This window comes from Candoia aspera, chromosome 8 (assembly GCF_035149785.1).
Source record: "Candoia aspera isolate rCanAsp1 chromosome 8, rCanAsp1.hap2, whole genome shotgun sequence".
NCBI lineage: Eukaryota > Metazoa > Chordata > Lepidosauria > Squamata > Boidae > Candoia > Candoia aspera.
In genome coordinates, this window is record NC_086160.1 from 11,328,111 (window position 1) to 11,400,199 (window position 72,089).

A 72,089-nucleotide genomic window follows, 5' to 3' on the forward strand; every position below is an offset into this window, starting at 1 on the left:
AGAGCAAGCTGGCTGGCCTTTTGCTCCGATCTTAGACCAATTACTTTTCTCTCTGTGTGCTGTTTTTTTTTCCCTTGCCTACAGTGATAAGGAATCTTATTCCCTTTGCCTCCTCCTTTATGTCAAGAGGCCTTCATTGTGGCCTTGGGCAAATTGTGAAGCTTCTCCAAAGGAAGATAGTCTTTATCCTTTGCTTACTGTGCCATCTTTCTTTCAAGGGTTGTCCTCCTATCTATCATACCTCCTTTAGCAAGTGGAGGTATGCAGAGAATCATCTTCCATGATGCAATTCCTACATATCCTAAGGATTGGATTTCCCTACCTTCTTCTTGTTTTTGGACAGGGCTGTGGTACCTGGGCTGCAATAACCTAGGAGATTATTAGACGGCAGCCGAGAGATTTGTGGTCATCTGGATTTTTGCAGCCCAGAAATGGTAAAAAGAAGATGAGGGGTTTAATTTGCACAAATAACTACTTACGTATTTGGAGGTTATCTTATAGGAACTGAGAATATGGCAATAGTGGAAAACATCAAGAGAGATGAATGGATGGGATACACAGAGTGAAAGTGAGAGAGGAGGTTTGCTGGTATATGACCATAATAAAGATTTGGTTTGGTTTGGTTTGGTTTGGTTTGGTTTGGTTTGGTTTGGTTTGGTTTAACATGTGTAAAACATGGATGAAGCTCAAACTGAACAGTTGTGGTCACCACTTCATTTTTTTGACTGCCCTCCACTACCACTACTCCACTATGGATTCCCCTGTACCTTCATGTAATAAAATTAGTCCCGGCCTATGCTAAAGCTAGGAAATGTATCAACCCTCTAGGTTAATAGAGAGGGATTCTCCCACTTGGAGGATGGAGAAAAATATTCTGTGGAACAGGGGCAAAGGTCCATTTTTGAACTTATTCAAGGTTAAATTAGAAAGGAAACAAGCACTGGCATTTAACTGCATTGCTGTCATTATTTTTATGTACCACTATCATCAGTTGTGTTCCTGAATAATCCCACCTTTGTGGTAAAAGGAGCACCCAGCTTGCTGAGAAGGTGATGACTGGGGAAGGCAATGGCAAACCACCCCGCTATAGTCTGCCAAGAAAACGTCGTGAAAGCGTTCCCCCAGAGGGTCAGTAAATGACTCAGGGACCTTTCTTCTTTCTTCTTCTAACATTCCATTACTGAAACTTCCAGCAGCCCAAAGGGATACAGTTTTAATATCTGTCATGCAAGATATCTGGGCCAAATAGTCCATCAAGCTAATGCCAAATATGGAGACATGATCTTGTAATTTAAAGTTCCCTTGGAATAATCATGGCATTTATAGGGCACTAAACATCTGTAGTTCATTTGGAGATTTTTGCAGTGGCCAATTCATTATGATTGAACATCTTGGGAAGACCAAGTTTTAAAAGTTACATCTTGAAAAAACCAGTCAGAAGCCCATCTCAATACAGCCAAGTGAATATTTTCTATACGTTTTGCCAGACATCAATGTTCCTAAAAAGGAATACACACACTCACACACACACACACACACTCAGTCCACAAGAGGATGAAGAAAAGCAAAAAGAACAAGAAGGAAAATAAAACTGGATGTAACCCCAAGCTTCTGTGCATTTACCTTGTTTGGAAATTACTCTCTGTCACTATTATGGTTTCCCTAAGCAATTCACCACAAAAGAACAGAAAGGAAACCAATAGGTATGATCCATCTGGTGCTGAAATGCTTTTAATGAAAGCTTTGTGGTTTCAAATGAGTGCTATCCATTATCTTCTTTTTTGAACTGCATGAAAACTCATGAGGCTTCTAGCCAATATATGCCAAAGAAAAGGCACAATAAAATGGCATTGAAATATAGGAGTTCAATGACAGTGATATTAGTCTCATCTTATACCTTGACCTTTCTACCAGCAGAAACTTTTAGTAAGCTGTTATAAGGGTCTGGCATTTCTTGGCAGTAATAAACCTCCTTAATGCCACTCAAGTGCTTAAGCTGGGAAGATGCTCCCTACACCAATCATTTTAACTAATGTAGAAAGGAGATTAAATAACTGTAATTGTTTTATGTGTTTTAGGTCAGTTTCAATAGACAGTCTCAAGTTTATTCCAATGGGAACAATATTTAGGGAAGGGAAAGGAGGAGCGGAAAATCAGTTTATATGCTGTAGATGTTTTCTACCCGCGTGGAAGAATATTTTTTAGATCTTGAAGGAAGAAATAAATGAAGGGTCAGCACCATTGTACCCATGGCTACCAAAATGCATGCAGAGACCTCCCTTGGGCTTGTCAGGCATCATCATCATCATCATCATCATCACAAAGCTGATGAAATGAATGCACTTCCACTCTCATCTCCTTCTAGAGATGTCTGGCAATAGTTGAATTAATGACCATATAATGCAATGAAATACTGATATTGGTGCTGTAATTATCTGCCATTGCCTCCTTCCTAGGGCTGAAAGAAAGTGACTGGCCCAAGAATTGGACACAATTGAATGGATAAAAACAAAAATTATCTGCACAAAGGAGGCCAAATGCAATTTCCAGCTGGAATGGCAATGTAAATAAATGTGATCACCAAGTGCCCCCGTCTGGTCTGGTGAAGTTTTGTAAAGCCTCAAGAGATGAAACTGCCCAATGAAAAATGGTGCTCTTAAAGCAAAATAGACAAATTTTGGAGATAGATATGTCCCGTGTGCAGAGTCCTTCAACTGTCTTTTAGCTGCCATAGAAGTCTCAGAAGTTATGGAATTGCCACACTAGACATTCTGGGCTAGCAGCTCAACATGGTTCCACCCTAATACATCTTGAGGTCAGATTCATTGCCCATACATCTTGAGTGTTTGAGCAGAGCAAGAAGCCATATAGAAGAGCTGTTGGGGGAACTAGTCAAGAAATATCACTAGACCTGAACTTTGGAAAATCGCCTTGTGTGTTGTATTTTTTTGCTGCTTGTAGAGTTGTTACTGGCTCCCTTACATTTTCATTCCCTTGCTGCTGCCTGGCTAACACTCAGGTCTTTCTTCCTCATCTCTGTCTGTAAAGCAAGAGAATCCCTTCATTTTTAATTGGATCTTGGTGCCAGTAGCTGCTCAGCTGTCATAAATAGGAACTGAATCACAGCAGAAGAAGGGCTTGTTCTGCTTATGTCTGGCACTCCAGTGTTCAACTTTGTGCTGCCACTGTCAGCATGCAAATCAATCTCTCTTTGGTGCTGATCTTGAGACACTAATCCAGGGCAGTAGCTGCCATAGACCTTAGCATAATCAGCTTTGTTAGCCATATCTTGGAACATGAAATATCATGCCTCTATTGCCTTACCTTTATTTAAGATTAATGCTGTGCCAAAACAACAACTGTTCTTATTCCATCTGTTGGAGAAACAGTGCTTTTGCTTCTGATTTTTGGAATGAAAAAAAAAAATTCAATGTGATTATTGAGGAGTAGAGACAGTCACTGTCCAGTCTTTCATGCCATAATCCTCTCTCCAGCTGCAGCCTCCCTGGCTTCCATACCCCATTTAAATTGCAAGAGAGGTCTATAGTGAAGGAGTCCTTCCAAAGTTTGTTTCTTTGTTTATTTCAGAACAAGAAGAATCAGTCAGCAAGCAAGAACAATGAAGGAAAGGCTAAGTCAGAAACAATGAACTAAGCAGCAGGCTTCCCACTTTGCATCGATAAAAGCTGCTCAAAAACATACCAAAAGAAACTCAAAATCTTACTGAGAATGATAATGGAAAACAGAAGTCTTTTTTACAGAGAGGAAAAAAAAACCTTTTGAGAAATTGAAGTTCCTGTAACTGTGACAGACTGAGAAAGGGCTGTAGACTTAAGGGAATCTGAGACAGCTCTGTGTAAAACAAGGAGAAACTGTGCTTCTCAGCTATGCCCCTGACTTCATTTACATTATCCTGCATTGCATAGTGGAAGCCTTGGAGAAATCAGTCTTCTCCATCGATGCCAGAATTAGGTAGAAGTTTTAGGTATCGTTTTCCATCAGCACAAACAGCAAAGTCTAGTGGTAGTGTCATGTTCGCCGTTTCAATGTCTTTGATACATCGTAACGTTTCGCATGTCATTAGCTGGATGCGTGTTTCATCTTTCACGGCATTAGCTGGATGCGTGTTTCATCTTTCACGGGAGGATGAGAGGGGTTTATCTCTTGGCTCTGCTTTTGGAATGTATTTGGGTTATCTCTTGTGTTCAAGGTTACTTTCCCAGGCTAGCAGTTCTGACGGTTGCCAGCACCTGGGACGGGCGGTGCTGCTGGTAGGGAGGTGGGGTACGTTTGCACCGAGGGTTTTAAGTTTGTATTTGGCATGCTTTTGCTCATTCTCAGCTTTCTCTGTATTTGTCCTAAGTACCTGAATAAATCAGATTTCATTTAGCAACCTCTTGTGAGTCTGAGTATTTGGGCTGGGCAACCATTACAGGTAGTTACAGTAGGTAATGCAGTTCAAAACACCTTGAGTAGATCCAACTAGACTATCAATCAGAGATGTCCACAAGGGGGACAAATGATGAAGGCAGCATTGTGCAATCATCTCACAAGCTTTGCCCCTCTGGTACAAGTGTCATGGCATTGTGTGCACATATGAAAGGGGCATATGCATCAGATCCCATGGACATCTCTGCTATCAATGGCCTGTCCTTTTGCTTGCAAATGTCTCCCTTTGAGTCTGCTTATTGATCAAAAATGCAGAAGCCAAAAGTTCACACACACATTCACACCCCTGTGTACCTCTGAAAAAAGAGTATCCTCTATGTTTGTGCAAAAATCAGTACTGGATGAGAGGGCAATCCCTCCCCCTTCCACAAAAATGAATATAATATGCATACAGCAATGCATATTTTTCAGGAATGCCTGAAAAAGAGTTCTCAAAACATTCTCATGTTAAAGACTCATCTAATTCGGCAGCAACAGCCCCCAGGATCATTCTTTATCCAGAGCTATCAGGATCTCTGCAACAGTAGAGAAGATCAGATTTATGCTCTTCAGTGTGGCAAATAGATTCCAAGAACTTTAATACATCTCTTTGATTGTTCATCTGTATTCTGAGGAGGAAAAAGCCTTTGTAAAGGAAATGAATGTTTCTGGTGCTATTTCCATTACTTCAATCAACCTTCATAACCTGGCAGTTTGGAAAAGTTCAGTGACCCCTGTCTGTTTTTCCAAAATTCATCATTCTAAACTTCAAGGATTTGATCCACTTAGAGCTTCAGGGCCCAAATCAAATGTTCAGTCCCTGAAGTTGGACAGTATCTCCAACGACCCCAATCACATCAAATTTCATTTGCCCTGTTCTTTGGTTGAAGGTGCTGTGACTTCAATATAACATCACATGAAAAGTTGAAAGATCTAAGAGTGATGGCAATTAAGCCATCCATCTCTGGAACATGTACATCTTTTCGTACCTCAGTGTGATTTTGTTATGTCCTGATAAAGGGAAATCATCTGCTCCAAATCATTTCTGCTGGAATATAGGAAACTTGTTCAGAGAAAAAAGGCATGAACAAGTTGAGAGTCCACACTATATTTGGAAAGTGCCAGATTACACACAGTGTACAGTATACAATTATAAACTTCATCTTTAGGACAGTTCTTCTGAATTCAAATAATTCTGAATGGGGATGACCCAAAGACTTTGTTTCCAGGTTGGGGTGGGGGGGAGAGTAAAATTTTCATTCTTTTCTCTTAGTCTCACTCTTAGTTGACATTGCATATCTCTGGTAGCTTCATATTATCCTCAAGCCTTATTAGATGTCAATATCATGTATGTATGTATGTATGTATGTATGTATTGAATAATTATTTTACTACAGTTAACCAATCATTAATTGGTTTACAATCTTGCCATGTGTAAACAGGATTAACACAACAAAAATAAACCAGATAAATAATAAACATTATATTGGAAAATATTCTAAATCCAAGGAACCATAAAAACCCATACCATCATATACACAGGAAGAATCTTTCTCCGTTCATGTAGGAGCAAGTCAAATCTCCAAAGAAACACTTTTCCAGATATTACTGCCTTTCATATTTTATCTCTTCTTGCACGTGATCATCTCTGTGAGTAAACTAGGTTGCATTGTTCTTACTACCAAGAGCTCTTACTAACATATTACTGATTGCCTATGTCATCTTTACTCCAGGATCTCTAATTGCCTAGGTTCACCTGCGTGACTAATCAAGGGAGACTAAGGAAGAAATGACATTGAAGAAAGACATTTTTGGAAAGGAGTTGACCAAACACATGCTTTAAAAATGAAAACTATCACCTTATTTATGAGTCTGTTTAATTTTCTAAGTGCTGAGGGGAGGAATATTTTCCTCCATGTTAGTACAGTAACTAAATTTAGTAACAGAAACTGGGGAATATTATAGAATTTAAAAACAAAAGAAATCAAATATGAAATACAAAATATTTATGAATAGAACATTCATAAATAGAAAATAGAAAAACCAATTAAAAATTACAGTAGAAAAGGTCCTTGTAATAGAGACAGAACATCCCCTTTTCATTTTCAATGCTTTCTTTCTGAAATTTGAAATCATATGGTGCACGCTACTCAGAAATGTGTGGAGAAATTTTTGATGGTGTGAGGTAGTAGTCAAATTTAAAAGACTTACTTGATCTGTTTAAAACAGCTGAGAAGCCCTCAAAGCCATGGCCAATTATCTCTTTCTGTATTGTACAGAAAACAGAACACGAGACGTAAGAAGAACTTATGGAAAAGGAAAATTTATTTAGTTATTTATTCAATTTATAAAGCCAATAGAAGAGAATATCTTTAGTTCAAGGTTAAACTGTGGAGTCCTTGGTGCTCCCTGAGCTTGGTAGTTTGCTTGCAGAAATTTCATTACCCAACTAGGTAACATCTTGCAGCAGGTAATGATTAGCACTGATGATGTTACCTACTTGGGTAATGAAACATCTTCAAGCAAACAACCAAGCTCAGAGAGCACCAAGGACTCCACAATTTATATAGCCACCTACCTCGCATACATGAAAATGGCACACAATCCGAAAAAGAACTAGAATTCCCACACTTGCATGATTCCAGGCCTGTTTTATTATCCGGTAAATGCTTACCAGGTGAGGGTGAATAGTCATAATATTTAACTTGCTCTTTTCATTTCAAACTCAATAACACTACTGAGAATCAGAACATCCCACACTATAATAGCACAGTCTAAAATATTGACAAATATTGTTCCAGAATACTAAATACTATGCATCCTCTTCCAGTAATCTTGTTTGCTAACCTATTGCTACAATGTTATAAGCCTCAAGGCAGCTAGAGAAAACTAAACCATTGCATTGTTTACTCCATGTATTTACTACTGTGATTTTTACCAAAGAGAAATCAGCATCAGTATCCCTGAAAGAGGCATCGATCACCTCTAATGGTCCTCCTACAGAAGGGAGTTAGGGAGTTGTAACTCAATTCAGTCATGACAATAATCAAGTCCATGGGTCTTGTTGATGATCTTAAATCATTATTACACCCCGAGACATTTTCCCATATGTGTTTTTTTAAAAAATGTAGTTATTAGTTTATGTTCAATCTTAAGAGGAAAAAAAAACAGAGTTCAGATATAAAATATCCTGCAAAAAGTCCTATTTGCAGCAGAATCATCAGATAGGTTATGTTTAGATCCAGTGGTGTCTAACTACTATTGCTACAGCATGAAATTTGTCCATTTTTCTAGAGATTCCACAGTCCTTATAAGAAGCTCATAACTGCCTGTTGGGAGCAGTCTGGATAATTAGAGGGAAAATTAGTTCCACTCCAAGAATGATAGAGAGGGCATTTCAGGAGTAACTGTACAGCTGTCTCAAATTTGGGGTCTCAACTTATGCATAAATGGTCTTGATAGGCGTATCATTCAATCTCCCTATCAGCACCATCAAGGGCATAAGGATATAATAACAATATCTGGGGATGGTGAAAGGTGGATATGAGATCACATTATAACAGAGTTTTAAGATGTTAAATCTCTCCCTTTACACATCAAGCTCTAAAATACTCTGCTTGACCTCACTCCCATACATGCTTTCCTCATTCATATTCCAGTTTTGGTCTTAATCCACATCATGCTCATGGCACTACATGAAGTATTCTGTGTCACTCTGTTCCTTAGCTGGGTCACTCCTACCTAATATTAATTAGGAGTCATAAAATTCCAACTTGGTTGGTGTCTATGGAAAGTTGTCAATGAAATCACGTGCCTTGCCATGGCCAATCCAAAGTGGGGGTAAACACCACGAAAGTTTATGAAAGCAAAGAAGAAAGTGGCTCCAGGAACTGAACCAGTTGAAGAACACAATGAAACTAAACAGCGTCAATGCAACGTGAACACACGGAGATGTTAGGTGGCTGTTGTTTTCTTCCATAGCAATTTGGCAACCTCAAATGTGCTGCATATGGAGTACAGAAAATAATGAGAGAACATTCTGTTCTCAGTGTCTGCATGTCGGATTATTACTTGAAGGCAGTAGCAATGCTTTATTTCAATTTGTACCAGCCCTTCAAGTTGCTGATTGCTCTTTTTTATTTTTATTTTTATGCTTTTCTGCCCCACCAAAAGTAGTCATTTATTCTGACATGACAGGTATTGTGTAGAAATCTCCCCCAAACTGAGCAATGTGTGTATAATTATAGTTTTTTATGATAGGAATTATAGTTGAAGAGAGCTGTAACGGCTTTCTTGCACTACCATGGAGACTAATCAGATCAAAGGATTTGAAACAAAAAAGTTAAAGGGGGGGGGGGTGGAGGAAAGAATTAAAATGAGATAAACTCTTGTGTGATGTTGACATGTTTATTTGACCAAACTTCAACTATTTCAGGCTTCTTCAAATTAATTATGAAACTTTTACCTTCTTTTCATAGCCTTGATAATGAGAGAAATAAAGGGAAAAGAGGATCCTGGATTATCTGCTGAATCATTTACTACTATAAAGCCATAGGAAAAATCTCTCTAGAACTGAGTTTGGCTCCTGATGAGTACCTGGACATAGCCAAGGAGTTTTCTTGGCAAAAAAATATGGAAATTGCCTTCTTCTCTTCCCCATTTAGCCTATAGTCCTGAAATATTTTTGTGATCTCCCATCCAAGTCCTAACCAGATCTGATCCTGCTTAGCTTTGTAAAAGCAACTGAGATTACCTACTATTAAGTGAGACATACCATCATTCATATAATATGGCTCTCAAGTATGTGCATATACTTAAAGCCCTTATGTACTATCCAGTTATGATTCCTAAGAGCACTATTCTGAGTACCATACTGTGTTTCAAACAGAGCCATCCACTCAGAAGCTGGGATGATGGTCAATTGTCTTTGTATGCTAGCTCTATTTCTGAATTAAGCTTCACTCTTCCAACAGTTCCCTGGTTGCCATGAACCTTCTAGACAGCTTCCCTTCTTTCTGGAAAACCAGAATGATCTATGGCAGTACAGCTTCTTCTGGCCCAGGGGCTATCAAATGCTGGGGCCACCATTGAGCAGCATAATCCTCTCCAGGTAGATCAGGGCAATTTAAACAACCATTACTGGCAGAATATAAACCAGAATCCTTTCACTTCCACAAATAATCTATTCAGTGTTATCTGTCCAATGCGCTGAGATTTACCCTCCACCATATTGAAGGGAATATATAGCAATACTCCTTTCATGGAGCACACTTGCCCCTAGGACCTGAGGGAACCTCAGACTCAAGCCCACATGTTCCTTCAACGTGGTTTCAACAAAATTTGCACCTATCCTTGTAACTCCACTTCCTAACATAAATTCCATTTCTTCTGAGGATGATCTCATTTGCTTTTTTACTTTTGGACCAGAATTTTAATTTTGCAACTATTTTTACCAGAAGACTCACAACATTTCTTTCAGCTGCAATTAATGACAATATTCAATATATGGCAACAATGTGTCAAATAAAAAGTATCCCTGCCCTACCTTCCTCATGGATTGTACACATTTTTGACATAGAGTTTTATCAGTGTTTAAGTAGCCACTGATCCTTTCTAGCCTTGGAAGCTTCCACAATGAAGCATTGCCATTTATTTCAGTGGAGAGGAAACCTCTGTCTGCAGAACATGGACATGGAGTTTCTTCTTCTGTAAAAAGGAATGAAGGGATCCATTTATCCAGGACTACTTTATGTGTATCAAAGCTTTTGCCTAAGGAAGATAAGGGAGGCTTTCAGTTTTAATTCTATTTGTGTGAATTGTTATCTGTTCACAGAGAGAGGACTGATCATATTTATATTTATGAGTTATAATGATACTTCTGCTTCTAAATTCACCTTGATCTTCACCTTAGGGTGAAATGAAATATCATTATTTATGTTATTTGATGAGCAAGTAATAATTTCCCATTTATAAGACAATTTTTTGTTGGTTAATTTTCTGTCTTTCAACTGATTGATTGATTCTGATTTTACATTCATGGAAATCCAAAGTAGAATTAAGTTTAGTTCTTGCCTGGGCCAAACTAGTTATAGTCCACCATGTCCAGGCCAGAGAAGTTAATCTGTGTTTTGACATGGACTACGTTCCCTCAGGAGAAATATATTGAGCTTACCCCGATGGAAGTGTGAGGCAAAAACTGGCTGGGGATAGAGCTAAAGGTGTGGAAGGTACTTTATATTGTTATCTTCATAATACCTTCTTCTTACTCTCTTGAAAGCTAGATTTAGGAAAGAGGAAAAATAAGTCTGAAATGATATTTACAGAGAGTTTATAATGATAGAAGTGACACAAAATTGTATCATTTGTATCTTTGGTGTAAAGACATCATGATGCATGTGACATCACTGTGGCTTAGTAAAATTTGCTGGTGGGTCTCAGGTTGCCCAACTCTATCCTATACTAGATGTAACAGCTTAACTACATGATTTACAATTGAAGCTGTGTGGAGCTCATCTTGAATGAGTCCATAATATAAAGGGGGTGTTACCTAAACCATACTGTCTTCCCCATCAAGATCAATGCTATTTCATAAAGAAAGAGTAAGTTTCAAAGGATTAGTCCCACATCTAGCTGTTGGAATGACAATACTAGGAGGTCAATCTAAGCAGGTATAAACAAAGGATTATTGTTGTTTGATCATTCAGTTGTTTCCAACTCTTCATGCCTTGACAGATATCATTTTGGCAGGATTATCTGCCATCACCACTTTGTTGAGTACTTGTAAGCTCCTACTTGGATCATCAGTGATGGTATCTAGCCACCTTGTCTTCTGACATCATCTTTTTGGTTGGATTCAGGTTTTCCAAACATCAGAGCCTATTTTTTAGCCTCATATTTTGTATCTAACTGCAATTGTGAGTAGATTAATAGGTACCGCTTCGGCGGGAAGGTAACGGCGTTCCGTGTCATCATGCTGGCCACATGACCCGGAAGTGTCTATGACAACGCCGGCTCCAAGGCTTAGAAACGGAGATGAGCACCGCCCCCTAGAGTCGGACACGACTGGACTTAATGTCAAGGGAAACCTTTACCTTTACCTTTGTATCTAAAATATTTTAAGCTTTAGCTTAATTACTAGTATTTCCTGTGGCTTGACTTCCTCTGATATAGAACAATTTGTTCTTCTTGCCAGCCAAGATATTCACAACATTTTTATCCAGCAGCAAAATTCAAAGGAATTATTTTTCTTCAGTTTTTCTAATAGTCCAGATTTCACAACAATTGGAAAACCACAGCCTTAACAATATTCACCTTAGTAAACAAAGAATTACTTTCTCCTTAAAGTCTTCACTATAGAGTAGCAGGTCACTCTAGGCAACGACCTAATCTGGCAACTCCATATGCATGTTGTTTGTTGCCTAGCAACAAGACTGGAACCAAAGTGGGATTCTGGTGCAAACAGCGTGTGTGTGTTTTGTTTTGCAACTTGTTCACATGCTGAGCTCCCAGCCATAGTTTCTTTACTTTGACTATTGAATATGTTTACTTCTGAACCAAGAAAAGTTTACTAATGCCCTGCACTCAGTTTGCATAATTGGCAGTTAGCACATTCTCCTACCATTAATGCCATGCCAGGTTGAAGCCTAACAAAAAGAAAAATGGAAGTAATGTTAGCATTCATAGTCACAATGTCTTTGTTGAATGCTTTCCACCATGTCATATATTTGTTTGCCAATTAATGGTAAAGAATGTGTGTCTTGCCAGAACATCAATACATTTTGACATATTGAAGGACTGATAAGATAAGCTACAGCTAAGTAAAAACTGCTACTTTTTCTCATCTTGTTGCAATAATATATTAGACATAGAAGAGCCTCAGTGCACAGAGCCATGGGTTTAAATTGGCTCCTAATGATTGTACATAGCCCATTACATTAAGTTTTAGTTAGTTGACCTGCCAATTAATCCAATTAGAACATGGACATGGACATGGACATGGACATATTAAGTATTGCTTAAGATACTTTAAAATCCAGCTGTGGATGTAAGGTTATAAACAGAAGTCCAGAAAAGTGTTAAGAACGAAGTTGCAGAGCAGAGCAATTTGTGATTTATATTTACTATTTAGAGTCTTTTCTTGAGGTCAGCTGAATTAGTGTGACCTCAGATCGCTGTGGAAAGAAAAATGAAGATAAGAAAAGGAATGATAAACTGTGATCCATTGCTCACATTTCTTGTTTTCATAAATCTCTGTCTGAAAACTTATGTACAGTGATGCAACTACAAATGGTTCACATGGTTATAAAGCCGATTTCATTAGAAGTGAAGCTTCTCTATGTTTTTTTTTTCCCCCTTAGAAGGCATTTCATTTGTTAATGTGTAAATAATAAAAGTAATTAACATTGCAGAGCCAGTTTGGTATAGTGGGTAAGGCATCAGACTAGAAACCAGGAGTGAGTTGTAGTCCCACCTGAGACACAAAGCTATCTGGGTGACCTTGGGCCAGTCACACTCTCTCAGCCCTAGGAAGCAGGTAAAAGCAAACTACTTCTGAAATCTTGCCAGGAAAACTGCAGGGACTTGTCCAGGTAGGAGTCAAGACTGACTCAAAGGCACAACTGTCAGTCTGTCTATCTGTCTATATATCTTAGGAAGCCTAGCATGGCTGTTAAAAGTTGTGTAGACCAACCTTTACCCTTTACCCAACCTGGTGTCCTCCACTAACCACAGAATTCGGAGACTTACAGTATCAGTAGTTCTGGAGAATGCCAGGTTAAGGAACACTAGTATAGATATACATACACATGTAAACTCCAGGTTCCTTGTTTCTCATCTTCAAATGAAATGTCTCTCCTTTATGCCTCACTTTATTTATTTGTTTGTTCGTTTGTTTGTTATATTTTTATTACTGCCCATCTCCCCCACTTCCTATTCAAAGAGAACATAGAACTTTTCATCATTTCACTTGACTACAGAAATGTTGTGATTTCACCTACATTTATTCTGTGCCTATATGGGAGACTTCTCCAATATGTTGCCCTACAGGTGAATTAGGATTACAACTAATATCATTGGCTATGCTGGCGGAGAATTCTGCAATTTGTAGCCCCAATGCTGTTCATTCAATTTCAATAAGCCTCTTCTAAGGTTCAAACTACATATAACACTCAAATCAGATTGCTATATTTCTTGCTTTCAGTTCAGACAACTTTGGTAGCAGAGAAGCATTAGTGGTGAGTTATAGTAAATGCGTTGGCTTCTTGAGATTTTCTTGATATAAGCCCCTTCAAGAGGTTTTTCCCTCTGCCAGATATATAAAAAAGGAGATGGTATTAAAAGCAGGGATTATTAATTCACCAGAACTTTTTCAAATGCACATCTCTTGAGGTGATCCTGATCACCTGATGGAACAACCTGATGGAACAACCGTTTCACAGCTCAGAAACACTATCTCAGAAATACCATTTCTATTCAGAGTTTACAGAATATATCCCAAAATTATTTTTTTTAAAAAAAACCCTCTCTAATATGCAAGGTTTAGGTTTAAAATGTTTAGAAGTTCACATTCAGTCCTGATTTTGCAATGATTTTCAAGGTCACAGCAAGAATGCTTTCCCTTACCTTCCCAAATTGACCATGGATTAGCTCAGATTTTTCCATTCTACATTAGTTCCCAAACTAGTCATTATTTCAGGGCTGAGTGATTCTTCTTTTGCTTTGGAATATCCCATATACCTGTTTTAATCATTCATTGCAAACTGTCTTTTGCACGAAGAAATGGTGTGCCTCATTCAGCAGTGAATAAGCACTTCTCTGCCATTCCAGGTTCATTCAACTCTTCATTCATTATTTATGGCACAGCCCTCCATACTTGGATGGATTCATTAGTTGTCCCCCCCTCCCCTGTAACAGGATTTCTATGCCTTTGACACAGGCAAGCCTGTGTAATTTGTTGTGTCATGAAAATTGCACCAATAAACTTGTTTTAAAACGTTCAACTGTTCACAAGAAGCCAAACACATGTTCCTATTGAAATGGACATTTCAAAAAGTGACTCAGATCATGACTCAAGAAAATATGATTGAAATTGTATATGTTAAGAGGGGAGGCCAGAAAAAAACCTGTGAGTACCTCAGAGAAAGATGCAAACAAAATTATAAAATAAGCATACCACTTGGGAAAACAATGCAGCCCAAATAGGAACATAGACCAGCTAAGGTGGATGGATGGATGGATGGATGGATGGATGGATTGAAATTATACCCTGCCACAATTAAATTGTGGACGTGGTGGCGCTGCGGGTTAAACCGCTGAGCTGCCGATCGGAAGGTTGGCGGTTCGAAACCGCGCGGCGGGGTGAGCTCCCGTTGCTAGTCCCAGCTCCTGCTCACCTAGCAGTTCGAAAACATGCAAATGTGAGTAGATCAATAGGTACCGCTTCGGCGGGAAGGTAACGGCGTTCCGAGTCGTCATGCTGGCCACATGACCCGGAAGTGTCTATGACAACGCCGGCTCCAAGGCTTAGAAACGGAGATGAGCACCGCCCCCTAGAGTCGGACACAACTGGACTTTACGTCAAGGGAAACCTTTACAATTAAATTACTCTTGCTGGCTTACAAGGTATACAACACGAAATAAAAACATCCTATTAAAACAGAACATCAAAGACAATACAAATGAAAGTTAATAAAATAATAAAAACAATGCAATGCCTTAAATCAAGAAAATACCCTCCAGGATAGCATATTTTTTTAGGAAATTTCTAAAGGCCAGCAGGGAGAGAGCAAGTCTGATCTTGAGTAAGAGGCCATTTCAGAGCAGTGGTGCCAACACAGAGAACATCATCTTGGTCTCTTTCACTTCCAACTGTGTGATCTACAGAATCTAACAGATCAGGCCATTTCTGGTTGGAGAAGGCAACCAGATACTGCAGATACTTAGGGGCCAATTCATGGAGGGCTTTACAGGCCCCTAAATTGTACCCAGAAACTAATTGGCAATCAGTGCAAGCCCTACAGGATTGGTGTTATAAGCTGCCAAAGTTGAGAACTAGTAAGTTCTGGACCAAGGGAAGTTTCTGAGTTGTCTTGAAGGGCAACTTCAAGTAAAGCACATTGCAATAGTTCAGCAGAGTGAGACTGAGGATATAAGTCAATATAGCCAGATCCTCCTGTACTGAGTAGAATTGCAATTGGAGCATCAGCTGCAGCTGGGCAAAGTCCCATCTAGCCATGGCCTCCACCCACAGTTCTAGCAGGAGCTGTGAATCTATAAGGACCCCCAAATCATGATAACAGCATTATCTGCTGTTTCAGAATAATGCCTGCCATTCCAGAGACAACAATGGCATGGACAGGCAGTAAGAACATCTTAATTTGGTTCAGCCTCAGTCTGTACTCTTCCATCCAGACTCTTCCAGCCTCCAAGCACCAGGTTAGAACATCAGTGTCATACTCCCTACAGCCCAGGCAGGCAATGTAAAGTTGAGTGTTATTGGCATATTAATAATACCATACCCCAATTTATTAGATGACCTCACCCAGTGCCTTCCTGTAGATGTTAAAAAGTGAGGAGAAAGGATCAACCCCATATAGCACCCCATATATCACTGGTGTCAAACCAACCTCTCCTCCACCACCACTGACTGAAACTGCCTACTAATGAAGGAACAGAACAATTGCAAAATGGTGCCTCCAATGCCCAATCTCCAAAAGAAGCCCAGTAAGATACTATGGTTGATGGTATTGAAGGCTACAGAGAGATCCAGAAAGATGAGGAGGGATCCAAATCTCAACATCAACTCTGCCCCATGTCTGGGCCTGAACCCCAACTAAACTGGTCCAAGTAATCTATTTCATCTAGGGTGCTGCCTTGGAAGAGTGAAATGCTGAAACAAAAAAGAGTGATGACATTATGTTATTCAGTTGTCTGTAAATCAACAATTTTGATTGGACTTCACAATGCTTTGCTACTGTAACTGGAATTTGTAGACATAAACTCTACTAATATTTCCTTCTGAGACTTGAACGTTGGCTTTCATTAGTTTTGACTCTGGATCTGGTCATATTCTTTTAGAAATAAAGTTTTGGAAAAGGAGTTGGCCTTCTCCCAATCTTCATCTGATGTCTCTGAAATGACACATGGCTTCCCATGTACTACCCCTTTCTATGTATTCCTTCAGAATACAGAATTTGGATTAGGGAAGACAAAGGTTACAAATAGTTATGTTTGCTGTTGATCCGGATGCATACTAAGAGTGAGTACCTTACCTATGACAAACACTAAAAATAATATTCAAATACTGTATATTAATAAGGAGTGACAATATTATATACATACTAGACATTCAAGCCCAAAGCACAAAATTATAAGCCAGTTGCCCTTGTGGCTATTTCAACTAGATACAAACCAAACATCTCAATTTCTTACTTATTTTGCTGTGAATGCTAGAAAGATACATCATCAACATCTGGTATCCTTGGACAATTATTTGGTCTCTAGCATTTTCATTTTTTTTTCCCCAGCTGGGTGCTCTAAGCAACACCAGATATCTGAGTGAGTGAATTTGACATTTTGATTTCTCCCAATGCCCCATATGTAGTATAATTGTGGAAGAGAGAGGAAATTAAAATGATGGCCTGCAGCCACACTCTGGTTTAATATCACAGTTAAGCATGATTCCTTGGGACTACCAGCCAGAAGTATCAGGGATGGGGGAGGGTTGCCAGCAGAAGTCAGGCCCACAAGATTAGGTAAGCTTACTGAAGATCACTAGAAGTCAGGCTTGCTAGAAGGTCCATGTCCTCCTCCAAGTTAGGATTATGAAGCCTGGGCTACAAAAATCCAGATAAAAAAAAAATGTTAGCTTTCTGAGTTTTTCTGCTGCCTTCTAGTGGCCATCTGGATGGTTTCAGCCCAAATATGGCAGCCCCACTGAAAGTTATCTAGGAATTGGCACCTGGCATGCTTTTTCTCACAAGAAAAGGGAAGAGAAGCAACAGATACTGGATTAGAACTGGGGAGATCCAGATTCAAGTCCAGCCTTAGCCAAGGTAGTCTCTGGGTGACTTTGGGTTGGTCATTCTCTTTCTTGACAACCTATCCCACAGGTTTACTGTGGGGGAACAAAATGAACACATATCCCCACATATCCCCTCCTTGAACTCTTAGAGAAAAGGCAGGATATAAATCTGTTAAACAAAGAAAGCTATTAATGCATAAATAGCCAGCTACTGAAACTGTTTTTACCTGGAGTCCACAGATAAATAAGGTCAAGATGGCAGCTCTGACCCCATGATCAAAGAGACCTGTGTAAAACACACACACACACAGCTTTGGCAATTGCTGCTGTTATCTTGACTTTTTTGATACCCCACCCCACCCTTGGGACATCCCTGCCTAGACAGGCTTGAGATAACATATCTTGGTGGCATTAATGAAAATCAGCCTAGGTCAATTCTTGTCTACCTCTCCCTTTTGAAGGACAATCTTAGATAAGCCAGTTGAGGTGATCACCACCCACATTTGTTGCTGTTAGTCCAAGCCTTTCTCAACCTTTTGACCCTGGAGGAACCCTTGAAATATTTTTCAGGCCTTGGGGAACCCCTGCACATTCAGGCTCAAATATGGGCCAGTAGTTACAAAATTATTCTATTCGTTTCATGTGCAGGCCTGTATATATGCATTAACAGTGTTCTTAAACTAAAAATAATGAAACTTAACTCTTTAATGCGAAGTTGCCTCAATATGAAATATTTTTTTAAAATAAATTGTGATCTCCAGGGGAACCCCTAGTGGCCTCTTGTGGAACCCTAGGGTTCCACAGAACCTTGGTTGAGAAACCCTCATCCAGAGTGTAATGTGTCTGAACTCATTGCATGATGGCCTTTCTCACATTGTTTCTGTCCCTCCTGCCAGATCTAGTAGAGAGGACATGCTCCAGGTTCCCTCTAACAAATAATATCAACTTGTTGGACCCAAGAGTCATACCTTGTGGAATAGCATTCCCCCAGAGATCCAGATGGCCTTCACAAGGCGCTGAAGACCTGTCTGTTTCCCCAGGTGTTTGGGCCAGGAGGTTAAGAAAACTCTGCTATTAATGCAGCTTCACATGTATTGTTTTCTTTGGGTGTCTTGGTTATCGTTTGTAACTCTTGGATTTAACCTTTATATACTACCCTGAGTCATTATTGTGAGGTGGGTGGCCATATTCATTATTTAAATAAATAAATAAACTCAAAAGTCTCAGGAGCTTTATTTAGCTGGCCTAATCAAAAGCATTGATCAATTTATCTTTCACAAATGTGGCCTGAATCATTAAAAACAAAACAAAACACAAATCTTGCAGCCATTGTCTCATTAGTCATGAATAATTGTCTGTTCAGGCCAGGTCCAATCTAGTGGTCTGGCTCAATCAAGTATATCGGATCAAATTGCCTATTAATGAGGTTAAACTAATTAAGTTCTTTGCCGTGCATCCCCTGCAACTTACTGGTTATTTTCTACTTTCACTTAGAAGGCAGCAAAAGGTTGCTTAAAAATTCCATCTGTGAGCTGTAATTAAAACAAACATCACCTCAGGTCCTATAAAAATGCTGAGGTGCTTTATGGCATCTCTGTTAAGCTGAAATGCTATTGGCTTTAAATCATCTATAGCTGCAAGTCTATTATTTCCTTTTTTAAAAAAATGTCAGAAATGGAAGAGCGAAGGCATGCATCCTTCTGGTTCTCAGAGTGGGGAAGTCCACCTGAACATTTAGGATGCTGTTTTATACAGATCTGAGTTACTAGTGCTTCTGCCTCTACAACCAGTCAGGACTGGTGATATTTATTTTTTGTTTATTTGAGGTATATCTATGCTGTTTGGGTATCCTTTGTTGAAAAGCAGCATAGAAATATCTTAAATAGCTAAATAATAAAGATTGCTTGCTCTCCAGGGGTTTCAGCCTGATGTGGTGGTGGCGAGAACTTGGTGACCTCTGGTGTGCAAAATATGAGGCCTACCTCATATGGCCTAACTATCATGTTGTTAGAGACCTTTCCCAAAATTTATGAGAGCCCTGTAAGAATCTCTCACAGAAGCTGATCATCATGAATACTGGAATCAGATTTTTTTCAGGATGCAGAAACTTTTGTACACTGGACAGATTTCAATTTCAAAAGTTACCATCCTTGAATCTGGGTGGTACAGAGCAGGAAAAGCTTCAGCATGAAATCTGAAACATAACTTTGGGCAGAGATAGATTGGCAACTTAATGATACTTTCAAAATCAGTAATTTAAGAACTGTTTAACTCTCAACTAGAAATAAAATGACTCTGGATAAGTGATGCCTTTTAGAGAGACAATCCATTCTCTGTAAGTAATGGTTTGTGGAATAAGAGGACCAGGGTAAGTGTGTGTGTCTGTGTGTGTGTTTTAATCTTGCATTTCCCAAGTAAAATTATTTCAAGATAGAGCTGAAGGTATGTACTTTAAAAAAAAAAGAATCTTATTCTTAAAGCTATTTTTAATATCCTCTGGAATAACTCTCCTTGAAGAATGCACATTTCCTCATCAAAACATAGACATTTCAAATTTATAATTCAGTTTGCTTTTGGGTTTTTGCTTTTAAGACTTCACAGAGCAAAGAGGAGGATTTGAGAAAGAGCATTTAATTTGCATTGGGGGAGGGGCCTCTGGATATCTGCAGAGTACTATTATTTTTAGAGAGAGAGCAATGTCATTCACGAAAGTTACAAAATATCCTTTTGGTTGACCCATCCCATTGACTTAACCATTTAAACTACATTATCGTATCTGTAGGGAGCCAGTTTGGTGTAGTGGTTAAGGCATCAAGTTAGAAACTCAGATACTGTGAGTTCTAGTCCCACCTTAGTCACAAAGCCAGGCAGGTGACCTTGGGCCAATCACTTTCTTGCAGCCCTAGGAAGAGGACAATGGCAAACCACTTCTGAAAAACCTTGCCAAGAAAACTGCAGGGACTTGTCCAGGCAGTCTCCGAGAATCGGACACAATCAAATGGATTTTTTAAAAAAATCATATATGTACCCAGGAGATGGTACTTCAAGTTAAAAGTTCTGCATTGTAGGAAGTGAGTTGGCGGGAGTGAATGGGCCAGGTTAGAAAATGTTCCAATTTGAATCCCTGCTAGGTCAACAAAAACAATGCTGGGAGAAGGGAATTTGAAGGACTTTCTTGATTTAGCTCTCTAAATCTCTGGTCCTCTGCCTACCATGAAAAAGCCTCTATGTTTCATGCATGACTGACCTGCTCATAAAGCTCGCTGTGACATGTCAGGACATGGAATGGAATTGATTGCACTTACAAGAACAATCAGTTTGATGTCTGGAAATTTTAGGCTCCAGTAATTACAGACAACTTGTATTGATTCATATAATGAAATACATTAAATAATCATGATAAAAACAAGCATAAGCTGTTTTCATGGGCTAGGCAACCAATATGCCAGACTGTGTTATAAATGCCTATAGGTGAACCATTTTTACTTAGTGCTGTACTCTGTAAGTCTAGATTGTCTGAGAAACCACAAAATGCAAGGAGATATAACTTGGAAAATAATGGGACAAAAATTATCCTGGAATTACAGAGCATTAATGATGGTTGTTCCAGTGGAGTTCATTCAAGTCAAATAATTCTTGATTGCTCTTCAGGTCCCTAGCAATTTTTTTACTTCACATTCATCACATGGGGAAAATGAGATCAGGGTATGCTGTAGCAACCTGTTCCTTTTATTTTCTAAGAACACCTATAGGAGCAAAAAAAATATTTTCTTCGAAAGAAAGATAATGCTGGAAGATAATGCTTCAGTTTATGGTGTGTTATCCCCCTATTTATAAGTGCATTTCTGTTTGTTTGTTTGTTTGTTTGTTTGTTTGTTTTAAGTGAGGTGGGGTAAGGAGAACCAAGGAAGTGATCTGCTCACATACCTGGTACCCACTGTTAATATAGTGGACCTCTTAGAACTATTGGCAAAATAGAAGTTGAAAGGAGACATGACTTCATTGCTACACATTTGCTGGCTGACTATAAGTGCGGAGTGAGCATTGTTCACTTTCTAATTCAGAAAACACAGTCATCCCAAACTGGAGCTAGCAATAAATAATATGCTCTGAAATATGTCCAGGACTATTGAGAAGCTTGGCCTCATCTTCTTGAACTACCTGCAGGATTCCTTTGGTGCATTTGGGGTAGGCTTCTAAAGCCAGGGCCACCAGGTCCTTATAAACCAGGATCAGCTACTTCTGGTGACTCCTGAAATGGGACCTTTGTTGTTGAGGTTTCATGTATACCGAGACTCACAGTCACCTTTTAAATTTTATTTGATTAGCAGTTATTTCGGCGTTCCAATGTCATACCAATGTATACCTTTGTACTGGGATCCTTTCTTCAAATTAATTAATTAATTAATTCAGTGTAACTTGCTTTAGGTTTTTCTTTGTCTTTCCCCAAGCACTGAAGCCAAGGACTGTGCTAATGACCCTTTCTAGAGCAATGTGTCAGTTTTAAAGTCCATTAACTTTCTATGACTTGTCTGCATACTAATGCTCATTATATTACTTCCACCAATCCTGGAAACCCTGAAACAATAGCAGTGGAACATTGTCTTGAATTGCTGTCTGTAACTTGGCCAATTTTGTTGCATATGATGCTTGGAAAAAAGATAGACATGAACATTTTGGGTTTGTTTGTTTTTTATTATTATACCCTTCCAGTGACCTCTTATGTTTGGCATCATCTAGTCTACTAGCAGACTTGTATAGAAAAGCAGGACATAAATGAAATAAATAATAGGGGTCTGGCATTTTTTCTAAGGTTGAATAAGCAACACACTATCCTCTGAGAGGTGTTTGATGCAAAATCTGCTCAAGATGTAGCTTGCCTTAGTAATACATCATTCCTTTATGACAACTGCCTAGCTTAGTTGATAGGCTGGCACATCAAATGGGTGAATTAAATTTAGCTTGATTTGTTAGAAGTGAAATATAGAAGCTTAAGAAGAGCAGTGAAAGCACCATGGTCTTCCAGCTGTCACTGACTATCTCAACAGATCAGCCAGCATTGATAATGGTGAGGGATATCCAAAAAGGTCCCATGTTTCCCATCTCTCCTGTTATGGTGTGATGGTTTTAGTCTATGAAACCAAGGCCACTTCAATAACACCAAAGAAACAGATCTTTGTTACACTTGAGAACAAAGCTATTGTGCATTTCATTTATTTTCTTTCCTGATCATTGTGCTCTTGGAATCTGCCCCCAAACAGAATGCCAGTTCCATCATAACATTTTCCATGTTTTAAAAATACATAAAGAAGAATCCCCCAAAAATTCATTACTAGAGTTGTGTTTTTTTGTTCTGCTTGTAAAGTTGGTTGTGAAGACAAAAATGAGCATATTTCAAACACCCAGTTCCTAGTTTCTGGACCTGCACATGAAGTAAAATACAGTTACATGCCAAACTGAAATACTGCTATATGCTAGTTTTTCAATATGAGTAATCCCAAAATTATAAATTAAACTCATATTGGAGAGATCCACATACAGAATTAAAATATTAAGGAAGAGGGCGTATAGAAACGCATACAGAGGGACAAATGCTTACAAAATAACCTACAAGGTAGGAGAAATTGCATACATATTTATATAGAGAAATATGAAATTAGAAAATGCATTGATTTAGGAGAAATGTCCATGAATTTTCCCAAGGACTTCTTTAAAAAAAATAGCAAATTCATCTCAATACAGGGTTAGAACTATACACAGACACACAGAGGATATATGAACTTTCTGAGATGCCTAAGACCTATGCCTCCTTGGCTGTTCTTGGAATTTTTTTCTAAGAACATTCTCAAACTATTCAATTCATTTAATGTAAGATGCTTGCAAAGGAATGGGAAATGGGATTTGCAATTATTCTCAGCCTTTTGTTTAAAAGAGCTGTTGATACTTTTGTTTAAAGCTACTATAGGGAATCTGCTTGCAGAGCTGGAAGACGGCAAGTCTTTTGCACTCACTTTGTAATATACTAAAATGTGAGTAGAGAAAAACATAACCAGGTTAGCAATCCTCCAGGCAGCTCTGAGGAGCAGGCAATTTAAGCTCCATGATTGATTAACAGCTGTCAACATTACAAAAAAGAGCCATCCATTTGGCAATAATAAGCTCCTTCTTGGCAATCTCTGAAGACTGGTTTGAGGTATGGAAATGGAAGTGTGCATTTCATCAGGGAACTTTCCTTTTTCCAAATCTTCTTCAAAGTACTTTAATTGAATACTGGAGGAAATAAACTATCAACTGTAATTGCACATTCAAAGCCTATCACTTTGCTATTAAGAGACCCTGGATAGAATTCCAACGTCTCTGAATATGTCATGAACCCTGGTGCCTTCTAAATATAACCAAGACACTTGCTAAGAATACAGACACATTTGATTCATATAAAACAAATTTGTATCTCCTCTGTATAAGCCAATGGCAGACACAGCAATGCAAGACATTCACGTTTTAAAAATGAAAGAAAATGCAACTATAAAAAAAGTAATTTTGTCTGCTGGGTGAATAAAGGAGAGACAAAGCAACAGACTCACAGAGAGGCAATTCCAGGACCATAAAAATAAAGACGATTAAACACTGCCAGAAAGTCATCCTAACTCAATGGTCTTGCAAATTCATGAGATTATAGTGAACATAGGGAGAGATAGTGGCTTGGGCTACCAGCATGAGGATTTACAATGGTTCCAGGGCCTAAGAAGACTTCCAAAGTCTGATGTAAGCTCCAGATTCATGGTGCTGGATGGGGATAAGTAAATACAGCCAGCCACCATGAATGGTTCTGAGAGTCCTTTGAAGATCTGGAAAGACAAGGGTCTAGGTCGTTGGAAGAGAATGGATAAGGAATACTGGCTTAATAGTCATGGGGAAACCATTTATGTATGATTATATACAGTATGTATTATATAATGGACATATAGGGTGGGCTTGATTATCATGGACACATCATTAAGGTATGATTGTACATAGTATGTACTCTACCATACAGGAATAAAAGGGACAAAGATATAGCTGTCTGAACCACATTTGTGTTTTTTGGGGGGTGGGGGGTGGAAAAACAAGACCCAAAGAAGCTGTCCTTGACCTTTCACTGCTCCCCACATTCTATTCTTCTTGCAGACAAAAAGGTTAATTTTTAGAGTTGAGTTTCAATCCTGGTAACTTTATGGAGATGTCCCTGCACCTCTCTTTAGCAGCTGTAGAAAAGTGGTTTGCTGTTGTCTTTGTTAGGGTTTTTTTCCCCCCAATTCCCAGACAGGTGTATCCATCTGAATTTGTAACTGGATCTCTTTATGGATCAGTGCTGGTACTGTTGTAGGATTTTTTTTCTTCGTTAAAACCCAATAAAATAAGCAGACAGAATGGTAGCTGCCACAAAATATTTAACTTAATGCATTAAGGGTCAGAACAGGCTCCTACAATCCCATGGAGGGTTAAGGCAGCATTGAAAAATGGTTTCTCTGTTTATAGTCTATAGAGTACATGCAGAAACCTAGTATAAGGCATTTAGAGGATGGCTTTCTTTGTGTTGAACTGGGAAATCACATTGTTTTAGAGCGGTGTTTTTCAAACTTAGCAACTTTAAGATGCATGGACTTCATCTCCTAGAATTTCCCAGCCAGCATGCTAGCTAGGGAATTCTAGGAGTTGAAGTTCACACATCTTAAAGTTGCCAAGTTTGAACACTGTTTTAGAGGAAACAGAACTTCCTCACATGTGCATAGATCACTCAAGGCCAATTTCACAGATGTTCTTTGGGTGCTTATGATCTTGACAAGGTAGCAAACATACTTGCCTATTACTGACTTCACTTGTGTCTGGGAATAAACTATTTTACTAATCTGTACAAGCAGTCTTTTCTTCTTACTGAAAAAAGGAGAGGCATCTGAAACAAGCACAGGAGTTTTTGTATGGCAAAAAAAGCTTACTAAAACGGTTCTTAACATAAAGTTGTAACAATTCTTCAGCAGTATAATGACCTTTGCCATACCATATCCTGTTCAGTTTGCACACCATTCTCAGTTTATTGAAAATTTATTTATTTGATGCAGGAGGGAGGACAGAAGCAGATATGCCAAGGTTATAGAAAGCTGGATGTTGTTACTGTTATTCTTATTGTTATTATATTTGCTGCTTACAACATGCCTGGATGGCATCATGCAACTGATTGAGGTATATGCTGCACAGATGTAAGGTATACTTTTTATGTGGTAGACTCAATGGCTCCCAACCTATCCTAATGGAAAGGAATGACAATGAAGTTGCAGATCTTCCTTCTTCTTTCATGGAAGTTTCACTCCATTACATTTGTGGAAATGACATTGCTAATTTTTCATTTGCCAAAATTAATTTCAAAATATATGTTGGAGTTGACTTCAGTTACTGACAACAGAGATGCTATATTAGAGCTTGCGCACACAGAAGACACACGTATTTCTACTTGCAAGGAGTGGTTGTTTTCCTATATTTGGGAAAGCAGACCATGTTGCAGTTGCCAAAACTGATGACCTAATTTTCACCCTCACTTGTAAAACTTTTACAGTGCCATTTCATCTTTCTCTTAATTAAATCCTTTGAACTATTGCCTCTCTGAAATTAAAACTGGAAAAATATTATCTAATTAATGTGTCAGATGTTATGAGACTTGCAGATCACCAGCTGTATTAGATTCTTTTTCAGGAGTCACAACACTGAGGACATGGTTCTACAGTAATATTTACAAGATCTGTGTTTCTAAGCCGAGTGACTGGTAAACACACTGGATGCATGCTATGAGTTTTCTCAAAACTCAAATTCAGAGGCAGGCCAGAGTAATTCAGAGCAGATTTCCTTTTTCCTGGAGCAAAATAAATACTTCTGAACCTGCTTCATTCTAATCCTGGGGCTCCAGGACACTCTGGCCCCAGTCTGTCTCTCCAGAGTTCTGGAATGTTCTAAAGGGCACTATCTTGGCAATCACATGGATTAAAATAACAACAAATATCATGATGCCGAGGGAGAGAGACTGAAGTACTGCTTTCTATAAGAAACAGTTCTAGTTTCAGATGAGAGGGATTCTTATAATAGGATCACTAAGGGTCACCCTAAACCCAGTACTTGGGGTTTGAGGGACCTTGGGAGTTGAAAGAGAATGTTAATTTCATCATTGGTGCTACTCCATTGTAAATCTTATGTCCTGTATAGGTGTGCCGTGATTTCTTGAGAGCAGCATTAGCTAGTCATCTTGGCCTAGTGACTGGTTTATTTTATGGAAACAACCAGCAAATTCATCTTTATATTTCTGCCTTAACCCTTGACAATAAGTACTGTTGCTTCAGGCTTGGATTTTAGCTTCCTGCGAATCCATAAACATGAATTCAATAATTGTTTCTAAGTGCAGCAGTGAAGCAGTTGGCAGGCATATGGTGAAGCAGTCTGGAAAAACATTGAAGGGGGTTGGGTGGATAATATGATAAGAATATGCCAAAGAATAACTTTATGAATTTTCCCTATAATTCAGGAGCAATTTGCTTAATGTATGCTCTGATCCCTCTATACCTTTTTAAAAAATTCTTCTTAAGGCATTTTATTATATTTTTTACTTCATTGTTAAAATCAGGTGGTTGGGGAAGAGAGAAGTAATCACATAGAAGACATGAAGGGAAAGTAGAAATGAGCTGATTTGTATAATTAAAGAAGAAATTCCAAAAAATGTTAATAAGCATATTCATTTTATTTCTGACATTTTCTGCTTAGCAGTCATTCCATTACTAATTATTTTTTCCCAGAAGGTCTGATTTGTTCAAAAAATAAGTATGGACCAAGGCCAGCCATAGATAATATATATTTAAGTATATTCTCTGCTTAGTAGGGAAGTTAAGGATGAAATTAATCTTCCCTATGGAAATCTATGGAATTTAGACATGTCTAATTTTGTCTTAATAGTATTCTAACTTTTGAAATCATGGCATGAAATCTGATCATCTTGTGTTGCTCATATCAAAACTTTTAGCAAATCAGGTTTGACTCACAGCATCTTTCAGTATGCAAATCATCATGACAAAACCCTCACATAATATTATAAGCTGTATTTTGAAATTGTAAACTTTCAAAGAACATGCTTTGGTTTTTATGGTTTTAAAAGGAAACTTTGTCATTTTATTTTAAACACAACTCTTCAAAGTCCATCATTACATCCATTGCATCCATGGATCATTACATCCATTAATGCGTAAGTGTGGCCACCAATACTGTTCATTTTTGCGCAGAACTTAATCATATAATATAAAAATAAATTTTAAAGATCGGAATATTTGGAAAAATTCTGATCAATGCATTGATGTCAAACAGCACAGCCAAAACATCAATAGCATAGTGAGAAAAAAAAATCTGTCTTGTAAAACAAGAAAGCAATAATTGATATAGGCTAAATCATGGCAAACTGAGCATAATCTGTGCAGGGAGAGAATTTTTAATGTGAGATCAACCTGATCATGTGGAAATGGAAAATAGGTATTTACTTGGTGTCTCTGCAGTGTTGCAGCAGAGTGCAAATCTTAGCATACAGGTTGTAAATGCACATGGGCTTACAAACCATCCTACCAACTCAAGAATGCATCCCTTTCTTCCTCCTTTTCTGCACTAGGTATAACATAGCTTACCCTGTATTTAGATAGGTATGTATGTATGTATGTATGTATGTATGTATGAATGAATGAATGAATGAATGAATGAATGAATGAATGAATGAATGAATATTTGGACAAAATCACAGCCCTGTTGTTCAACAGTTTGCCACTCAATTTTGGTGTTGTGATCTAGAGAGATCCAGGGTCTCAGAATCACACATGGCCTGCTTGCCCACACTTGTAATAAAGTAACTCAAAATTAAATGATAGTTGTAATTCACCAGTATGTTACACATCCAAAAAGAAAACTATCAAGGCTGTAATTAATGTGGAAGTCTTATTATATTTAAAGAAAGTCATCCATGAGCAAACAAGTATCATGAATCAACATGCATGTGGGTTGTGTCACTTGCATTATGGCTTATAATATTCCAAACACTTCCTATTCAGGATCTAACACATTTGTTTCTTTGTGTGTGTCTTCAAATCAGTGTTGATTCCTGGCAACTGCCTGGACAAGTCCCTGCAGTTTTCAGGGCAAGATTCCAGAAATGGTTTGCCATTGTCTTCTTCAAACATTTATATTATACATGTATATACATGGTTAAAGTCAATGAAATGTATTTCAGTAGAAGATAGAATTTCCATACACATCAATAATGAAGTTCCTCACAGCTGTTACAAACTCTTCCTTCAATAATGTGAGACTGAATTCTGGGAATTGTAGCTTGGTGAGAGTTCTTCCTTAAAAGACATATCTGAGGACTCTAGAGTTATGGAAGGAGAAGTCCTAGAAGTCCCTGAAGAAGAGATGTTATTGCTGAAACATATGAAAATATGAAGTCTCAAACAATTGACATTCGCTCCTGGAAGAAATGTATGTGATTTTGTATACAATGGCAAGCTTACATGATGTCATCAACAGAAGCCTCTCCCACTGAAATCACAATATTAGGAAAAAATTATATAAAAACATGTAAGATACAGAGCATGCCCCCCACCTCCACATGTACCCAAAATATATACATTGGACTTTAAAGCAATTATTTCTCAGGATTTGCTACTGTGGTTTATTTTTACAAGTGCTTTGTAGGAGTTTATGTGAAAGCAGGGCTTACTTTGAACAAGTTCACACTTTCTTCAGAGCAGTCTCATTAAAAAGGAAGAAATTAGAAGTGGTTTCAGTAATGGGGCTTAATTGTTAGATAATACTATCAATTACTGAAATTCATTAATTAAGCAAAATATTTGCTGGAAGTTATACCATAACTCCCTCATTCTGAAGCTTTTCCTATCAAAACAGAGTCTCATTAAAAATTTACATGCTAATCAGCATGTTTACAATTTCTTTTTCCCAACTACAGTTCTTTTACACTGTGGGTTGAATTTTATTTCATTACAGTTTTATACCAATTAACTCACAGGGGAAATGCAATCCGTAGGTTGGCATAGATATACACATGGACAAGACAATGGCACAAGAAGCAAGTTATTGCTTTCTGGAATCTTATCTCAACAGCATAAAAAATTTATATTTATTTGTTTAAAGGTCAACACAATCAAGAGACTTTTCCAGGCAAAGAACATCTGTGTAGGAAGAAGCCAATTCATTCAATTCAACCCTGGTCTGAATTGTGTTTCAACATCAATCATAGGATACCATCTAAGAAAGTGGAGACCCTAGAGATGTGTCTAAATCTACAGTTCCAGGCTTTTTTTTTTATGTGAAACAGCACATCTGGAACTTATGAACCATTTACAGTTCGAAGGATCCATTTCCTGAAACCCATCAGATCTTCCTTGAAAAACCAAATCTATAAAGTTTTCTGGAACATTCCATTTTCAGAACAATAGGCTTTGTACAAACCAAAAACATATAGACAGAAGTTGCTGCAATTTCTCCATCCCTGTCATCTGAGACAGCTACCTCAGTTTATCAAATGATAGAGTTGGTCCAGTGTGGCTAAATATACCAAAGTGGATGCATGGACTGAATTTAGTTATCCCATCTCAATAATGGGGCATATCATCATGGCTGGACACTAAAATAACACAGGACTAGAAAACTGTGCTGGAGCTGGATGCATAAGCAAAAGCCAGTGCTGATAACCAGATCTTCTTGCCCAATCTTGCAATTACAATACCCCATTGTAACTCTTCTGAAGACTATAGTCACTATTAGAAAAAGCCTGAATTGTAGCATAAAGAGAAGGTACAGTGGGAAGCAGGTATGGACAACTGTCAGGAAGAGGCAGCTAGTACCCAGCCAAAGAGGAAAGAGAAAGAAGCTATTCCATTGGGAACATATGACTGAGTGACAGGGAAAATTAGTGAGTGCATTACAGGAAATTCAAAGAAAAAGGAGAGGGTTTAGACCCTAAAATGTTAATTTCCCATTATCTATTAAATTTCAATGGGAAATTCAGTTTGGCTGTGTGGGATCTATGGAGATAATGTTGGGGCTATGCAATGATTTAATTCAGAAATTCAGTTTGAAAGCAATTGAACTGAATCTTTGAACAAACTGATTTATAAAATTATCAATTGTCAATTATCTGTTGACAATTTGGGGAATTTTGTGCATGTGGAACGGTTCCTTTCCAAGAACCCAATGGACTCAGTCTGATGATTTGAACTGACATTTCAACTGAACCTTTTCAATGTTTTGAATCAGAATACCATATCAAGTCAAATTGTTGGATGATTCAAATCAGATCAGGAATGATTCACATATTCCAGAGAATGTCGAAGTAAAAGAGGTAAGTAAGCTTCTTTTGAAAATGTAAAAGAAGCAAGGCTCTTTCCATTATTTTTTCAGCTAATTAATATGATGCTAAAAGTTTCATCCTCTAGCTGTATATTCTGCTCTCAAAGCTAAGTCTCAGATCTTCCCTCTCACACAGCTTCTTCTATGGGCTGTGATCCCAAATTATAAGGATTTTAGGATCATAGTCATCATGTATGTGATGTATGGCTGTATACATATGACCTGTCAATGTTTGTGGCATGGTGATATAATATCATTAAATATGGAGATGTGGTTATATGAGTGTGACTGTGCAGCATTTATGTGCAAGTGAACGATCCTTAGCTATTTCAGTCAGTTCCAATTATTTCAGATTGTACCATCCTCTTTACTTAATCTGATTTTTTTTATTTGTAGTGTGTCAGGTCTTGGTCATCAAATATTAAACACCAATCTATACTTCCTGAGTTTCTTTCAGATGAAGTGTTTGTTCAAAATAAAATATGCATCAGTCCCTACCCAGAAGTTCTCTGATTTTCTGTTTTTCTTTCGTAATCCAATTTGCTAATATTTTCCTCAACAACATATGAAAAGCGGTGGATACACTAAATATCTTAGGCTTCTGAAATAATTGGAGCTGCAGTGAATGAATATGTATTGTTGTTTTGTTCTATATTTTAGCCCTCCCCCCACTTTAAAAAAAATGCCATTATCTTCACTAGGTTTTTCCAGTTGTCATGTCTTCTCTATTCTCTTGATAGATAACAACTTTTTCTCTAGAGGGCTACTTCAGAATAGAATTATTCAGGTATATTTCTAATGTATGTTAAGGCAACAGATGGGAAAAGTTAACTTCCTTAGAGAAGAGGGAGCTATTCCAAAGTTTTTCCTCATTCTGTTCTTTGACGCTACTTAATTCAAGATCCAGGGACTGCTTTCGGAAACTTGTCTTCTCACATTGAGCTATAATCTCTCCAAAATACCCAACCCAGAGATTTGATGTTATTTATCAAACCCCAATTCATACTTTTGCATTGAAGCATCATGGAAAAAATAAAAACAATTAGCAACAGGAATCCAACTACTGGCTCTTTCCTCAAAAGATGGACCATCGCTGTATTACTATACTACTGGACTACTGGAACAGTTTATTTTAGACCATTTCACTTTGTTTTATTTTGTTCTGTTTTGCTTGAGAATAGAAGAAAATAAAATAAGGATATATATTTCCTTGTTCCAGCAAACAAAAATGCAACCACTGGACAAGGGGGCGGGGGGGGGGGCGGAGATAGTGGCAGCCATGCCTGACAAGACATGAAAGTATCAACACATATTTTCAATGCCAAGCAGGGGACCACTTCCTGCTATCTCATCGCTCCATTTCCTCCTTGTTTTTGCTGTGTGGTCCATGTGCTACAAGAACAAACAGGGCAGAAGAAACCAAGCAATAATTCTTACTCTTTTGCCTTCTTTGTATTAATGAAGACTGGATCTAAAATTACTGGATAGCAGTGATGATGATAAAGATGGGGAAGCTTTCTAGGAAACGGGCAACAGAAATATCTATCTAAAGATCCTACAGAACTGGTCACCAAAAGGAGTTCCTTCTCTGCTGAAAGACTTGGCCAAAGAGATGACTCCAAGACAGAAGGTGCTCTCCATGATTCCATGGAAAAAAACAATTGTATGAATTGGGGTTTAGTTATCATATAAATGTTTTCCCAAATGAATCCTGAGCAGAAAAGTACTATTTAAAAACAAAATAAGCAAAACATACAATTCTAGTTTGAAAATGAATTATCATTCCCTCTATAATGTGTAATTATAATTTATACTCTGGACAGTAAAACTCTGATTGCTATTACAAATGCTTTGAATTGCACTGCCTGTTATCACCTAGCAACCAGCCTAATTTAGCTTTTAGGGTTTATATCAGCAATTGGTGTCAGTATTGAAAATCTGGGATTTAAATGTGAGAATGATCAATAGCTGTGTTTCAGTTATGCCAGAGAGTTTCTTCTTGTCCTTATTAAGTCGATCTTTTCTAATTCTTTTGAAAAATGACATTATTAGCATGGCAAAAGGACCTTCTGTTTTTCTACTATTCTCCAAGTGAGAACTTACAGACTTTCTGCTAGTGGTCATTCTGAGCTTACTTTGTTGGTCCAAAGTGACAACAGAACCTGTTTCAGGCTATACCTTCACCATCAAACTTTATGCCTAAGACACATGTAAGAATTTGGCCTTCTTGCCATCAGAATACCACAAAGCTTTCTTCTCCTTTAGTGGGAAAAAATGAAAACAATTTCTTTTCTATTGATTTGAGTGGAAATGGATTATATATATATATATATATATATATATATATATATGGGGATTGGAGGCACAATATTCTCTTAGAAGGAAATATCAATTCACAAAAACTGGTATATTGAGAAAGCAGATTAGCTAACAGTTCAAGTACTTTAGGTGACAGAAAAAATAAAAATTGAGGGTATACTTTCACTGGAGCTTAGAGACCTGCCTTATGTTAAAGTCTAGCTTAAACTTTTAATCATGTCTCAAAAATCTGTGGGAATACAGTATATATGGAGGGGCTTTGTTTTGTTTTGTTTTGTTTTCAGTGTGTGAGGGAGAAAAACAGGTTCTGTGCCAAACTGACTTCTTCTTTGAAAGATTGCTTTAATTAATTAATTAATTAAATTCATTTCAGTGGATGATGGAATATTGCAAAACCAAATGCTAATATCCATTGCTCATCTTTCTACCCAAGAATTCCTTTGGGATTACAGTTAGGTATTCTTGGATTCTTAAAAAAAAACACAACACTGTTGTGATATTTTCTTTGGAATGTGTTTACCTGCCCCTCAAAAAGAGAAGAGTAATTTAGGTGGGAATGAGCATCCTATGAGATTGGATTCAGCCATTTCTGCAGTTTGCCTCTCAGTAAATGGAATTTTAGTATTGGTTACACCCCTCCAGGCAACCATTTCATTAATGTGCTCCAGAGAAACAAAATTGGCAGGCTGCCGCCATTTATTTATTTATTTATTTGTCATATTTCTCTACCGCCCATCTCGCATGAAATGACTCTGGGCGGCTTACAGATGGTAAAAATGACAAATTGCTGAAAACACTATAATATAAATATAAATATAAATATATATACAGTAAATACGGATACAAATATAAAAACACAAAATATAAAATATAACATTCAAGATGCCGAATAAGATCTTATCCTTGGCACCATCACAGTGCCAACAACCCCCATGAATGGCTATCCTCCCTTCCATTTCAAACAAGGTGGCATAACCATGTCTTCACCCCCTTCTGGAAGGCTGGGAGAGTGGGGCCTGTCTTATCTCCATGGGTAATTCATTAATGTGCTCCAGAGAAACAAAATTGGCAGGCTGCCGCCATTTATTTATTTATTTATTTGTCACCCTATTCCAAAGGGTGGGTGCCATGGCAGAGAAGGCCCTCCTCCTGGACCCTGTCAATCAGCAATCCCTCATGGACAGGGCCTGCAACATGGCCTCTCTCCACGCAATGTCCTTTCAAAATTCCAAATTTGCTCACTACATCCGAAAGTTAGTCTGGCATTCTGTAGTCACCTATATGTGCTCTGAAAATCCTTTTCAGATTTTCTGTAGCTAAGAAGAAAATTTCTCTGAGAGTGTGCAAGCACAATCATGCACACACACATGCATACACACACACACACAAAGAGACATCAGAAACTGGTATGGAGTCAGTGCCCAAGTACTAAATCATACATATACACAGCCAGAAATGGAATTTATTTTGGATTCCTGGAGTTTTTAATTAATATTTTTCAGCCTACTAGGAATTATCTTGTACCACATAAGTTGGCATTTTCTGTTCTGCATGATCAAAGGCATAGTAATACAGACATCCTCATGTTGCATTCCATTGAAGGAACAAAAATTGTGCACTTTGCTTTAAGAGTTCCCTGCATCTCTATTTCTTTTTCTGTGTTTCTCTTAAAGTTTCAGAAGATATCAAAGAGGAGTGAGCTGCTGGCTTCTGGAAATGGCAAGCCCAAATACATCAACTTGAACTGATCAAAAACTCCAGGGTATAAACAAATTGATTGAAACTCCGATGGCCTAGGCTGGGATGAATTGAAGATGGTGGAATTATACTATTATTCAAGTAAATCAGTTTTTGGCCTCTTTTAGTGAGAAAAGAGAATACCAGATTAAGAATCAAAGGGAATAACTAAAAAGCTCTGCACAGAAGGATAACCAGGGAGCTTTATTAGCTGAATTTGCACTCCCAGGTCATTTACACTTCATGAGCCTCCTGAAGCAAAAGAGAAATGCCTTCTGTATCAACATTAATCAAGATTCTCATGAACCTTTGAAGATATGAAGGAGTTTACACAGATCTATGTGGAAGTATCATGTATGAATAGGTGGAAGAGGTGAGCTGAGGGGCCAGGGAGTATTATCCTGATGTTGTTTCAGTTCCAGAGTTAGGCATCCTCCAGAGTTTTGAGCTTCACACAAACTTTGCCATTTGCTATGATGGTTGGGCTGGTAAGAATGGCAAGTTAAAAAATCTGCAGAATGCCAAGTTGCCAAGTCCTGTTCAGTTACCCATCTCTGTGCTTTAAAAGGGAGTAGAGAGAGATTGTAATATGAGAAGTCAGTGTTTCCAGCAATACTGTACCTGTACAGAAATCAAGTCACTTTCTCATCCTGGGGTTACACAAAGTATTGTAGGCAAGTTATAGATTCTTTCTCTGTCTCCAATCTCTTCCTTTAATTTATTTTTATTTTCTCATTCACTAAAATTACCCAATTTTAATGTCAACTTATTAGGTATAAAGAGTGGGCTTTACTCACTTGTCAGCTCCTTGGATTTCATCAGTGGTGGCTAATCTGGGTGGGATCTCAAGTCTCAAATTCAATGCTCACTTTTTAAATTGGCCATTCCAACTCTGATAAGAGATAGGAGATATCATTCCTTTGAGGCTGGGGCAAGCCCATAACTTTCCATCATTCTGCAGCCTCCCTGGCTACTCCTGATCTAGGAAGGCTCCAGTGGGAGGTGTTGTCTCCTGAAGTTTTCTTCAGGGAATGAAGCGAGGAGATTAAAAACTACTAGAGGGGGATTGTACAATGACAGATGATAGATCTTACTTATATCGAACTTACATACAAATATATTTCATATTTAGTATTAATATATTAGAAACATTTGCACTTTTATGATGGCTCTGAAACTATGTTTCATTTCCTTGAAGAGTTGTGCTGGCTTTCTTACTCTTCCTTTCTAACAGACCTTGATCAATAGCTATGCAAATAGAAAGATAAGGTGTACGTTCCGAAGATAGCTTCTCCAGAGGAAAGGTATTGTTTAGTAACAGTCAAGGGGCCTGTCTTCTATGCCCATAGATAGCTATGCCCATAGAAGAATAAAGTGTACATTCCAAGATAGCTTGGAATGATAACAACAAGGATGGAAGGAAGTCCCTTATATGGAGTGATGTTAAGATATAGTGAAGGAAGGAAATTCCTAATATGTAATGATGCTAAGGTGGAGTATGGGTAACCGAGTAGGGGGTGGTATTCTAAAGGAGGAGTTGAATGGAATGCATATAATGTGCTGTAAGGAGGGGGTCCTGCGCCATCGCCCACCTAACAGCTGGCTGTCCTTGCTTCTGCTCTTGGGTGAAGAATAAAGAACTTAATTTCATGCAACTGCCTGTTTCTTTGATCCTGGCTCAGAAGCGAACCTGGTAAGAAAATACAAAAAATTCTGACACAGACAGGACAGAATAAGGGCAGAAACCAACACAGCCTCTAGATTTTCATTAAATGTTCTTCTCCTTTCAGTGAAAAGTGCTCTTTTCCCATCAAATTCAAGGAGAATGGCTAAAAACAAGTTGTAGAAGACATGTTGCCCAGTGCTGTTATTTAAAATTCTTGTTAAATACTGTAAGATATTACAGTTAAGGGCTACATGCATCTTTGTCACTTGATGCATGTGTCTCTTTATGATTTTAAGTTCCTTCATGAATTCCTATAAATGCATGAAGGCTCACTGAAACCTTATGAACGTTTGGCTCCAACCATGTTGAGCTTTCCTTCAGTCCTTACTGTTTGAGAGTCTGATAGATCCAGTGGCATACAGGAATATATAGAATTATATGACAAAACTTGACTCAGTGCCTCCCCATCCTCCAATTTTGGCATTTGCTGTTATTGGATCATCTATGCAGATGAACCTCCAACACAACTTTATCTGTGCATCTCTGAAAGTCTTGTCTCTTCAATTTTTCAACTTCCTTTGATGCAACCTTCACTGTTCTTCTTCACTTTCTAGTGCATCACTGAAGAACTGGTCTCTTTTTCTCCCCTGAAAAAAACCAGGGGGTTGTTTTAAAATCTCTTTTTTCCCCTTTCAGAAGTCTGACAGCACATCATCTGACAATTCTCACAGTCATGAAGTGCCCTAACAGTTGAAGTACACCTCTCCGTTTTTCACAGACTCAGTCTGCTTCAATTCTGTATGAACTTTAGTGTTATTAGTTTGTCTTGTTTTATTCTGTCTCTTTGCATCCATCAAATATTAAATACATGTCACTTTTAGAGACTTCAGAATGGGGAAAAAAAGAAAAACACACACACAGAAGAATGTACTTGGTCTGGGGGAAGAAGGATAAAGATGAAAATAGCAAAAATCAGACCAGACTTTGCATACCCAGAAAATTAACTTGTCCTGTGCTGAGTGACTGGAAGTCGGTCTATCTTCTGTCAGAAAGGCACAATGATAATTTTATTAGCTGTATTTCGAAAATAATGAGGCCATGACCCCAGGGGAGACAATCTTTAGCAATTCTGAGCTATGTCAAAATGTGCCCATCAAAATATTAAGAGACAAATAAACACATTCTGTAAGTACAAATATGACTTCATACAAGGTTGAAGTTTGATGTTACAGGTTGCCATAGCTTCATTTTCTCCTAATAGTGTTTCAGTAGTAAGCAACTTATATTAAAAATAAAGCTACGTTTCAAAACCAGCAACACTGTCAGATAAATATAGCAAATGATTGCAGTTTAACTAGCAGGACTTGAAGTTCAGCTGTTGAAGTTAGTGCTAGAAAGTAATGGAATTGCACTCTATTTTGATCTGGAAAATGATGATGATGATGATGATGATGATGATGATGATGATGATGATGATGATGATGATGATGATTAGTGCTAGGGAACTGTTTTTCCATTCTTGTAGCCTTTCACATACATCGTTTAACATCAGGATCTATGTCCTTCTCAGAATATAGGTATCACCAGATTGATCTCACATCTCCATCATCTGATCCTGGGATGAAAACATTCTAAGCCAGAGTAATTTGATACCAGAAGAGGAAGAATAAACAAAGCATAATTCACACAAGACAGAAGTAGTGGGGATTGCAAAAGAGCAGCCAACAAGTATACACACACACACACACATGCATACACACTCTAATATGATCCATTTATTTTGGTATGATCCAGCAAAGTATATTCAGATGTACTTAATAAAGGTTAACTGCTATATCACTGGATTAAGTGTTTAGGCCTTGGTGTAAATCCCATTACCTTGTAGTAGAAAAGGTAAAATCTCCCTTGAATCAAGTGTGACTCTTGGTAATGTCATAGTCATGGCCAGGGAGTTTTTCTGGCATCAATTTGCAAGTGACTCACCGTTGCCACCTTACAAGATGTCCTCCAACTTTCCAGTCTACCAAGTTGTGAAATTCCTTGATTATCAACATCCAAGACAAGGTTAGCTAACAACTGCCATCTACGTAGGCATGGAAGCAAAGGTACCAGTTCAAAGTGGGTGGGGAACATAGATGGTAGTAAAGAGGAGCATATTTATACTGTATTATATTTCCCTTCAATTCACTGTTATACCTCTCCTGCCAATACTTTTCTAGCTCCTGAACTGGCCTAAACCATCTTCCATCTGCTTATTTTTTATAAAAATGGATTCCTTGTCATCATCTTTGTGAGCCTTCTGCTGCAGATGCAGATGGGACTGTTCCTCTCTTTTTCATTCAAGTCATAGGACTCCCGTATTAGGTTTCAGCTAAAGAAGGCAGGCGCAACAAAATAAATCAAGGCAGCATCTAAGCAGATGGAGCTGGGCTACAGGCAAATTCAGTTTTGGGAGCAGGATTCCCATCCTTCCTTGGAGAAAGAGCAGGGTGGCATGGGTGTCAGATGCCTTTCACACAAGGATGCTTGGATTCACATGAGTTAAATTCTGCAATAAAGGGAGAGCTTTTTAAGCAAGTTGTTTCTACTCATTTTGTCAAGGTCAGTGCCTTCGTAGAATAAATTACTCAGCTTTTTCAACAGGAGGCAATGGTCCAAAATGCTACCCCTGTGGGTCGTATGCAGAGAACAGTTTAATTTCAGATCATATAATTTTACATTTCCCAATTTACTTGACCCTTTTGGCATGCAAGGCACCCTTGCAAAACATGCTGTAAATACTGCCTTGAGATTCCATATTGCTGCCAGGTCAGGTGGGAAGAAAATTTGTCTGTCAATTGATTTTATTTTGACTGACCCTTTGGGAAGTCTCTTTCCAATTTCATTTGACAATTAATGTCCTTTACTATAAATCTTAAGAAGTCCTTACAGTGGGATAGGTGACTTTCACTGCAATATAAATTACTGACATCTATACTTTGTATATACTCTAAAACACACACACACACACCTCCAAGTGAGGTAGATGACTAGATGGACATATCCATAAAGTTCTCAGGCTCTTTGGCAGTTGCCTAAAACCCAAAGATTCTCACCAAGTTCTCTTTAGCAAGATTTATTGAGATGAATTGGTTAGGATAAGAATTGCAATGCTGGACTATTTTCAGTTTAGAGCCAATATATCCCCTTGTACATTTGGGTGAAAACTTTCTCATTTCCTTTCCAAAAGTCTTTCTCTGATCTGGCAAGGAGATGAGTCTCTTCAATGATAATGGGGAAGCTTGCCACTGGCTGTTGACATAATGGTCTCTAGAACCTTTATTAATCTGGGAAATGACTCTTACAGATGTCTCTCTTGGCAACAGCATCAATTTGCCATTGCTGGCTTCTAGGATGTGTTTTTGATCAGCTCAAATCATGAATGTATGTGAGGGCTGCCACAGTTTCATAGTGAATCAAAGTTGCTTTTTATTCTGATTTTTTTTTTAAATAAAAATTGTCATACCATCATTCACAAGTTAAGTCACATTATTATGTAGCAGAATAGACCTGATTACCATTATCTTGCATCAGATCTAAAATCCCATGAATTAAATTGATAACAATTGCCTTTCTAATCTTACATCTGATTATTTCTAATAAGGATGAAACCGGTCATAAATTCTGTATATCCTTACCAGCAACACTGCTGAGCACCAGCATACAGTAGCTCCTAAAGCTAATGTACTATATATAGTCATCCTAACTGTGATGGTCTGTGAGTTCAATTCTCTGTAAAGGCGTTTGAACCCCATAGAAATGATCTGGCTATGTACGGCTGATGATTCCTAATAAAGATGAAACCAGTCACATATGTTTCCTGGTAGTCAATAACCTCATTTTAATGCTTTACTTCTTAGCAGTTCAGTTAGAGTAGACTGACAATGAAAGTCTTATTCATACAGTATATCATAATATATGGTGTGAGCTTACACATATTCAAAGGCTGTGGAGAAAAAATACTCAGATTTCACAAGTGGAAAGCAAATATCTGTAGTGACTCTGACTTTATTTATACAGGCCAGCTGCCTTCATGACTGGGAATCTTATGTATGTTTTTAAAAGCAGTAATAACTAATACAAACTAAATTAGAACAGAGAAAGAGAGAAAGAGAAATAACAGAAAAAGCTAAAAGTAGAATAAGGGAAAAAGAAGAAGAAAATGGAAAAAAGAGATAGATATAAAGAAAGATATAAAGGTGTAAAGAAGTAGCTTCCAATATTCTTCACAGCAGTTATAAGTACAATTATATTTTAATTGCTCTCTCTAAAGTTACATCATGACTCCCTTCTTTCTATAATCTATCCTGTCTAATCATCAAAAGATAAATAACAATTTATTTTTTTTTCATTTTTACACAAACAGTCCATAAGGGGTTTCCAGTCACCAATAAATATCGATATTGTCCTTTCTCTAGTCAAAGAAGTCTGTCATTTCAGCAAGTTCTGTCAACTTCACCAACCAGTCCTCCATGGTGGATAGTGCTGAATCTTTCCATCTCTGTGCATATAATAAACTTGCCACAGTAATCATATATTGAAATAATCTTCCATAGCTCTTTTTTCTTACTTTGTCCATCAATCCTAAAAGGAAAAGTTCTGGTTTTGATTGAATATTAATCTTTAAAATTCTATGTATCGATGTACATATTTGAATCCACATTTTTTAAGCTTTTTTACATGTCCACCAAGCATGATAAAATGTCACTTCTTGTTCACATTTCCAACATGCATTTGAATGCCTTTATACATTCCAGATAATTTCTCTGGCATCGTGTACCAATGACTGAGAATCTGGAAAAAGGAAATTCTGAAATCTTTCTTCCTTAGGAAAGTAAGCAGAGTCTTGCTGGATCTGGCCACAGATCCAGCAGGACTCTGTGTTATCTGGTGTCTAAACTATCTCTAGTTAAGCACTCTGTGTTACCTGGTGTCTAAATGGAAACATTGGGAAACTCACAAGCCTTCTAGTCTTGAATTTTAACTACCAGTATATTTAAGGGCTGCTGCCTATCATTCAAGAGCTAGTAAACAGCTTTCAGTGTTAATAGCCGCTGAGAATTTGGTCCTTTGTGAACCTGTCCAATCCTCTTTTCAAACCATTCCACAACCAGGAACAGACATAAACTCCAAGTTTAACTAAGCGTTGAGTGAAAAAAAAATGTTTCCCTTGGTCCTAAAGCTTCCTGCATTCGTTTTCAGTGGATGACCTTGAATTCTAACAAGGGAAGAGAGGGAGAAGACATTATCTCTCACCATACATGATTTTATATACTTCAATCATGTTGCCCCTTATCCTCCTCTGTTCCAAGCTAAAGACCTCAAGTTGCTGTAGTTTTGTTTTTTCCTCACAGGAGAATTGCTTCAGTTCACTAATCATTTTTAGCCCTATAAAACTTACTTGGGTGACTCAGCATTAAAAAAAAAGTACATATTTTGCAGTTCTCCAAGAATTTTCAGTTGAATGAGATGGTAAGCTAAGGTAGAAAAGCAAACTGGAGAGAAGGAATGAGAGATATACAAAATTTATCCTTGCATCCAATTGTTTCTCAAGATGCTTGAGTAGTTAAATGAACAGATATGAGAAGGTAGACAGGAAAAATATTCTGAGCATGTGGGAATCTCACATAAAAGTGCTATGATCACTCTTGGATTTAATCAGGTCATCTTCTGATTTAATTCAATGGGCAGAATTATAAAAAATCAATTTTATGTACCCTCCCATAGACAAAGATGACAATTCCATTTCATTGCTACTAAATGACTTTATTTTCTTATTGATTTTTGCAGAGGTATAGTGGAAATAGTAACAACAAGGGAGGGAGGGAGGGAGGGAGTACTGTATATTTCATGTATCAATCAGTCATAATAATTTACTGTAATTTTGAAAGATCCTGAAGATCCTACCAGGCTCAGCATGACATGTCAAGGGCTAGACTCTAAAAACAGGTGGGATTAAAGCTTGTTTTGGGGAAAGATTCAGGAGTTTGGAGAGGTAAAATGGACTTATGGTGGCAATTATTCTAGTTAACCTACTCCAAAATGCAAAATAAAGGTCTCAAAATGTTGCCCTCATTTACTCTGAGGAGACTTTGGGAGACCCCAGGGACACAGCCCATTTTTCTTCTACTCCTAATTTGTTTATTTTTGGAACATTCTAATTCTTTGGGCCTGGTTACATATCCTGAATTTTGCTAATAAGTTTCTCATTAAGGAATTAAGAATGGATTTCATGCATCTATCCCCTGTTCTACCCTGAACAGCTGGACTAGTACAAAACAGACTGAAATGTGTTAATGCATGAAATGAATAAAATGTGTAAGACCACCAAACATGAACATTGCAGCTTTATTTATCAAAAGACCATAGGGACTGAAATGTGGGATTCCACCAACATAAGAGTAAAATAAAAATCAGAAAGCTGCTTTTGTCAAATGGTAATTGTTTCAGCAAAGGACCCAAAACTCATTTCCTAATGACTGTGCAAATAGTCATCACTTTTCCAAGCACTAAAATTATTCTTACTCATGCATATTGATGCATGCAGATACAACCTCATTAAAACAGATTACCAAGGTTTTTATAACAAACATCATGTTTTTATATTTCCTATAAATGCTTGTTGTTGCCTCTTAAAAGATTATAACAGCATAATAAACCACACCACCCTCCACCACCAAAGTTAATGGAGCATGTGCTAGATTTTTTTTGCTTGGAGACAGACTTCATATGATGGAATCCTAGTATCAGAAGACTAAAGCTCACAGCCTCATAATAAATGACTTCAAATACTGTGAAATCCATATAAGTATTCAGAAGCAGGGGCTTCTGGGGAAGAAACAGCAGATTGAATATGGCTCTGTGGAAAGCAGAGCTGACGACCATGGCGGAAGGAAAAGCTGGTGAGTAGACAAGCTCTTCAAAACCTCTCCAGACAAGGAGAAGACTTGAGATCACCCACAAGTGCTCCAGATAGTTGCTCCTCATGAGGAGACCACAAGACAGCAGTCTCTGGAGGGTTTAGAGCTCTAGGAGATAAGGGAATAGCCATCTTGCTTAAACCATGATTGGTGCCTTTAAAAGGGCACTAAGTTTGCATACTTCTTTTCATATCATTTTCAGACATTGCTTGTTGACTGCTTTTCAGCTATTAGGAACCTTTGGATCAAGAGGTTTTACAGCACTGGGTCAGTTTACTTTAATCTTTAGTGAAAGGAGTTTTAAATACAAGTTTAAGGACTTTTAAAAAATTGGGGGGGGGACAGCAAATTGGTGATTAAGACTTTGATTTTAGAACGTTACGAACAGACTAAGGGTCCAGATAAATTTGAAATAAATTTTGGAATGAACTATAAAGAATCCTTTCCATGGGAAAATGCTTTTGTTTTGAATTCTTTTAAAAAAATGTAACAATACTTTAAAAATTGGACACTAGAGGGAACGAGAAGGAACTAAAGATTACAATTAAAGAAGAACACTCAAACTCAACTTATAAATACAGAATGAAGCAAGATGTATTAACATTGGATATATTGAAGGATATTTTTGAACAATGGACCCAAAAGTTAATTTTAAGAGTATCTGGCCTATAGAGAGACTGTGTTTAAAAGTTGTTATAGAAGACGAACAAGTATTACCTGACATGATTGAGACTGATTTGAAAACAGATTTAAAAATTACAGCAATCAAAAATGACATAGGAAAAAAATGTTACATTGGACATACAGAAGTAACTGGCTGAAGTCTTAATAATCAAAAAGGATATACAAATAACAAACCAAGGGAGGGACCTGGATAATTTTCCTGTATTGGATTTACAAAAGGATCTTGTTAAAGATTTGAAGGATTTTGTGAGATGGGACAAAGAAAAAATGAAAAGAAATCAAGTTCTAGGACATTATTTGAAGGGACTAAAGATCAAGATTGTTAGAAGTAACAGGAAGGAATATCAAGTTGGTTTATCTGATCTAGGTTAAAATAGATGTGTTGTTATCTCTGGTAACACTTAATGGATTTTTGCTGACATCAGGACTGAAATTACGAGGCTTTAATAGATTTTTTATAGATAAGAGGTGGAATATGGGAAGAAGAGATCATTTGTTGTATTTTAGGAGAAGGTGATAAGTTACTAAAATTGTTTATACTTGTTGTGATGAAGGGAGAAGTCATTTCTTTATATACTTCTCTTATTTTTCTCTACCATATTCTTTTTTCTTTCTTTTCTATTTTTCTTTCTGTTTTTTTTTATTTTTTGCACATTCTATTTTTTTCTTTTCTTTTTTTAGTTTGTATCAGTTTTTATTGCTGTAATTTTTTAATAAAATTACTAGAAAAAAACAGATAATTATTCAGAGGCAGGATTGTTTCTGCTATGAACTGACACATCTCATGACCCAATATGCTGGGCATCACCCACCAGTAATTACTGTGGTTAAGTGGTAAAAGGGTGGTGAGATGTCAGAGGACTGTGAAGAACCCTGACAAAGAGTTAATGTACTTGACCAACTACAGGAAAGTGTCTCCATTCCAGATGAGAAATAGTTGATCCAAACTCACACTAACCTCTACATTCTAAGTGGAAAATTTTATCCTAACTTTACCCTAAATGATAATTGTGATGATAAATATGTGGTGGGTAGTGAGTGACAATATTGGCATATGTCCCATTAATTTCCCAATGTTTCATGTGGTTCCTGGGCAATAAGGTCCAGGAATTATTGACTTGTATTTATTTATTTGTGGTATGTTCCAATAGTGGGAAGGAGAGAGGACATCATGGTCTTCTAAGGGCAATTCTTCTAAAGAAGTTTTGAATACATAGCCAGAAATATATACATCTGATAGCATGCATATGTCCACCACAAAATCATACAAGTCATGCAATTCTATTCCTCAGGAAAGAAGTCCTGTCCATAAGGAAGGAGAAATGAATGACCTTCCTGTCTTGAAGTTCTGTCTTGATCCCCTTTATTGCCTATCACCTCTAGCAATAGTCAGCATGGTGTCTCTCAAGCCAGACATTTGTCTGAGTCTGGAACTCATCATAGGCATCTCATATACTATTAAGTCTATTTTTCATGTTGAGTCTGAGCAAGCTTTTGCTCAGACTACTTCCACAACATTCCTCAAACTCTTGTACTTGCAGTTTCAGTGAGCTCCATTCCTGCCCAGCCCTTTCTCAATCTCTCTGGTCACCTCTGCATTGCCTAAAATTCCAATACCCATGATCTTCCTGTGGCTGGGACATCAAGGATGGTCTTTGTATGGGATTTTCTGACTTGAGAGATCACCTGTAAATTCAATCCTCACTACTTACCTTCAAAGAGCATTTCCCCCACCCCACCAATCCTGCCATGGCTGCCATCATATGTAGAACACTGAAACACCAGAGGAACAGACTAGGTCTGGAACTTGGTTCAGCATTTTGATCCATCCCACAGCAGCTCCACAACTGTCTGTTCCAAATTAAAGAAAACCACCTAAAGCTTTGGGCTTTTTCCATATATGGCGCATATTTGATCTAAAACTTATAGCAAGATGGCCCTATAAAGACAAAAGAAAACTACCTTTCTTCTCTGTCACTTGATTCTTATAATTTTTGCTTTGTTATCATATTAGTTTAAGAGATTTTTTTGAAGTTTAATAAACTCCAGAAAATATATTCCTTGAGTAAACTCTTTCACATCAAACTAACTCTCTGAAATTTAGTGCTGGTGTTCATTTACAGAAGCTACTACTGCTAAAAAAATCTTAATGTTCTGTCTTAAAACATCAGATGCATGCTTTAAAGATACATCACCCAAACCCTTCACAAATTGCTGTGAGATTTGGGACAGTTCATCTTTTCATTGTTCAACTGAAAATGTCATTCTGTTTTGCTGAAAAACAACACTATTACAAACATTTGTGTTTTTTTCCCCCTAAATTACATTCAGGGAGAACAGTTTGTTTTTCTGAATTATTATGTCTCATGATAAAGTTTAGAGGGATTATCTGAATTCTTCACAAGTTATTATTCTCTCTCTCTCTTTTATACTTAGATAACCAGAACATGGAGAAATACCATAAAGAGTATATGGTTATTTTCATTTTTGGAAGAAAACATCACCAGATATTATTTTCAGTATATTTTAGATAAATCATTATGTATATTTCTTTTTTAAAAATAATTGTTTACTTAAAAAAAATAAACAGAATGTTTATCTGAGGTGGTTTCTAAAAGCATAATGCAGGTAAAAACCTTATTGTAGAGAGACCACTACAGAAATGTTTCAAAAGCTTTCTAAGGATTCTTTAAGAATGTGTTTCTACATCAAAATCTTACCTACCTGATCTTTCTGGCTTTTCCCAAGAAAATATGAAGATGAAGGTCATATTCGAATCCTGAACTTCCGTGAATTGGCAAACAAGAAACAAACGAACAAACAAAAACAATTAATCTGAAAAAGTTCTGTAAACCTCAATTCTTTGACAATGGAAGATTTCATTTACAGGCTACGATATTATATTTTCTATTCCATTGTTAACATTTCAAAATACAGCCCTTCATCTCAAATTGTATTTGGTTCCTTCTTTTAATGTTCAGTATTATTAGAATTGTTGCTGCTTTTAAAAGTTTATCAAATCTTTGCAGTGCTCTTCTCTAGTATGGCTGAGTGTATGCAATACTCAGAGTCAGATTTACTGAGGTCTGCCCAAAGGTTAGAAAGCAGGATTCCAACAAAGTACAATTCTAATAAAGGTCTTTGTTGAAATATAGGTCATATCCATACTTCCTGCTTGCCCCAACATGAATACAAGCCTACTGACCATTTCTGGATAGCAGGAGCCTGTGATATCATCCCTGACCCAGCTCCCACTCATGAAGAAGAAGAATCTTGCCCCATGTCTTCTGACTTGAGCTATCTTGAGCGGCTGTCTGATTTGCTGGCTGCACTCCAGTTTGCTGTACAACAATGCCCTCCAATCCAATTGGTTGCTCTGTACTGTGCAAGGAACAACTCCTCCCCTTAAGTCCCTTGTTGGTATTCTGCATGGCCATTTTGTCCTAGGCTGTGGACTTCCAGCACTTTTCTAAAGGAAATGGACTAGTTAAGCTCTGTGTTAGTTTCACCCCCCCACCCACCCCCACACACACACACTCTCTACTGGATCACTGGATGTGGAGGGAGGCTGGCTTCCATTCAAGGAGATGTCATAGGTTGTTCCTCCCAGTTAAGCAGTCATCTTCCCTTTTTATTACCCTGCAGTTTCACCATTTGAACATTGAACTGGCTTCCCCTTTAGAAACCAGCCCCGTGGTTACTAAAGGCCATTCGTTGCCACAGTGATCTTTCCACCATTTCCACATGCAGTTCAACCAGTAGGGCAGTGATGGGATGGAAGGATCACCATAGCACTTGAGAAAACAATTGGACCAGAAGGCAGGAGGTGGGGTGAAATCAGTGTTGGGCTACATTAAAGGTTAGAAGCACAGTCATCATGGCATAATGCTTTTGGACCTGTTATTGTTATTAGTAACTTACAGTAGGTGGCCTTAATGATTTTCATTAAGCTCATGCCCATATAGTAGCAGTGGTCTTATCTGGACAGGGATATCCTGGGTTCAGTTATGCACTGAACTACACCCCAATGCATCATATGAATCACAGCCTGCCTGGTCTCATTTACAGAAGCAATTTGTTTGATAAGTCAACCGAGTTCAGAGTTCTACAGAACTTTCCCCCAAAGAGAAACTTTAAGTTGGAGGGAGGAGTGAAGGAGAGTGAAATTAATTTTAAACTTTATACTATCAATAGAAGACAGTATCTGTAGCTCAGGGTTGAACTGTGGAGACCTTGGGGCTCTCTGAGCTTGGTGGTTTGCTTTGCAAGCAAGCAAACAAGCTCAGAGAGCCCCAAGGACTCCATAAACTTTACAGTACAGTAGTGATCACTTTTCGTTTGTTATTTCTGTGTAACGTACAAGTCTGTCTAACTAGAAAACTTCCCACCTTTCTGCCACAAATAAAAAAGTCCAGCAGATAGGCTCACTTACAGGACACCTTCAATAGCCAAGCCAATGAAATCCTGGAAAAGTCAGGAACACCAACCCTCAGAATATTCACTTCCCAGGGCCTAGAGCCAAATTGTAGAAATGGGGGGAGTCTGCAAGGCCACACGACCTAAGACTGCAATCTTTGATACTGCTACCTGAATTACATTCAGAGAAACTTACTTGTATCTGAAGATACATCAGTAGGATTGCACTGCACCTAAGTCTTTCCAAAAACCAGCTTTTTTAAAGTGCTTGTTTATAAATAAAGTAAGTGGGGTGCAATAGTTTTCTTAGCTGCAGCAAAAGAATCATCTACATAGCACCTTAAAAGCCACCTGACTTTATTTTATTGCCTTGAAATAAAACCCAATTGAGTTTAATTTCTAAGGAATGCTGCAATGTGTAGTCTTATGCATATTTTAGCTGTTCATTTCCATTTTTTCCCTGCAGTTTCATCATCACAACATTGAACAGAGTGGCCTTGCTATGAGCTATTTCTGTTACCACCATGACCCTTCCCACCTGAAGGTCAACCAGTTGGGAGGTGAAGCAATGGAAGGATCACCATGGCATTGGAGAAGAGCTTGAGGCAATTGTGGGACCACCTGTACCTCAAGCAGAGACTGTTTCAATGTTCTGACAACACAGTGATCCTGTGTGTGTGTGTGTGTGTGTTCGAAAAACATCAAGATAGCAGTCACAATTCATGGCAAAAGGGACAAGGTATGGTTGTAACTGTCATCTTGATATTTTTAACATGCACCCCTGGGGATACTACTCTTTGACAATAAAACTGCAAGGTAAATGTTTTGTTGCTGCTGCTGTTTTAAGCTGGGGGTGGGTGGAATTAGATGTTCTCTAAGACCTGCTTATGCAGAGGAAATCAAATGGTGCTCAACTTTCCAACATGGATGGGAGGGTTACACAAACGGCCAGTCAAGATCTACCCTGATCAGTGTCCAAAGAAAACACCTGCTCAGTTACTTTTCCATAGTCAAGGAATGGATTGAACTCCAGACTGGAATTTCTGAAGCCATCCTCCTTCCCACAAGGATGCAGTATGGGAGATGTGCAGTTTAATTGCCTAGCATTTGTCATGGCATACCTGAGGAGACTAGACACATAAGATCCCAAGTAGACCAGGAGGTGAAACTTACAGCTGCATCCCCACTTTCACGGACCATCACTGGCTAAAGTCTTCCTTAGCAGCACCAGTCATCAAGTAGTAGTATTGTCCATCTTATTCCAACACCATCCAAATCTCTTAAGCTTTGTTAGCCATTATCGTACAAGGAAATCTCATAAATGACTTGAAAAAAGGGGCAAAAAAGTAGGATAGGGATAAGCAATGGGGACAATCAATTTAATGCCAGTATAGTTTTCTATCAGTTCAAGGATGGCTGGAGAGCACTTCAACTCAACAGTAGGCAAAGGCCCTCAGAGAGGAGATAATTGAACTTGCAACATAAAGCAACAGGCACCTTCTATCATAATATTCAGGTCATCAAGATTACTTTCAGTAACAAACACTAATTAAACAACTTTCCTCTGAATCCATTCTTATCCATTTTTAAAGCCTTCTGAGAGATTGGGATCCTAGTGGATAAAATTCTATCCTAGTTACTACAGACATTAAAATCAAAGGATTCCTAATGTTCCAAGAAGGAATCAAGTTTAAAACGAGAATAAATTTAATTTAGGGTTTCCCAGAGGAAAGTGTATGGGATTAGGAAACACAGGCTTTTACACTGCTTTTTCTTCTCCCCTAGCAACAATTTTGGTGTTTCCAGCAAGAACAGTTTTCCCACACTTGTGTGTTTTCAAAAGAGTTTCATGACAAGGAGGGAGACTATGCATCAACCAAAGCAGGAGCTTCTTTGAACAGCTTGCTAATTGTCTACTTGCTATCCCAGTTACTAGTAGCATAGCTTGGTGAGATGCTTTGAATCTGGTCACTGGTCAGAGGGGTTCTGGTTTGTAGAATGTTTATGTATATCTTTGGGTGTACACATGTGTGTCTCTATGTTAGTGCCTTGAAGATCATTCAGTCAAAAGGCAACTAGAAATCCTTTAATAAATAATGAACATATGATTGCTCTTACTCTCTCTTGTATTTTTATACACTATTCTAGACTTAGTGCAATAAAAATTGCCTAGCTTGTTTACTAACCTATCTAAATTGATTTGTGTCTAAATGTTTCAGAGCACCAATTTTCATAAAAGAGGCACTTTCTATTTCTCTTCCTCTTAGTCTCATTGTCATCAATAGAGTCAAGATTTCCACTACTTATTAGCTGATATTCCAAAGAACCTTAATAATTCACTGTCTGAAGCCAATGTAATAGTTTCCCTGGGTATCTGAAAGTCAAAGTTGATTTCTGGTCTGTGAAATGGTTATTAGTAGGAACTGCTCTGCAGTCAAACTACAAATGCTGTTATTACCTTTTAGGTCTTCATCAGATTAATTATGCATAACAAAGAGTGCACCTTATAAATAAAATATTAATAAACAAAATGCTATGCAATTTTATTGATAGAAGCAGCAAGGGAAATTTAATCATTTAGATTCTAGCAGTAATCAAAACCATCAAAGATTAACTCTATTATATCAGATTAAAATATTAAAGACTGCTAAATTTAAGTATGCTCTGCTCTCAAGGGAATGGCACCTTGACTTTCTTTAGAGTGTAAGCAACTTTGAAAGAGCAGAACTTACAGGGGGGAAAAAATCTGCTTAGACATTTTCAAAAAAGAGGAGACTGGATTGTGAATCTCACATTATGCTTTTAAACAAAGGTAAAGTCTAAATATTCTTGAGCTTTCCATTTTAGCTAAAATCTTAGGAGAGTGCTAGCATTTGGGATTAGGGCTGAAGGAAAAGGAACACATTTATAGCACAATACTGTATGACATTTACATTGAGTTTATTAGCTTATGCCTTTACTACTGTGGAGAGTGTCTTCTAAGAGCAGGAAAAATAATGTGGTTACTTATGTTGGTTCATATATAGTCATAGTCTTACACGCTAAGAACTGAAAATAGTGAAATGAGACCCAAGATTGTAGTGGCAATGAGGAAGACCATTGTTATTTCGAGGAGTTAAGTGACATGTGTTGATTTTCTCCCTCACACAAAGAAGATTAGAGTTTATTATGACTTATGCTAATGTTTAATTGGCTTGTTTTTATTTCTGTTTGGCATGGGGGGGGGGATACGAGTCCCTCCTTGAGGGGGAGATGGGCGGTGATAAAAAATTGATAAGTACATAAAATAAAACCACAAGATTGAAAGTTTGTAAGTCCACTCCTCCAACAGCCCTCCAGAACATACCTTTGTTTGGAGTGGGGAGAGAGATAAGAGAGAAACCCCAGATTGTTTTGTTAAGATCTGTAAGACTTCCCAGGCTCTTGGATGATGTCATAGACAGGTGTTTTGGGGCCTTGGGAAGCTTCCTAGTCAAGGTCAGGTTTTGTAGCCTGCCACCATAGAAACATGGTCACGAGATTTGAGGTCCAGACTTCGATAAAAACTCCTGGGCTTCTGTGCAGACTCTTAAGTGCTGGGGTGCTGCAGAACAAAGAAAGCCACCCTTTTGGGGATCCCTGTTGCCTTGGTCAGGAGGGTCCTGGCAACATAAAAGGGAATAAAGGCATCACTTTGCTTAGGTGTGTTATGATCTCTTTCTTTATGCTGTGCTTTTTATGCTTTTGTTTAATCTGCCTAAACTGTGTTTCTGGTTTAAACTGTGTTTCGGTTTAACTCTATTTGCTTAAGTTTATAATGAAGCTTAAAGTTTCTTTATCCACTGGTGTGCTTATTGTCTCTGGACCTAAAAGAACCAATTGCCTGAACACCTGATCACTGCTTGGACACTTGGCAGAACAAACATTTCTTAGGCCAGACAGAATTCTTATGTAAATATAGTACAGATCCTTAACTCTCAAGGCTAGGAGTAGAACAGAGAAAAATCCATTGACTCAGGGGCAGGAAGAAAGGACCTAGAATTTAAATCCTTCGCTGACCTACACACATAGATATCTTGATTCCTATGCCTGTATATGACTTATTTATTGTCTTCAATAAAGCAACTTATCTAGTTTTGCTGAGTCTATGAATCTTCTGCTGTGAGCTAGTTCCTCAATGTGGGGTTGCATTTTTGGATAGAAAACTTTGATTGTTGTGCCTGGTTATGCCCAGTTATGCCCAGTCCTATTCTCAATGCTTAAGGAACACAGCCCACACTTGGACACTAAAATTAAGTAATGTCTACAGATCCCCTTGTAACCCCACTGACTATGAATTATGTCATCAATATCTTGCTCCAATAATGAACCACACTGTGACCCAAAAAGACCAGTTCATGTTGATGATAATGGTGAACCAGCTAACCCTAAAGTAGGGCTGAACCTACCACAACCAGCAGTACAAGTCCCAACTTATGCACTGGTAGCCAGAGAGATCCCTGGTACCATGTATCCATTTCCATGCCTGACATTTCTCATGGGAATTCTAGCAAGTTTACTACCTTCCTCACTCAATGTGAATTATATGCCTTCCTAAGACCCAGGATTTTCTCACAGATTGATTTTAAGGAGGATTTCTAATTGGCCTAATGACAGAAAGAGCTACAAACTAGGCAACCCCCTTCTGATATGAACAGCCTGGACAATTGTGCCAGTTTAATAACACTCATTGTCCTAACAGTTAGGAATCATGCTGAGATGAGGAGTAGGTCTCTAGTGTTTATTGCTGCTACATAAGATAGAAAATCCTAACAAACTGAAGAAGCGTGGGAAAAACCCAGACAGATAAACCCCAGAAGCTAAGGCGGGTCTGATCTGTGTCCCTTTGAATGGCTGCTTAATTCCTCAGTACTACGCATGCGTTTTCCCCCCTGGATAGGGGCCCCCTCCTGCTCGCCATCAGTACTCATGACATCACCCTCCACTCCAGATTCACATTCCATTTCAGCCCCCTCCCTTCCAGAGATCTGATAAGAGTCCATCTCTCCCTCCAAGCTCCCATGGGAACTGGGCAACGATGGAAAGTCTTCAAAGGAAAACTCCTCCAAGGACGAATCAGTGCTGCTCTCCAGGTCTGATAACGCTTCTGGCCCAGGTGGCTGCTGCTGGAAAATAGCAAAATAATTAGAAGATTCTTCCCCCCTCCCCCTTGGGAAATGCAAGCCCAAGGTGGAGGGCTGCGGCTCTCCCTCCTCCTCTGTTTCTGGTCTCAAGGCTTCAGGCAGGGGTGGAGGCTGCAAACTTACGAACTCCTCTGCTTGGGATTCCTCTGCTCGCTCAGCCAAGTGAGGAATCTCTGGTAGAGTGCGAGGCTTGAGTTTGTGAGGGAAAAGCTGATGGAATCGATGAACCAGCATTGGTGCATGTACATCTCTGGCATTCTCCCATGTGCACTCTTCCTCAGGGTACCCTTTCCAGTGTATTAAATAGTGGATGCCCCTTCCCCTCCTCCTAGAGTCCAGAATTTCCTCGACTTCATATTCCTCCTCCACCTCCACAATTACTGGAGGGGGGAGGGGCATTTGTGATCATAAGGTACTTGGGGGATGGTCTTTGACTAGCAAGGCTCTGTGAAAGACTGGATGGATTTTCATGGATGCTGGTAGCTTTAAGCGATAAGCCACTGGATTTATCTGCTGTACCACAGTGAAAGGGCCCACAAACTTAGAGTCCAACTTCTTGGAGGGCCTGGTAGAGGTCAAAAACTTGGTAGAGAGCCACACTTTGTCTCCTACCGCAATCTCTGGTCCCTCTTGTCTGTGAGCTGCTCCTTTAACAACTCCTGTGTGGCTTGTTGCTCTTTAAGAAAATCAGCCGCAGCTGGAACAGTTCCCTGCTGGGAGGAGGTGGGCAACACCTGAGGGTTAACCCCGTATAGTGCTTGGAAAGGAGACATCTTGGTAGAGGATTGCACAGAGTTGTTATAAGTAAATTCTGCCATGAGGAGCAGGGCTGGTGATTGTCTTGCTGATAAGTGGTGTAACACCTGAGATACTGCTGTAACCATTGGTTAATTTTCTCAGCTTGCCCATTACTAGCCAGATGATGCGATGCTGATAGGTGGATCTGGACCCCTAATGACTGGAAAAGTGCCCTCCAGAACCTGGAAGTGAACTGAGGGCCTCTGTCACTCACCAAGTGATTTATCATGCCTCTATACCTAAAGACATGGTCCATGAAAAACTGTGCTGTGGCTTGCGCAGATGGGAGGCCCTTGCAAGGAATAAAATGTGCCATTTTAGTGAAAAGGTCCACCACCACTAGTATGGAAGTCAGCCCCTGGACCGGGGGTAAATCAGTGATGAAATCCATGGAGATTGTATCCCAAGGCCTATTGGGGGTGGGTAGGGGTTGCAAGAGTCCTGTGGGCTTCCCTGGGAGAGACTTGGCTCATCTACAGGTATGACAAGAAGCCACGTAGCCCTTTATGTCTGCAGTCATCCTGGGCCACCAGTAGTCTCTCAGAGCTCTATGGAGAGTTTTGAAAACACCTCCATGGCCTGCCGTTTGATGGTCATGGCAAAGTCTCAGTACTTCTTCCCTCAATGAGGGGGGAATGTATAATTGCCCGCTATGCCAGAGGATTCCTGCCTCCACATTAAAGGGGGGTCCTCCACATTAAAGGGGGCAGTTTCTTGCGGGGTCCTCTGGAGGTCATCCATCCTGGCCCTGGCATATGGGTCCTGTTGCTGCTGAGCTCTGACTCTTGTAAATAGGTCCTCTGCTTGTCTGCCTGCTGCTAAAATCTCTGTCTGGTTCCCCCTCATAGACTGCTGAAAGTTGTGAGGTTGTAATATAGTAGCCTGTACCTCCTGGTGAGTAGCAGGGCTTGCCTGAATGGATCGAGAGAGGGCATCTGCCAAACAGTTCTGCACCCAGGGAACAAAAGAAATAACAAAATTGAAATGGGGGGAAAAACTGGTTCCATCTGATTTGGTGTGGGGTGAGGGATCTGGTGTTTTGTAGAAGCTGTAAATTCTTGTGATAGGTGCAAACTTTCACAGGAAAGGCTGCACCTTCTAGCCAGTGCCTCCTCTCTTGAAATGCTGCTTTAATTGCTAGCAACTCCTTGTTAAAAACATCATAGTTTCTCTCTGCTGGTGAGAGCATGCATGAAAAAAAGGCACAAGGAAGCAATGTATTCTCGGTTTTGTTTGTATATTGCAATAACAGTGCCCCAATGGCAATATCGGAAGCATCTGAATGCATTATGAATTGCTTCGTGGGATCAGGGTGCTTTAAAAGTGGCTGGGATGCAAAGAGTTGCTTAAATTCTTGGAAGGCTGCTTGCTCTCTCTCCCCCCAAATGAATTTTGATCTTTCTTCAAAAGTTGTGTGAGGGTTTTAGCCCTGTCACTAAATGTATTTATGAATCTCCTGTAAAAATTGCAGAACCCCAGAAATCTTTGTACCTCTTTCACATTTCAGGGGGGTTGCCAAGAGAGAATTGCCTGGACCTTAGAAGGTTCCATGGATATGCCTTCTGTTGATATTTTATAGCCCATGAAATGTAATTCAGTTAAATCGAAGGCACACTTCTCTAGCTTGGTGAACAGTTTGTTCTCTATCAATCTTTGTAAGACATTACGTACATGGGTTACATGAGTTGTAGCATCGTCAGAGAATATTAATATGTCATCTAGATAAATGACTAGATACTTATCTAGTAAATCAGAGAAAATTTGATTCATAAATCGGGAAAATATGGCTCCTGCATTAGACAAGCCAAAGGGCAAAACAAGGTACTCAAATTTACCAAACCTGGTATCGAAGGCAGTCAGATATTCATGCCCCTCTTTCATCCGGATCAGATTGTACGCATTCCTGAGGTCCAACCTAGTAAAAATGCGTGCTTTCTGTAAGTGATCCAGCAGATATTAGCGGGAGGGGACAATTTTCTTTTATCGTGAGTTTATTGAGGGAACTGAAATTGTGGACCACTCTCATGGGTGCCTCCTGGTTTGCTGGTGCCAACGGGTCAGGCTTCTTTGGTACGAAGAAGGTAGGACCAGACGCTGGGGAAGTAGATGGTCGGATGAACCCCTTTTGGAGATTAGAATCCAAGTAATCCTTTAAGGTGGCTAGTTCCTTGGGTGACATGGGATATTGTTTCCTTGCTGGAATCCTGGCTCCTGGTATCAACTCAATGGTGCAATCACAGTCCCTATGGGGGGGTAGTGCTGTGGCCTCTTGTTTGCTGAAAACGTCTGCAAAATCTGCATACTTGGCTGGCAACTGGACCCCCCCTGCTTCCATGACTGCGTTGATTGCTGGAGAGAGGAGAGTGGCTTGAATCTTGTGGTGCTGGCATTCCTTAGCTGGGAAGGAGATTGCTCCCGTAGTCCAGTTCAACAATAGGTTGTGGATCTTCACCCAAGGTGTGCCCAGGACTATAGTCACATTAAGTGATGCTGTAACATAAAGTTGGATCCACTCAGTGTGGTCTCCCATTGTTAGTTGCAAAGGTTCTGTGAACCTTCTAATCGGCCCTGCCTTGAGGGGCTGGCCGTCAATGGTCTCCACTTCTATGGGACGTGGCAATTCTATGGTTGGGATGATGAGGTCTTGTACAGTCTGTACATCAATAAAATTGGTGGAAGCTCCGGAATCCACGAGGGCCTCTAGCTTGGCCTGGTGCTCTGGGTTGACGTGCATTATTACTGGTAAGTAGTAAAAGGATTGCCTGGAATCCTCGGAATGAGCCCTTCTTAATTGATTGATGGTCTCCCTGCTGAGCTCTGTGGAGGGAGACCGACAGAGTTTCCCTGGTTGGAAGTAGAGGCGGAGGTGGCTCTTGTTTCAGCTGCTTGCCCTGGGGCTCTTATGGAATTTGCTTGTCTTCTCGCTGGGCAAGCTCTCACCATGTGCCCCTGGACTCCGCAGTAGAAACAGAGGGCTCTCTCTCTCCTTCTTTGTCTCTCAGCCTCAGAAGTAAGCCTCCTGCTTGCCCCAATCTGCATCGGCTCCTCTGGTCCTGAGTAAGGAAGTGCTGTGGAGAGAGCTGGAAATCCTGGAAGCGTCCTGAGGCCCCTGCCTCTCCCTGGCTGCATGTGTCTGAGCTCTTCTAGCCTGGCATCTATGACCACAGACAACTGATATAAACCTTCTAGGGTAGCTGGTGTTCCCTGGTACACTAATTCATTTTTAATTCCTTCATCCAGCCCCTGTTTGAATTGGTCTTTCAAGGCACTCTCATTCCAGTCCAGAACTCCTGCTAACAGCTTGAAATCAGCAATGTAGATTCCCACTCTCTTGTTGCCTTGCTTGAGCTTCCAAATTTCCCAGCTGGCAGTGACCTCTCTGATCAGGTCGTCAAAGTGTGCTCAGAACCCTGCCAGAAAATTCTGGTAGTCTTTGAGAATTGGGTTGTTGTTCTCCACCATGGGAATAGCCCATTTGGCTGCTGGGCCCTTTAGCAGACTTAAAATGAAGGTGACTCTGGTTCTGTCTGTGGGAAACTCTGCCGGTCTGCTGTCGAAAAACATTGTGCACTGTGTGAGAAAAGTTCTCAACTGTCCTGCTTCTCCTCCAAACTTCTCTGGTAGACTGCCCTGGGATCTCAAGACTACTGGCGGAGCTGCTGCTGCTGCTGCTGGCACCGGTTGTGGGTTAACCGGAGCTGGTTGTTGTAACTGCTGTAGCATGGCTGCGTGTAATGTGTTGATCTGGAGATCTACTTGTTGAAATGCTGCTGCCAGTTGTTGGATGGCCTGCCGAATTTCCTGGTTTTCCAAAGGCATTTTCCCAAAAGTCTCTTCCTTTTTTTTTGTTCCTCCCTCTTTCAATGGGAGTAGGAGTTTCTTAGGATTGATGTCCTAACAGTTAGGAATCACGCTGAGATGAGGAATAGGTCTCTAGTGTTTATTGCTGCTACATAAGACAGAAAATCCTAACAAACTGAAGAAGCATGGGAAAAACCCAGACAGATAAACCCGAAAAGTTAAGGCAGGTCTGATCTGTGTCTCTTTGAATGGCTGCTTAATTTCTCAGTGCTATGCATGTGTTTTCCCCCCTGGATAGAGACCCCCTCCTGCTCACCATCAGTACTCAAGACACTCATGATGATCTTTGATGGACTTCAGTGATCCAGTAAACAAGTGACCACCAACCACAATATCGGTCACCTCTCACAGGGCAAGCACTCACTGTGGGATGCTGTCTTTCAATTGTTAGCTGAAGATGTAGGCTGGAATGAAACAGTCTTAACTGACCACTTTACAGAAAGACTCTCCGGTGAAATACAGAACAAATTCATTCATTACAGCAGTCAAAGAACTTTGTTGGCATTCTCTTGGGAGTCAATGGGAGACTTGAGGAGTTGTGGCTGATAGAAATGGAGGAAGAAGATACCACCATTCTTTTTAGTTTTCTTCCCAAACCTTCCGCCAGCTCCTCTGAAACTTCAGATGTTAATCCCATGCATCTAGGTTCAGAGTACACTGTTCTCATCATCAACAATCACCCAGAAATCCCAATCAATTTATTTGGCCTCCTCATTACATTCTCTAATACTCTTGGACATGGATTGTTTGAAACATACAATCTGTATTTGTTGGGACTAGGATACCTGTCAGGCTCCCTTCTCTTGGTTCACCTGCCATTAGAGGTCTCTACATGCTTTACCTGGCTTCATGCATTCACCACATTCCCAGAGAACCAACCCATGTCAGCTTCACATTCCTTTGCCTCAGGCATTTCAGCCAAGGACATTTTGCTGCTGATAAGGCAACTGTTAATCACTCAAACCAACTGCCGAGATAGGAGAGGGGAACTCAGGAGTGAGAAACAGCCTGTCTGTGAGACAGGGAGGAGGGATGAGATCAGAGGAGGGAAAGAATCACTTTGAATGTCTTGGCACAAAAATCACACTTGGAGCTTTGATTACTATCCTGTGTTAATCGGATCCTCAATGAAGAATTCTTTTAAGCTTTCTGATGGACGGTCTGGAGAATTTCTAAGTTAGGATCTTGGTACTGGGATCGTCACAATACCACCACCTTTGATTCCCTGGCATGCAAACTTACAGCCTAAAATGCAAGCCACCACTGCTCCCTGCTCTGCAGCAAGGACTCCTTCTTACCTTGCCTGCCAAATAAGTAAACTGTGTTGATGTGTTTGGAAAGAGAGAAGCACAAACTCTGTTCCCTTTTTTTTATTCTGTGGGTATACTGTACTATCAGTCTTGTTCCTCAGACCTGGATTCCCACAAAACAAGACTGCCTGATGTCATAGACAGTTGGACTAGCTAAAATGGTTCATCAGTGAAAACTTTCAGATAGGCTTTATCCCTTCCTTTTCTTCCTCTGCAAGAGCTTCTAACTTTCTTGTTATAAGGATAGCTCCCTATATATAGTCCCTGATCATTGGCTCCTGAACTCTGTAATCATTGCAGGTCTTTGTCCTTTCCCCCACATTTCTTTCCCCTTGAGATGGCTGCAGAGGTATGCATTCTTATCAAGTTAGGTCTCAGAGGAGCTTACAGTCTTATTTGCATGAAAGAGGGTCATGAATATTTGACTGCCTATGATATTTATTATGGGGAGTGTGATATTTATTATAGGAAGTTTTAATACATGGTAATGCCATTCAGATTAATCCCCTCAGTCTTCATCTGATTTATGCATAATGTTTTCTTGATCTTTTGGATGTTTTTTTGGGGGGGGGGGTTTGTTTATTTGGATGGTTTGCTTATTTACTCTGAAGATCCTGATCTCAGCTCCACACTAAAAGACGTTAGGGCAGTCTTTCCATGCTTTTGTGACTACAGCCTCTACTTTAAGCTAGAGAAATGTATCATTACTTCACCTGCACTGGACAATTTGGCTAGCATATTTCCTCAAAACAAATTCATATAGATTCAGCAACAACACACTTCATTTTCAGATGTGGGGAGAACCCTGCACTGTCAAGGATGTATAGCATTTTTGGGGCTTTGCTCATTTTTATTAGTGCTAATTTTGCTGTACAAATCACACCACTAACACAACGGGCTAAAAACCAGGAGACTGAGAGTTCTAGTCCCGCCTTAGGCCTGAAAGCCGGCTGAGTGACCTTAGGCCAGTCCCTCTCTCTCAGCCCAAGAGCCAATCAGGTGTAGTAGGAGAGTTCTAGTCCTGCCTTAGGCATGAAAGCTGGCTGGGTGACCTTAGGCCTGTCCCTCTCTCTCAGCCCAAGAGCCAATCAGGCGTAGTAGGAGAGTTCTAGTCCCGCCTTAGGCATGAAAGCCGGCTGGGTGACCTTGGGCCAGTCCCTCTCTCTCAGCCCAAGAGCCAATCAGGTGTGGTAGGAGAGTTCTAGTCCCGCCTTAGGCATGAAAGCCGGCTGGGTGACCTTAGGCCTGTCCCTCTCTCTCAGCCCAAGAGCCAATCAGGCGTAGTAGGAGAGTTCTAGTCCCGCCTTAGGCATGAAAGCCGGCTGGGTGACCTTAGGCCTGTCCCTCTCTCTCAGCCCAAGAGCCAATCAGGCGTAGTAGGAGAGTTCTAGTCCCGCCTTAGGCATGAAAGCCAGCTGGGTGACTTTTGCCAGTCCCTCTCTCTCAGCCCAACTCACCTCACAGGGTGGTTGTTGTGGGGAAAATAGGAGGAGGGAGGTGTATTAGGTATGTTCACCGCCTTGAGTTATTTTTAAAAATAATAAAGGCCGGATAGTAAATAAATAAATAAATGCCCCCCCCCCCCAACAATGGGATTCCCTTTAAGTGAGATTCTGCTGTCCACAAGCCTTCTTCTTGGGTACCTACTTCCACTCAGATACACTTCTGAGTGGAAGTAGCCACACTTGTCCTCACATATCATCCTCTTAGCCATTGTCCGTATCCTCCTCATCTCTTTGTTGTAGAGTTGAATGCCTCTAATTTTGCCTTAGGAGCTATAAAGTTACAGTCTGCTCCAGTGTTAGAAGAAAACCTCTTCCCCGTGCATTTCTTTCCCAAAATTTCCTTCAAGATAAAAGGAACTATGATTTTTTTTTTAAAAAAACAAACAAACTTCTTGCCAACAAGGAATGTATTTTGGTATTCAGCATGGACCTGTCAAGGTCCAAACTGACCACAAAACTTTGGAACACATCCATACTTCTTACAGACTCACACAGTGCCATGTCAGGTCAACATAATTCATTTCTTGGTTTAACTTTCATCTCTCTTACATTCCTAGCTTACAGAACAAACAAGGTGATTCTTTAACACCCTAATCCAGAATCTTTCTCACCTTACCACCTTCCTACCTCCATTTGATACTTTAAAAATATTGTTCCCTCTGATACTGGGCCCACCCTGAGATTCTTCCCCTACCTGATTATTTATTTGTTTGTCTGTTTATTTTTCAAATTTTTATCACCACTCATCTCTCCCGACAATTATTTACTCAGCAAGACTAGAATCCACATGTGTGGGCTTGGATAGATAACTTTCTTCTTCCTCCCCTTTTCTATGGGGAGGAAAACCTGGGTCACAGCAATAGATTATATGTTCCTCCTCTCTTGAAGTTCTTCCTTCTTGTCAAGCTTATGACAGACAGGCAGCTGGACATTTTGCGTATTCATCTCCTTCTCTGGGCCTTTTGCAGCTCCACATTACCAACGATATCAAAGCCTATGTTTTTTTCTTGCCACACTTGTCTACTGGCCAAACTTCTCATCAGCAAGCCAACTGGACCACTGCATCGCTTTCCTTCCCCACAGGGGGCTTGGGACACAATTTCCTTGGACTAATTACTGACCTACCATGAGTCAAAGGCCTGGATGTCATCCAGGTAGTGAGCCCCATTTTTTCCCCTAAGATAGCTCACTTATTTCCTATCCAGAGACAGCATGTCTGTTTATGCAACAAGTTTTCCAAAATAAACTCACATCTGACAGAGCCACTTAAAATTGGCACATTTTTAGAAAGCTCTGTTTCAACTATTGTGGTTTGACCTGTCCTTTGCTTATCACCCATATTCAGGTAAAGAAACAGAAAGGACAAATGCTACCTTAAACAGTGCCTTTGTTGCTGTGTAAAATACCAGCAAAACAATTGGACTTGTATTTTACTTATTACCAAGTTTACTTCTAATACTTGAATTCATGCTTCTATTCAGATGTCACTGTTTCAGACCATGTACAGTTACCATTCACATCTGCTGTCAAATACATCCTGGCATTACTCCCATTCTGGGGGCTTCCTGTTTCCTTCAGGAAATGCAAGCTACTCAGGAATTAACTAAATCGTGACAAAGCCTTATGCAATCACTGATCATCATCACCAGGAAGCCCCATCTATTTCTCTTGGTGGTGAGAGACAACACCTGGTTTCCTACCAAAATTATCCCCTCTATACAGCCGTTTAAAGAGTTGGATGCTTTGTTTCTTGAATTATTTCCTGTTCTTACACAGATCAATCCTGTAGTACCCTCTCAAGTCCAAACCACACCTGTGGTTTCAGCACTAGCTAGCAGTTCTGACTGAAGGAGAGAGAAACTTGGGGAATGGGAGGGTGACAGTTTTATGACTAATGAAAGAGAGAGGCTAATGAGAAGCCAGACCTGAGAGAGTGAGTTCTGGAATGAAGTGAGCTCATGATGGAAACTCCCCCATTCCCACAGTCTGATTCCAGGAGGGGTTGGAGATAGAAGAGCTTTAAATCTTCAGCCAAAGGAGAAATGGAAAGTCCTTCTCCTTCTGAGACCTCTAGGTAAGTATAGTAACTGTCAAGAAGTTGGAACAGAACTGTCTGGAGTGATGAGATGTATTGCCAGGTTTGATGTGAGGTTTGACACTCACCTAAAATATCACCTAAAGCAGGGTTTCTCAACCAATGTTCTGTGGAACCCCCGGGTTCCATGAGAGGTCACTAGGGGTTCCCTGGGAGATTACAATTTATTTTAAAAAATATTTCTAATTTGGGCAACTTCACATTAAAGAGGTAAGTTTCATTCTTTATTTTTAGTTTAAGGGCACTGTTAATGCTTATATACAGACCTACCCATGAAGCAAATATGATAATTCTGTAACTTCTGACCTATATTTGAGCCTGAATGGGCAGGGGTTCCCAGAGGCCTGAAAAATATTTCAAGGGTTCCTCCAGGGTCAAAAAGTTGAGAAAGTCTGACCTAAAGTATCAATTCTGAGCATGAAGTCAAGGACAAAGCTGACCTCTTCCACATCTTCAGAAGCTGTAACTTAGACAGCTGGCTCTGAAGATAGACTGAAGCCTCTGAAGCCATAAGAATGGTAGCACCATTAAGTAGGGGACAACTTATTGAATAAACTGCACTCCCTGAAAATACATGCTCAGGAATTTTTCCTAAGCAAACCATTTTTCCTTAGGAGTCTGAGTGTGAGTAGAGTCTTCTGCTACCTCTGCCTAAAACTCTTGAACAGAAGCAAGTAAATGCTGGAAATAAGGTTTCTATGGCTCACCCTACGCCACCCTTCTTCTTTTGCATCTTAACCCTAATTTAGCTGATTTAGAAGCCATAAATCCAGCAAACAAAACCCAGTCTAGCTAAAATCAGTTTAGAACTTTGTCATCCAAACTTGCCTGCTCACCCAGACAAAACACCTGAACAGTAGACACATTTCCTTGTTAATAATAAAACAGTACAGAGATGGTGCAGCCTGCTTCATCCCCTGTGCATTGCAAAGTCTGAGTGCTGTTGAAGAGAAGGTCTTGTATTTTTTAGATTTGTGATATATTTCTACCAAGTATGCCAATGAGGACATTTTAGGCAAATCTGAGCCGAATGACAAGGTCTTTTTCCATTAATATCTCGCAGCCTTTTACTTACTGCAAGTAATGAGTACTGACTGACTGAGGATATTAGCATGATCAAAGTTTGGTCCTCTGATATGGAGGAATTGTAGAAGCAGAAGTCATTCCCAACTCTGGCAGACTTCCACATAAATAACTCAGCTTATCTGGTGCAAAAAATTGCAATTCCAACGATGTCCTATTTAGAAGAAGGGCTGATCTTATTAGTTCTAAAGGATATCATTTATTTTCATTATCAAAAAATATTGTATTTTGGCTGAAACCAGTTTCCCGTGTCCTTCCACTAAAGATAAATAAGTACAAAGTTGTAAGGAAATTATAAAGGCAAAAGGGGGGAAAATACCCATTTAAGACAACAACATATTCATGAAAGTCTAGATTACTACTAAAATACAAATACGATATTATCACTTCTTTAGGAATGATTTTAATTAAAATATTCAACAAATGCAGTATATCCTGACTAATATAAGTATTCACTGTTGAAAGGCTGAAAAACCAATTTCTCAAGTTGTAGGTTTTTTTTCAGGACATTTTAAATTATTTATATTCTCACTTCAAAACACCAAATGACATCTTTTTAATCTCCCTGTATTTTAATGATTTATTGAAATCTTCACTGCAAATAACCACAGATGGGTCTTAGGTTCAACATTTAAATGCTTCATTTAAATGTTCAAAGCTGGAATTCTCAGAGGCAGTTCAGTTCTATTACCATAGAATGCTGGTATTACAAGTTTGGCTACCTTGATGATTATTAATTGGTCTGTTACTATGGTTTTGCATAACCTGGCAAGTCGAAGCAAAGAGCTTAATGGATATGAATGGCAATGGAAATATCCTTTAACATATGAAATGGTATAGTAGACACTTCAGCTAGTGAAAGTGGCAGAGGAAAAATGGGTTGCAAAGGGAAGTAATAAAACTGAGCTATAGTCTCTTGGGAAAGGATTCTCTAGGTTTTTCCAACTGGCACATTCTAAATGAATAGAGGAATTGTGAGAGTGGAAGTCCAACAGGTCTAAAAGAAGCTTAGACAAGGATAGCTTATAACCGTGGCTTTGGGGGTGTCTATTCTGCTCTTTTATCATTTTCTGGTGAGTTTTTTGTTTTGTTTTCTTTCGTTTTGCTCCAGAAAATGATGTGTGCCTTGCTTATGTGAGCAAAATGGACTTGTGTGGAGCATCTGGCCAAACTTGTCTGGTCTCAGAAGGATAGGGCCTGAGTGGTGCATAGATGGGAGACATCAAAGGAATCCAGAGCTTTAGACTAGAATGAGAAAGAAAAATATCTTACAAGAAGGCAAATGCAAACAGGCAACCATCTCCCACATAAGGAATGAGACTGAAAAAGGAAAGAAATATCCAAAACTTCTCTTCATAAAGATAATGCTATAAAAAAGTATGACTGGGTATCTGAATCATCTCTCTCTCCCAACTACTCAGAGGCCATCCAATGCCTAATACAGCTGCTGAATCCAATATACAATAAATTAATGTTTCCTAGCTGAGTAGTCCCGTGTTCCTAGAAAAAGCAAGATAGTATAATTCCAATGAATAGAATTCAGTCTGATTTTCTCTAACATTAATGTGTTGAGTTCCAATAGCATTGCAATTCATTCTCTTAAACGTTTTATTGACTTTTCCCTAGTATAGCACATTGCATGTGTGGGCATACTTCAGTATGTTCTACTGTTATTTGCAGTCCATGAAACCTCCTTTGATGACAATTATTGAAGGTTGGTAGCACAATTTCTCACCACTCTGAGGCAAGGAACATACTAAAAGTGTGGTGGACGTCATATAATCTTAGGTTTATATTTAAATCTTAAAACTAAGATTTCCCCTCAAAAGTGTCCCCTGCAAAACCAAAGCAAATTAGCTTAATACCTTTTGCATAATCATCACACCAATGTGGAAAGAAAGAAAAAAAGAAAGAAAGAAAGAAAGAAAGAAAGAAAGAAAGAAAGAAAGAAAGGAGGGAGGGAGGGAGGGAGGGAGGGAGGGAAGAAAGAAAGAAAGGAGGGAAGAAAGAAGGGAAGGAAGGAAGGAAGGGACACCAATGTGGCCATTTGGAAAGAAAGAAGGAAAGAAGGAAGGAAGGAAGGAAGGAAGGAAGGAAGGAAGGAAGGAAGGAAGGAAGGAAGGAAGGAAAGAAAGAAAGAAAGAAAGAAAGAAAGAAAGAAAGAAAGAAAGAAAGAAAGTTATGTGTTGCCCCATGACCACAAGGTTGCCCACCCCTGGTATTTTGGCTGGTTGCAGTGTTTCCTTTTCTATATAGATTTTCTCCCCTCTTTCATTCTGAGATTAACCCACAGATTTTCTAACATGGTTTTGATGTTACTTACAATCAAAAGCACCTGGGTGTCAAAGAAGATTCATATCAAACTAACAGCCAAGTCCATTTGGGCTATTAGAGACTCAGCAGGCTTCTCAGTGAGTCACTGAGATTTATTTTCAGACAAGTTCACTTTTGACAAGAATTTAACACAACCTCAATACATACTAAAGCCAGCAGTGCCTTTTCAAAACCTTGTGTGAAAATGGGTTGAGTGAAGTCTTTTTTAAAAGCAGTTGATCCATTTGGAAAGGCAATAGTTAAACTAAATGGTGAATATAAGTTTTATGCTGGTTGATTAGAAGGATTTTGGTTAGGTTTTTTTTTACAGCTTTGGCATATAAAGCCTTTTAAAAGACATATTAAAAGGTAGAACATAATCCTTCACATTCATAGAAATGGATGGTTTACAAAACAATAGCCTATTATTTTCATTTCCCTGGTTGGAAAACCACTAACTGAAATGTTTATCTGGTCAAATTTTTTCCTTCCCTTCCCTTCCCTTCCCTTCCCTTCATGATTATGTAACATATAGCTGTCTAAAAAGTTATACATCGAATCGAATTATGCCGATTCCATAAGCCAGCTCTCTCCATGAGAGATATATCTTACAAGACATAATCAAATGAATGTATTTCTACTGGGCTTCAGTATAAATTTATATACACTGTGCATATTCCTTAATATAAGTCGATTCAGAAGATAAAATAAGAAAAATAGCTAAGGTATTTTTAAGCTGCCATCTTTTAAGCTCCCACTTATCTTAAGCTAAGCACAGTTGGGTTTAGTTAGGCCTTGGATGGGAGACCTTCAGATAATACCAGAGCTTTAGGCTGAACTGGAAAGTGCCAAAATATATGAAAAGATGGCAATGGATAATCACTTCCAAACTGCTGCAAAGAAAACTGTATGATTATTTTCGATGCAGTCAGCAGAAGTTGAGCTTAGTTTGAGAAGTTCTCTTTTTCCATCTCAGAATATACTCCTGCACTGTTCAGTCTCATTTATATGGAAATATGGAAGCATATGTGAACTCCCACTGAAACCAGTGAGATGTAAAATATTTAATTTTGACTTGATGGAATTCCTTAGAATCTATTACAACAGGATGCATTTTACAGTGATGATGAAACAAACACACAGGGCTCTGATCCAGCTGTGAGCCATTTCACAAAACCAAGCTTTCATGGGTATGGTGTAGTGGTTCAGGTGCTGGATTAAGAGCTGGGAGACCATGGTTCTAGTTCTCCTTTAGGCATGAAAGCCTTCTAGGTGACTTTAGGCCTGTCACTCTGTCTTATCCTTAGACTGGGAAATCAAAAAAACATCTATCTACCAATTCATGCTTGGACCAGCACAGATTACAGTCCATAATGTAAAATGAAGACACTTTCATCCTGTAGTATGTTAAACCTTAGTTTAAGTCAAACAATATTTTGCAATTGAAGAAGGGGATCAAATGATAATACTTTTGTTCCCAAAGCACAGGCCAGAATTTTCAGTACCCCTTTATATTTTGGGGGTCCTTCTGTTGCTATTTTTCTTATCGGAGTCTCAAGGCACTCAGTGCTTTTAAAAAAAAAGTGACTCTGCAGACATAATAGTATTAACAATATATTTTTTTAAAGTCCATTCAATTAAGTCTGATTCTCAGAGACTGCCTGGACAAGTCCCTGCAGTTTCCTGAGCAAGATTTTTCGGAAGTGGTTTGCCATTGCCTTCTTCCTAGGGCTGAGAGAGAGTGACTGGCTCACAACCTTAAAATTAATAATCCTGGTTATAAAAAGGCTGGATAACTATGTTGTAAACAGATTTATTCTGGCAGGATTATCTTTAATGGGATTTTGAACTTTTGCTCACTTTTTTTTAAAAAAAATCCTTTTTTCTTAAAAAATCTACATCAATCTCCTCAGTTACTTAGGAACATTGAAATTTGTGGTTGATTAGTAAGAGTTTGGCTGATGAGTGCTGTTTGGGCTTTCAGGATGGGTTATGTAGATATAACCCATCTGTTACACAAAACATTTTCTTGAGCTAGAAATAGACGATAGATCCATGTACCAGATTGAAATCAACATTCCCTTTCTGTAATGATATCGTTTTCTTAATAGGATTCTCCTAGGTTAAAGTGACAGGGCAAGTCATCAAAAGCATATTAAATAAACATACAAGATTTCTCCTTCTTCAGAAAAAAAAAGAAAATATTATTATGGAGGAATAAGAAGGACTTCCTTCTGAATTACTCACTGAATTTTGAAGTATTTGTTTAAAGGAATACATTGATGTTATCCTGTTCCTTCTGGCCTTGAAAAGCTGATTTATGTGGGCTGAAAGGACTTTGTACAAAAGACTTTTAAAACAATAACAACCTTACTAAGCAATGTTCTTATTTAAAAAGAGCTATGAAGTGCCAGTTCTGAGTTGGAATGATGATGAAATGGCTGTATCTTCTGCATTAGAAATCAAGTAGCATTGAACCTCAGGGCAACTGGCTTGATTTCTTTTTCCTCTCAGCTATTTGGTAACTAGTTTAATTAGGAAAAGCCAGGTTTTAACAATACCAACATTAATAGATGTAGTTCTCAGTTTGTTTCAACACAATCAAATTGGGAATAAGCTGATGATGTCCTAACAGTCAGAAATCACACTGAGATGAGGAGTAGGTCTCTAGTGTTTATTACTGCTACATAAGACAGACTCCTAACAAACTGAAGAAGCATGGGAAAACCCAGACAGATAAACCCCAAAAGTTAAGGTGGGTCTGATCTGTGTCTCTTTGAATGGCTGCTTAACTCCTCAGTACTACGCATGCGTTTTCCCCCCTGGATAGAGGCCCCCTCCTGCTCACCATCAGTGCTCATGACAGATGGTCTATTTACCATTAGAAGATCTGAAAGACCAGGTTACGAACAGATTATCAGAGAAAAAAAGCTATCTATGTGGTCAGTAAGAATTGACAACTTGATGGCACATAATCAATCAATCAATCAATCAATCAATCAATCAATCAATCGTCTATTAGGTGAAATGTTTTTGTATCCTTGGTAGAAATTGGGGCAGGCAGAAGATGTTTGCCTTTAAAGATCAATGCAATATCAGAAATAAAGGGTTTTTCATCAGAGAAGAAACTTAATGCGGTATTCAGCTCATCATTTAAACAAGTTTTCCCCCAATCTTAATATATGATTGTGTGAGAAAACCACACTGAATGTGAGAAGAGGCTATGTATTGAACTGAACAAGTATCATTGTGATTAACAGGAAATCAAGTAGGGTACAAAGAAAGATTGGTGTGCAATATGAGAGTCATCTTGGACTCACAGCTCCTGCTCAAGTCGCAGATGGTAGCTGTGGTCAGGAGGGCCTTTTCACAACTCCTTCTTCTGTACCTGTTGCACTTTCCAGGACTGGGAGGCCCTTCAGACACTCATGCCTTAACTCACAAACGGACTGCTGTAACATGCTGTACATGGGACTACCCTTGAAAACCACTCAGAAGCTGCAGCTGGTCCAAAATGCAGCAGTACAGGGTGGGGTGGATTATACCTAGGTGACCCCACTGCTCTGTGAATTGCACTGGTTACCAGTTGGCTTCTGGATGCAATTCAAGGTGCTGGTTATTATATATAAAGCCATTCATGACTTAGCGCCAGGTTATCTGAGGGGCCACCTATCATTGTCCATCCAGTGAGATAAGATGGAAAGGGGAGGTTTTGGGTCCCATTTTTTAAGCAGTGTGATCGAACGGAATCTAAGAAGTGTGCCTCCTCTGTTGTGGCATCTCCACTATGCTGTAAGACCACTTCAGAGATCTAGATGGCTCCCAACCCAATGACATTTAGGAAGCCATTAAATACTTGGCTATTCTCCCAGGCCTTGGAGCAGGTTGATGGTTGGACCACTGCTGGATAATCATTTTGTTTCTATGTCTCTCTCTGGGATTCTCTCTTCCCTTAATGTTGCTAGGAGGAAATGTATCCTGTTTTAATGGAAGAGACCCAAGAACACCCTTATTTCACCCAAGGGCATTAAGGGTGCCTAATATTTTCTTTGGATCCTTATTATGATTTTGGATCTTATTCATGTCCTTTTCAGCAAAATGTTTTGGTGATGATAATTATTCCACCTGTGATAATCACGTGCTAGGAAATGAAGATAGAATTTAATTTAGCCTCCACTAAAACCAAACCACAGCTATCTCAGAATTCAGAGTATTCTTGGGCAAGTCCATGTTTCCAGTCCTTATAATTTCTACAATTTGCTTCTCTTCACCAATACCAACTCTGGAATTTGCAACAGTGGCAGTGGGATCTTTGAACAGCAGTTCAGCTCATCACAGTTTTTATTTCACAGTTGACCTCTCAAGCACATTAATTTGTTTTGAATTGAAATAACTGACAATGGCAAATATTTTTCAATATGTGCTGTGGTGTGCAAACCAAACTATAAATACAACGTTTTCCAAAATCATAAAGAAATCTAGTGCATTCACACATCAGATTCAGGATGCGGAGTGTTTTTAGAATGTATTGACAAGTCTTCTATTTCTGGTTCCTTAAACTGTTCCTTCCTTTGCAAAGGAGTTGCTGGAAACAGCTTTTGTTGTGGTTTCACTCCAAAAGGCACAGAAAAAGAAGAAAAAAAGAAGCAAAGAGGTCTGTATTTAATTTCTGGAAACGGTTAGATAACTATTTTGTAAAATGGATTCCTAGGGGCCTTCCTAACCAGTGGGCCAATTCTGTGTAGAAACAATGCACAGTAGATATAAAGTGAACAAACTCCTTTGAACCAGCAGCTGCGCTGCCTGCTGCTCTCCATGACAAGCAGACCAATTCCAGGCAGAAACAGAATGAGCACAAGATATAAAAAGATCAAAATTGTTTGAACTCGCAACTGTGCTACCTGCAGTAGTTAATCTTTCCTGGCAATCTGTTTGAGACACACGTTCCTTAGGTGAAAAAGACTAACAGGCTTTTGCCGACTGCTGAGACAGCCAACCAATCTGCTCTCTCCATATTTATTGAAATGCCTAAATGGAAGATTCCATAGAATTCCATGGGAAAAGAGTGAGAAATGCCTTTTATTTGGCCTTGGATGAAAATGGAAAAGCATTTGGGCATTTGGGCATTGGAATGTGTCTCAAACGCAATTGCAAAAGACTTCCCCCTGTCTATTGTAGGATTCTGAAATTGGGCAATATGTGCTTTGCCAACATTCTGCTAGACTTCCGCAATGAGTTGTACTGTATGTGACAAGCTTCAATCTGGAGGCAACTTGAAAGAATCCTGCCTTGGAAACAAATCTTAGAATC